General features: G+C 31.9%; 2 protein-coding genes across 2 annotated transcripts; one reads left to right on the forward strand and one right to left on the reverse strand.

Moving 5' to 3' along the window:
* The first annotated feature begins 26,602 nt into the window (after positions 1 to 26,602).
* On the forward strand, positions 26,603 to 33,864 carry LOC139898615 (DDT domain-containing protein DDR4-like). The gene is made up of 12 exons (XM_071881370.1): positions 26,603 to 27,243; positions 27,338 to 27,448; positions 29,537 to 29,623; positions 29,714 to 29,751; positions 29,829 to 29,910; positions 30,018 to 30,124; positions 30,549 to 30,699; positions 31,184 to 31,276; positions 31,556 to 31,676; positions 32,016 to 32,058; positions 32,148 to 32,342; positions 33,050 to 33,864. Exons 1-12 carry the CDS (start codon positions 26,869 to 26,871, stop codon positions 33,837 to 33,839), a joined length of 2,193 nt encoding a protein of 730 aa, XP_071737471.1. The 5' UTR covers positions 26,603 to 26,868; the 3' UTR covers positions 33,840 to 33,864.
* Positions 33,865 to 34,266: 402 nt separating this feature from the next.
* On the reverse strand, positions 34,267 to 37,584 carry LOC139898617 (hydroxyproline O-galactosyltransferase GALT6-like). Its single transcript, XM_071881371.1, has 7 exons — positions 36,704 to 37,584; positions 36,312 to 36,541; positions 35,577 to 35,867; positions 35,055 to 35,183; positions 34,778 to 34,951; positions 34,593 to 34,700; positions 34,267 to 34,508 (listed from the first exon to the last, which is right to left on the reverse strand). The coding sequence occupies exons 1-7, from the start codon at positions 37,506 to 37,508 to the stop codon at positions 34,299 to 34,301; spliced, it is 1,947 nt and encodes a 648-aa protein (XP_071737472.1). The 5' UTR covers positions 37,509 to 37,584; the 3' UTR covers positions 34,267 to 34,298.
* Positions 37,585 to 72,089: the final 34,505 nt, after the last annotated feature.

Genomic DNA, 72,089 nt, shown 5'->3' on the forward strand with positions numbered 1-72,089 from the left:
TAATGCTATGAAATATATGTTCGTTTTTAGCATTATCAACGATAATCCGAAGATATGGCAACGTAAATTAGATGACGCGTTGTGGGCTTTCCGAACCGCATTTAAAACACCTATAGGAACCACTCCGTTTCGACTTGTTTACGGAAAAGCGTGCCATCTCCCGGTTGAGTTAGAACATAGAGCATATTGGGCACTGAAGAATTGTAATATGGATTTAGAAAAAGCAAGCGAAAGTAGGATGTTGCAATTAAATGAGTTGGATGAATTAAGGTTAGACGGATACGAAAGCTCTGTTTTATATAAAGAAAAGACAAAATGGTGGCTTGATGCCCGTTTACAAGATAAGAAGGAGTTTGCTCCGGAGGATAAGGTTCTTGTTTTTAATTCGCGACTTAAATTTTTTCCTGGGAAGTTGATGTCACGTTGGACGGGACCTTATGAGGTCAAGAGAGCATTCCCGACAGGTTATGTTAAGTTAATATGGAATGGCAATACGTTTAAGGTGAATGGTCATCGTCTAAAACTCTATTTTGATGGAGTTGTTATTGGCAAGTATGATGATATCACCCTGTACCCGAAAAGTTAACTAACGCAGGTACGAGTCGCGTGATAGACTCTATAATAAATTGTCACACTTGTACCTGTTGTACATTGTAAAGTTTGTAAGTTTGTTTTTATTTTATTGCATTACATTTTTAAATCAGAAAATCCATAAAATAAAATAAAAAAAAAACCTTTAGAAAAAAACCATTAAAAAAAAAAGCTAGGCGTCAAATCGCGGTCGGGATAGAACCCATCGGGACCTCGGTTAGTTAACAGAAATCGAGTTGTCAATTACACGGTCTATCGCGATCGGAACACACCCAATCGCGACCGCGATTGGGGTTGTCTGAAAAACTTGTACCAGGTATGTGTGTATCGCGACCGAGATAGCACCCATCGCGATCGCGATACGGGCCCCAACCCAAATTCGTTTTCCTTTTATTTGCTATTTTTTTTCAAAAATACACACACATACACACCCGCCGAAAGTTTTGAGCTCCCACACTAAACCCTAATCGATTTTCACTTCAAATCAACATCAAATCCAACCTTAATCATGCCTCCTAAGACTAAGGTAATGATTTTAACATCCTTTCTAAGTGTAATTACTTCTAATTTTGAATTTTAATTGGGTGTTCATATGGGTTTTGTTGAAATCAAGTGTGGGGGTGTTGATTGCTTTAATTTAGGCTGAATTTGCTTTGTATGATGATTCTATAACATGCTAGAATCTAGTTTCATATGCTATTTGATCTTCAATTGCTAGTTTTGATTCTAGGGTTCTTGAGTATGTGGGAATTTGGCCTTGATTTTGATTTTGATAGTTCTTTGTTATGAGTGGTGTTAGTTATGCTAGTTATTAAGTTTGTTAGTTGTTAATTGTCACGAATTATTCGATTGCCCGATTTTGAAATTTTAGGGTTCATGTCAATTTGGGTAATTTTGGGATAGTTGACTGGGTTTGACTCAGTTTGACTTTTGAATTGAGATTGAATGCTGAGATTGTAATATGCTAGTTCATGTATTTTCAGTTAATTTGATTATGTCTATATGAAAGATTGTATTGGCATTATAGAAATATGGTTCTGTGCGTTTATGGGATAATGTAGGTTTTTGTTGATTGAGTTTTTGAATGTGGAGGATATTTGTCAAACATGAAAGCAAATGTGGAAGGTGGAATATTATTTGGTTTTCAACTAACGCTAACATTTTCCTTTTCCCATTTTGTTTCTTTTATATGTGGTTGTTTTGTAGGGAACAAAAAGACCTAGTGCTTCACAAAGTGTGTCAATGGCACCCGTTCATCTGAGGGCTCATAAGCTCCCTAAGGATTTGCATCCTTACTTGGTTTGGGAGCTTACTAATGAAAATTATACGGAATGGATGGATGTGTTAACTGAAATATAGGAACGTAAGTTTTTATCTACGCGTTATCCTGATTGGGAACCTCTCGAGGAGGTTGGTTTAGCTGAGGAGGTTCACGAAATGTTGGTTCAACAGTATATTATAGGTCCTGGGGAACATATTGGGTTTAATGATTGGTATGAGTTCTTCCATCTTGATCGTCCGATTTACAAAGTGTGGTGCTTAGAGTTCTTTTCGACTGCTAAGTTTGTCCCAACTGCTATTCGATATGATGATGTGTTGTTAAGTTTTCAGTTGGGTGGTCAAATGCGCACCATGACTATCATGGACATGGCTAATGCACTTACGATTTATGAAGATGCCGAGGTGGATGAGGATACTTTGGGTTATTATATTACTAGGTGTAAGCGATTCACTAATTCATTTCAACATGAGGTAGCTTGGTACAATATGACTTATAAGCACAATTACAAACCGAGTAGCAGCTCCTATACTTTGATCAAAGACAATCGTCTTCGCATTATTCAGTGGTTTATTTCGAATACCATTAATCAGAGATGGCAGAATATCGAGAAAGTCAGCGTCGCTGATTTGTTTTATCTTAGTTGTTTGCGGGATGAAGAGATTGTTAATATTCCTTATGGTGTTGCTAAGTCTCTTTGTGGGCATAATTTGATACAAAAATATCTCAACATATCTCAAAAATCCCATAACGTAATGCATGCATAATTTGATACAAAAATCGAATATCGTTATTCTTATAAAACTTACCTCACTTACTCGTTCTATGTGGAATACATGATGTATTCCCGCATGTCTCCTTTGGGCGTCTAAATCGACGTGTGCAATCGGTACAACTTCGACATATTGTGTATCATCATATGTTTCTATGAACTCACGTTCTAATATATAAAGCTGATCATCCTGTCTAGGCCAATGCCGTGGCGTGGAAAGTGTGGGCGCGGCGCGGCCCAACTGTGAAACTGATGATCAGTTTAGCTCAAATCTTCTCTCTCCAAAATGTGCGTAGAGGCGAGGCACGGCCATGGTGACCCGTGGCCCTGAGCTGTTGATGTTGCTAAAATTTAACTTGCTTGAAATCACACTACAAACTTTTACTAACATCACACATCATCTCTTACAAACATAATTCATTAACAAGCTTACATTAACACTTTCAAACATCATTAAGAAACTCAATTATCATTTGATCGCGCACGACCCGTTACACAAATTTAACATAAGGTTTTGGCCCAAAATATAGGATAAACATGGTTTACAGGTACAAAACCTTGGCTTCACTAAGCGGTAAACCTAGAGCTATATTCAAAATAGAGACTTGGATTACCACTTATATGAAAAGCTAGTCGAAAAACACCAACAAGTGAGTTCGTACAAACTCATCTAGTTAACCTCATCATATTTAAACTAACTCATCATCATAAAAGCAAATTCATGATATGCATTTATCTACATGACATTCAATTGATTTAACGACTTTTAAATGCATAATTTACATTAATCTTCAACATAATATTATCATATTCGTTACCAAATCTAAAATGATATCTTAAGAAACAATTATCAAACTATTCCATAAGGAATCATCCAACCACTTTAATCATGTACGATATTGTACATTAGTATCATACTCTCATCATATTTCTTATTATTAATATAGGCTACATGGTCAATATAACAACTAATTCCACGTTTAAAGCAATTTACTGAACAAGTAAATTATCAAAATAACTTCCCATGAAACTCACCATGGCCTTTCCATGAATTCACACTTTTAAGCTTTCTTGGACTTGATTAGCACCTATAAAACAAAGTAGCTAATCCTTAACACTTATACAACCATTAACGTATTTTACATTAAAACACTTTGCTTACTTTCTATCTTGGGTTTAATTGACTTATGAAAGTCAATCCCTACTCTTCCTTACATTAACTTTACATACAAAGTCTTCCAAGACTTCTCATTTTATATCTTATACATCTTATATTTAGCTTACCATTACTAGCTCAATGAGCTTACTATCTTTCTTTGACCCTTTAACATATCAACATTTATATCCATATTTATGTTTACTAATCTATGATCATTTACTCATCCTTCATAAATGTACATATTAACATACCATGATTGTATCACTCTCATAACACTAAAACAAACATTTACATACAATCTTTTAATCAAAGAAATTACTTAAACATGTAACTACTTCCTTTACTTTTAAAAATTTAATTTCTTTATACACATCAACTCTTTAACCTTCACTTTCTAGTTAAATTACAATTTCACTTTCATTGAAGTATTTTATCAAACATCTAGTGTGCACAAAACCATATTTACCCATTTCATAACCCATATGATCATATTCTTCCCCATACACAATCTTTTAACTGGTATTATGCATATTCATATACCATAACACCATAAAACTAGTATTTTTACATAACCATAACATAAACCCATCATAATTTACTCTTATACTTTCATTTCATTAACAAAAACCCATTTAGACATACACCATAGCACTTAAACCCGAATTTTAACTCATACTTACATAATCTTACTAGAATTCATAAAATACATACCAATTAAACATAAACATAACTATAATTCAAGTATTAAATTCGTACCTTCAAAATCTCAACATTGAACTAGCAAAATAAATGAAGATAAAGCTAGTTTCTTGCTCTCTTTAGGCTCTAGATATCTTTAATCACTTGAATTCGGGCTCAAACGAGATCAATCCATTGATTTCATAAACCCTAATTTTCTTGCTCACAAGTTCGGTCATACCTCTGTATTTTATTTTATTTTTGTGTGTGCTCAAATGAGCTACAAGGTTCTCCCATCTCTTTTATTAAAGCGATTTTCACATTTTGGCAACTTAGACCCCTCTCCATATTTCTATCGTTTAAATGGTCCCAATTCCCTTTTTAGCTAACTTAACCTTTCTTTCTTTTACATCCTTAGTCCTTTTCGATTAAATATTTAATTTATGCTTATTTAATTCATTTAACTCATTAATAAAACATAAAAAGGTAATTAAAGTTATCTCAACTTTTGGGGTGTTACAATATATACATAACTACGCTAGCCTAGACTTCTATCATGGCAACATACAGATTATTTTAAGCTAGGATGATGATATCGGAACGCATATTCAATCATAAATAATAACAATACATGTTTAAATAAAAAGTGCGTTTCGGATAAAAACCTGAAAAAGCGTAGGGTACAATAGTGTGTCCGAGATTGCAATGACTTTGGAATATCCTCCGAAATAAAAGCTAGACTAACTACCAAAAGCTAAAAACTTGAATTGACATGTAATTGTTGTTGTTGAAGTATGTGTAAAATGAGGAGACAAATGGCCCTTAAATAGGAAGCAAACTGGCCCTGGCAGGCCGTATGGCCATGCCGTGTGCCATGGTAGGCCATATTCAACCGTGTGCCCAGACCGTGTCCACGGCAGGCCGTGTGCACAGGACGCATTCTTCTTGATCTTGGCAGGACATATGGCATGTTGGCAGGCCGTGTTTATGGATTGATTTTCCTGGTTTTCATGACTTAGTTTCCGAGGTCGTAACTTGGTTTTCACCGTATTCGCTATAATTTCTTCGTTTTAAGCTCGTTTTCTTCGATTCTTGTTGCATCATTTTTGTAATTACTTAATCTACAAAATAAAACAAATAAATGCTTATTTCCTTGAAAAGTTTGTAACTTTATTGTTTTAGGACGTATTATCAGGGGTAACAACGTGACTTTTTCGCCGATATCAAATATCCCACACTTAGACTTTGCTTGTCCTCAAGTAAAAAGCGAAAATACTGGGCTTCTCCTTTAGATTTCGTCTCTCCAAACCTTAGGCTCTTTTGTTATACCTTAATCAGAAATCAAAACATCGCTTGAAATTAATAGAGAAAGTTTCAAACTTTATGCTTCTATTACCGGATTTTATTCGTTTCATGGCTAAAAGGCGTACTTTCCAAATCTCAGCTGTAGAGTATACATGAATAGGATTTTTACTAACGGATCAATCTTGTCAATCAAGTGTTTAGGGTATCCTAATCTAGTGGTATTGACACTCAGAAGCCAGTCGTGTAACAGTTATCGTCATAAGCTTGGTTAAGAACCGATATCTCCACGGGTTAGATAAGGACGAAACTGATCTTCTTCCTAGTCATTCTTTCAAGAGGAAGACGAGTGGTAGGGTTGGATGAAGAAAAGGTGAAGGCGGAAGTGAAGTGAGTGGTTTCCTCGAATCCTTGAATTTATAAGAGAATTGATAGATTTGGGTTTCTCGGAGTCTCCGTTTTTCTATGGGTGAGTCTTTTTGTGAAGAGTTCCTTGGAAGGTGCGAATGTTTGCAAAGTATGTTATCTAATATTTTCTTATCTCATTCGGTAATTCTTTTGGGTCACAATCTTCTTTTCTTTAAAGGTTTTTATGCCTTTATTTAGAGACATTGCTCTCTTTCTCTCTCTCTCTCTCTCTCTCTCTATCTCTCTCTCTCTTTTTCGGCATACCCCATCTTCATAACGTTTTTCTTTTCTTCTTGTGCCCAAAGAGGAAGTGATAATTTACTGAAAATAGGTCTTTGACCATTTAAAAACAATCGGGGATTTGTAATTTTTGACAAGTGTTTTCGAAGTAAATTTGGTTGATCTATCTCTTTTTGATCTTTGGATTACGGGAAATGAGGAAGGGATGAAGGTGAATGGGTAGCGTATTTTGATGGTGGATTTTAGGTGAACATTTTCTGACTCATCAACTTTTCTGATATAAGTTGGACGTGTTAATATTTTTGAAGTGGAAACGAAAACATATGGTTTTTGTCTTCTCTATTCAGAATGATTTCGAGAGGGGTATCGCACCTACACCACTTACTAACCATTGGTCTTGAAACGTATGTCAAGAATAAGTTTTAATTCAAACCGTACACCGACATGCTCGTTAAATGAAATTGCATCGTACTGTAGAGTGTAATTTTCATACAAGTACTTTTGGCCCAAGTTACCTCACTATTAGTTGGTAGGGGTCATGCTTGGTCATGCGTGGCCGTTTTACATAGTCGTTCGAAGAAAATCTTTTAATAAGATCATAAGTTTTAGCTTAATCGTTCTAGTTAATTAAATGTTTGAAAAGTGACTTTGGTAATTTTATAGAAGCTTTTGGTGGAACGAGATAAATTTTTCGAATTTGCCTGTATTTCTTGCCATTTATTTTTGAGGAATAAAAGAATTTTGAGAATTTTGAGCGTTATTTGGTTACTTATTGAAAGGACCCGTTCATATACATTATAAACGATTCACAATAGTTGATTACATTGCGAGGTATTTGACCTCTATATGATACAAACATTGCATTCGTTTTTAAAAGACAAACTTTCTTTACATCGAAAATTTACAGGCATGCATACCATTTCATAATATCCACTATCCAACTATAAATTGATTTAATAATAATCTTTGATGAACTCAATGACTCGAATGCAACGTTCTTCGAAATATGCTATGAAAGACTCCAAGTAATATCTTTAAAATGAGCAAATGCACAGCGGAAGATTTCTTTAACACCTGAGAATAAACATGCTTTAAAGTGTCAACCAAAAGGTTGGTGAGTTCATTAGTTTATCATAATCATTTATTTCCATCATTTTAATAGACCACAAGACTTTCATTTCCAGTTCTCATAAATATACGTCCCATGCATAGAGATAAAAATAATCATTCATATGGTGAACACCTGGTAACCGACATTAACCAGATACATATAAGAATATCCCCTATCATTTCGGGATCCTCCTTCGGACATGATATAAATTTCGAAGTACTAAAGCATCCGGTACTTTGGATGGGGTTTGTTAGGTCCAATAGATCTATCTTTAGGATTCGCGTCAATTAGGGTGTCTGTTCCCTAATTCTTAGATTACCAGACTTTAATAAAAAGGGACATATTCGATTTCAATAATTCAACCATAGAATGTAGTTTCAATTACTTGTGTCTATTTCGTCAAACATTTATAAAAGCGCATGTATTCTCAGTCCCAAAAATATAAAGGGTAAAAAGGCAAATGAAACTCACCATACTGTATTTCGTAGTAAAAATACATATAACGTCATTGAACAAGTGCAAGGTTGGCCTCGGATTCACGAACCTAAATTAATTATATATATTTATATGTTGGTCAATATTTGTCTAATAAATTAGGTCAAGTCATAGTGTACCACAATCCTAATGCTCGAGACTAATATGTAAAAGTCAACAAAAGTAAATTTGACTCAAAATAATTTCCAAAAATCTATACATGATTAATATATAGTTTAAATATCGTCGTTTTATATTTTTAAATATTTTTAAAAAGATTTATTAGTGTAAATAATATAATTTATTTATTAATAAATAAAATTTTATATTAAATTTATATAATAAAATATACTTTTTTATATATATTAAGTAATAAAATTTATAGGGTTCATTTAATATCATAAAGATAATATGATAGGTATTATTAAAGTAAGTTATTACACGTAGTAAAATATGTTTGTATCACATATTTATTTGATAAAATAATATCTATAATGATAGTAAGTAAAAGTTGTATTATTTTGTAATAATAATTATTATTATAAAAATATCAATATTTATAATTACTAAGATGACATTATGATAAAACGATAATTCTAATTATGATAACTTTAATATTTACGATAATTTTTAATATTATCTTTAAAATAATAATTCTATTTAAAATAATAATAATAATGATATTTTATAGTAACAATGACATTTATATTAAAATGATAATTTTTATTAAAATGATAGTTTTAATACTAACGATACTTTTAATAATAATAGTAATGATAAAAATAATAAGAACGATAATTTTATCTAAATCAATATCTTATAATATTTTAATTTCATCATGATACTCTTACTCATTATTTCCTAATCGTTTCGTTTAGTAGCTTTTAATCGTCTTTTATATCGTGTTCATAATAATGATAATAATAGTAATCAAAATAATTAGGTGTTACAAATATTTGTTTTAATTACACTAATATTAATAATGATAGTTACTATAACATTATTAACGATAATACTAATTATTATCTTAATGATAATATAGTAATAATAATAATAACAATAAAAATAACCATTTTTAAATAATAATATATATATTAATAATGATAATAATAATAATAATAATACTAATAATACTAATAATAATAATAATAATAATAATAATAATAATAATAATAATAATAATAATAATAATAATAATAATAATAATAATAATAATAATAATAATAATAATAATAATAATAATAATAATTGGATAATAATAATAATAATACTAATTATAACTTTAACGATAATAACGATAGTAATAATAAAAAAAAATAACAATTTTTAATGATAAATCCCTTTTATTGATAAAGATAATAATAATCATAATAATAAGATAAAACTAGAACGACGATAAAAATGACGATAATAATAATCATTTTTAATAAAAATATCGAGAATTCAATTGATTATAACTTCTAATCCGTTCATCGAAACCATTCGATATCTAAAGGAAAAGTTCTTAATTTTTCGCTAGCTTTCCAAGGACATGCATATCTTATACCTTATCTCAACCGCAAGTGTAACTAATTCAAGATTCAACCTAACCTGTCTGAGGGCAATATCAAAAGTACAAGCATGCATAATCCTAAATACACGAGCACTAGTCAGGGATACACTATTAGTATGTAAAAGTTAAATTATGAGTACTCACGTATCAATATTGAGATTCAATATTGCAGGAAAGGTACGTAGACGCAACGGAAATGATAAACACTATATTGACCTCACGAGCATACCCATGAACCATACTCAATCACCTCCATAGCTATAACCCATAATTTCCTTAATCCTATCCTACTCGAAAAACAATTTCAAAACCACTCGGACAGCACTCCGTCGTAATATTTTATGTATACTAATAATATCTTGAAATAATACGGAGTAAATATATATATGTAAATCGATTGAGAGAGTTTAGAGAAAAATATTTTCAAGTTTCTATGAAATAATGAAACCTATTGAATTCTATTTATAATAGATTTTTGAATTATTAAAGTGAATTATTAAAGTATGAATTATTAAAGTGAATTATTAAAGTATGAATTATTAAAGTGAATTATTAAAGTATGAATTATTAAAGTGAATTATTAAAGTATGAATTATTAAAGTGAATTATTAAAGTATGAATTATTAAAGTTAAAGTAAAGTAAAAATAAAGTAAAGGTAAAGTTTAAGTATAGTAAAAGTATAAAACTATGTACGTATAATACGCGTATAAATATATATAATATTAATTTAAATCGTTATATATATTTAATAAAATAAAATATAAATATCGTTATCTTTATCATACTAGTTAAGTAATGAGTTGTCAAAAGTGGTTCTAGATATTTATAAAAGTTATATACGTTTTAATAATAAAGTTCTTTTTAAGCTGAAAACGTTTTTGTACGTTTGAAACTAAATAGCTCAATTGAGTCTTTATGAGATTCAATCTTCCACTATCCTTTGTCTAGTTCTCAATGATTAACAATTTGTTCTTATTTATAAATCACTTTACCATTTTCCGAATATTGTTAAAATGGAAAGATTTCTCAAATCAACGTGGGCCTTTCAACAGAGACTTGTAATCATAATTCAATATATCTGATAATTCAATCATTTGATCTTATCTTCTAATTCCATTGATAAACATTTTGAAACAGATACAATCATATAAAGTATTTAATCTAATATTTTGTTTACGTTTCAAGTTATAATATATATACACATATACATATATAATCATATTCGTTTAATGGTTCGTGAATCGTTGGAACTTAGTCGAGGTTGAATGAATGTATGAACATAGTTTAAAATTCTTGAAATTTAACTTAACAAATATTGCTTATCGTGTCGGAAACATATAAAGATTAAAGTTTAAATTTGGTTGGAAATTTCCGGGTTGTCACAGTACCTACCCGTTAAAGAAATTTCGTCCCGAAATTTGAGTGGAAAGGTCGTGAATGATAATAAGTATGTTTTCATGATGCATACGGGCTGCAAATTAGAGTTTTATCATCAGTGAATAATTTGGATAAACAATCCATTTATATGAAGAGTACGAATGAAGCTAACATAGAAGAGTGAAATGAGTAAGTGTAGATTCATCTTATCATTTGACGTAGATATGATTGATTCCCAGATTTCAAGGGATTTGAAGAAAATCTTCTTAATAAGATTTGACTCTCCGGTAATCAAAGGAATTAGGATCCGCTTTAAATGCGATCATCCATTTTAATTGTTCTGTCGGAGATTTTCTTATAAATTCACCTCCTTCATTTCCTTACAACTCACACCTTCTGTTGATGCATTTTATGCAAGTCCTTAGACATCTACCCACGTCCATTGCAGGTACAACAATTTACAGGCCACCATGATTGCTCGTTATTATCCCATCCGTGTTTGTATGTGGTTACAGGAACTACAGGAACGAGATTTAGATGTTTGACTATGTTAGACTTAGTCAGACGTACGAGTGAAGCCTAACTAGTACGGCTGACAGGCTCATACGCATGGTTGATGCTGAGCTAAGTCACAATTACAACCTAAATGAGAAGACACGAGTGAGTGATCACCCGTACGGCTGATGAAGCCAACTCGTACTTGTGATGAATGAATCGTATGGGTGAGTCAACAGCAGGGGTATATAAAGTCTTATGTTCTTCATTTTAGGTTAAGCCTCTCATTTGTTACACACACTCAGATCTAGTGAGCTCCTCCGATTCTCTCTCAGTCCAAATCACCCAGGTGGTGAATAATAGCTCTAGGTGTTGATCTAATCACACTTGATTTAGTTGTGGTTTGACTAAATTAATCAAAAAAAAAAAAAAACTTAACATATTCACTAGAGGGTTTGATTCACTTATTCTGCCATTGTGTGAGTTAAATCTGTTGATTTCTAAGTTCCTAGCCATGTTTCATCACCTTCTATTCTTTTCCCCTCAACTCATATTTTAAAGTATTCATCAATATGCTCCATCCAGTTCTGATTCTCGATATACTTCTAACTTTCATATCGGTCATTCTTCTTTTTCATCTACCGTCGAAAGAATCTATTTACTTCTACTATACTCTTGGATTTATAGTGTTTCTAGTTCTCCCGTGTCTTTATATTGCTATATGCATCGATATATATGGTTTATAATTTCTGGTTTGTCGTTGGGCTTTATATGTTCCCTTATATTTCAAAGTCTCTGCTTCTGTCTTCTATAATCATTATCATTCACAGTTAATGCTCTCTTTTATTTGCTGCAATTTATACCCCAATTTCTATTTCGGAGTTTTGTCCTTTCATTTCTTCTTCTTGCGATTAAGCACCGCTTGTAATGGTCCAGAATTCACAGATATGAATTTCGGAATAAACATTGTTAATGTTCTAGGAAGGAAATTATGATGGCACGATCTTGACTTGTCAAATTACTAGAATACCTTGGAAAAGGTCGAAAAAAAAAGAAATATTTTCTTGATATTTTAGAGGTTAAATAGAATACAAGAGTCGTATAACATGGCACATGATGATGTTATGATCTGTGAATCATCAAGTTCCATTTAGAAACTCAGCATGACTTACTGTAATATAATCACATTGATCAAGTGTCATTATATTATACTAATTCATGCTTCAGTTCCCAACACTACTTCAAAATATTCCTATTTTAAACTTGAATGTTTCAGAATTTAGAAACTAAAATAGTTTCTTTTATGATGTAATACAGATAGCGCGAAGAGGTAAATGATTTCAAATAAGAAAAATTAAGAAAATATCTTCAGAAATATGGAGGATATTTATAATGAAAGATATGATGATATTTTAGAATTTCTAATATCAGAGGATGATGAAGAATATTGTTCCCAGAGGTTTAGAGTCAGGAGCAAGGTATTCGTTAATGACTTCAGCAGGTACTGAATCATTTGGATCCTTTGAAGTCAGGTTCAGTCTTTGTAATTTGTCCACAGCCTCCTTCCTACTTTGCTCAATCCGTTTTCCAGTTCCAAAACTTCTCTTTTTCTGCGCTTTGCCAGCACACTTCATCATTATCATCCAGCTTTTACCGTTTAAAGTCGTTTATAGTTTTTGCTGCTTCATCAGCATTTTTTTTTTTGAAGAACCAATTCGTAGTTCGGAGTGTTTTTCAGAAACTTCACATTCAAATTAAGTCCAGAAGATAGACGTTATATATACACATATAACTGTTGGCGTAGACATGCTGCGAGATTTCAAAATACTGATTGCTAATTCCCAATGATTCGTATGGCAATTCTCATTACAAGATGCGAATGAGTAAATGATGGGGTTTCAATGAATAATTATAATGACTTTTTGGAGAGGCTAAAGTCAAAGGGTAATGAAGTTGTTGGTACATCTGCTAATAATGTGGTGAAAAGTAAAAGGTTCCCTGGTAACGATGGTGTATATCTCAAGGTTATAATAAGGTTAGTCTGACTGAAAAGTCGAAGTTAACTTGCTGGAGCTGTGACAAAACTGGCTACTTTGAATAGGAGTCGCAAAGTTATTTTTACTAATAAATGCCAAAGAATCTGACGCGGATAGGTTGTTTAAACTTTTACTTTGGTTTCAAGAGTTTTTCGGGTACATAACTGTGGGTAACATGTGGTTGGATCATCATCTCGATTGCTCATCATTCGAAGTGTCTTTAGAAATTTTCGAAGGGTTTGAACACAGATTGTAATCGTTAACATACATTTGATGTTCTAACACAGTTTTGAAGTCAAAATATAGCTTGTGAAAGATGTAAGGATCTAAGAGTGATGATTTTGGTCATATCTCGAGTTGAATTTTGAGATTTCAAAATCAGGATATGTAATTAAATTTTGAATGAGTATGGTTGTTTTGATTTCTATAAAAGAATATATATTGTTGTGAAAGTAGGGAGTATAATGGATGATTTGCTGAATCAGATTTGAAGAATGTAACATATTATTTGTGAATTCATATATCTCTCGGGTATTACCTACCCGTTAAAAAAAAATTTCACAATTAATATTTTGTACAAAGGAATTTTATTACAGTCTTTATGAAAATATATATATGTATATTTTCTTCAGATGTAACATAGATTTAATGAGTTAATGTTAAATTAAACTCATTTGATTTACGGTTGAAACTAGAATTTAATAATCCCTAAAGTCTTTAAAAAGTACATAACTTTTACGCAGTATTTCTTTAATGACATTGAAATTATGAATCAATACTTCGTTATTTGTTGATGTATGATGTTCGGTTCGTGGAATTCTTGTGAATTTCGCAAAGTACGAATGATGTTATCTGAAAAGTTTCGGGTACATCGATGATGAAAGTGTAAAATCAAATATATACTTGATTTATTATGAATTGGAATTTGTTGAATTGCGATAGAGATTGTAGTTAACGCTGGTTAAGTTGCGGCCGAAGGACGTACATTATTGCATATTTGTAATATGAATTAACCGAGTAGTTAAGATTCACACACAATAGTTTAGCACGGAAAGATTTATTTCAAAATATATATATATATATATATATATATATATATATATATATATATATATATATATATATATATATATATATATATATATATATATATATATATATAATATACATATAATTTCTTGAGAGGGAATGAGTTAATTCTTCATAACTCGTTGATACAATATACACGTTATTGATTCGTAATGATGTCCATAGTGATTCTTGAACTGACGGAGTTTGTGATGTTATCTGTGTTGTTCATTCGGATGTTGACTGTACTGACGATGCTGGTAACGCTGACGGTACTGTTGATGCTGTTGGTAAAGCAAGTTTAGCTTGTTAATCACGCACCATTTTTGTCAGGGTTTCTACTCTTCCTTCTATCATTTTGGTTCGCTTAACTGATTTATGGTTAGGGCTAGATTAGATAATCTCTAAGACTTTAGAGATTACATAATCGCCGCAGAATGTTTCTCCAATGAAGTTATGAATTAATACTTCATCAGTTATTGTTGTTGGTACTCCTTGGTATCTATGGTGCGTATGACGTTGATGCTCGTGGGACAGATTGTGAAGTTGAGGTTTACGACGCGGTTGTGGTTGGAGGTGGTAATGGTACTGTTGGCGCTGATGATGGTGGTACTGGTTATGCTGCTGATGCTGCTGCTGGTGTTTGTAATCTCTGCACCATATTCTCCAAAGCCACTACCCGAGCGCGAAGCTCGTTGACTTCTTCTATTACACCGGGGTGATTGTCGGTTCGGACGAGCGGATAAATAAAATCTAAAATTTGATGTAATATATAATCGTGACGAGATACTCTGGAAATGAGCGAGAAATTGGTGTTTCGGACAGGTTCGCCGGTAAGTGCTTCAGGTTCTTCGTCAAGAGGGCAATGTGTTGGATGGAAGGGATCACCTTCTTCTTGTCTCCAATGATTGAGGAGGCTACGAACCCATCCCCAATTCATCCAGAATAGGTGATGACTGATTGGTTGATCTATTCCGGTCACACTGCTTTCGGAGCTTGAATGGGATTCCATTTCGAAATCTGAGTGACTTGAACTGATGACGAATTCCATTTCGTACGATTGGATAAAGGATTTTTTTTTTCGATAAGAAATGATTTTGGCTAACGGATGGTATTCTAATTACATAGAATATATATATATATATATATATATATATATATATATATATATATATATATATATATATATATATACATATACATATACATATATATATATATATATATATATATATATATATATATATATATATATATACATATATATATATATATATATATAAATATAGATCAAAAGATTTCGTAGATTACGGAGGACTTTGCGGGATATGTCAGGCAAAGTTTAAAGTAACAGATACGATAAGATATGATTTAGCAGATATGCTAAGATATGAATTTTTGTCTATACACTATTCATGCAATCAATGCAGCAAGACGTGTCTTAGACTAAAAATGATAAGCAGGTAATTTCCTGAGGATGATAAGTAGTTAATTTTCGACACAAAATGATAAGCAAAACTTTTAACATGCAGACACGGTCGAAGTCCAGACTCACTAATGCATCCTATCGACTTATCAGTTAGACACACTAATGCAGACCTGGTTCGCTAAGACCACCGCTCTGATACTAACTGAAAGGACCCGTTCATATACATTATAAACGATTCACAATAGTTGATTACATTGCGAGGTATTTGACCTCTATATGATACATTTTACAAACATTGCATTCGTTTTTAAAAGACAAACTTTCTTTACATCGAAAATTGACAGGCATGCATACCATTTCATAATATCCACTATCCAACTATAAATTAATTTAATAATAATCTTTGATGAACTCAATGACTCGAATGCAACGTTCTTCGAAATATGCTATGAAAGACTCCAAGTAATATCTTTAAAATGAGCAAATGCACAGCGGAAGATTTCTTTAACACCTGAGAATAAACATGCTTTAAAGTGTCAACCAAAAGGTTGGTGAGTTCATTAGTTTATCATAATCATTTATTTCCATCATTTTAATAGACCACAAGACTTTCATTTCCAGTTCTCATAAATATACTTCCCATGCATAGAGACAAAAATAATTATTCATATGGTGAACACCTGGTAACCGACATTAACTAGATACATATAAGAATATCCCCTATCATTCCGGGATCCTCCTTCGGACATGATATAAATTTCGAAGTACTAAAGCATCCGGTACTTTGGATGGGGTTTGTTAGGCCCAATAGATCTATCTTTAGGATTCGCGTCAATTAGGGTGTCTGTTCCCTAATTCTTAGATTACCAGACTTTAATAAAAAGGGGCATATTCGATTTCAATAATTCAACCATAGTATGTAGTTTCAATTACTTGTGTCTATTTCGTCAAACATTTATAAAAGCGCATGTATTCTCAGTCCCAAAAATATAAAGGGTAAAAAGGCAAATGAAACTCACCATACTGTATTTCGTAGTAAAAATACATATAACGTCATTGAACAAGTGCAAGGTTGGCCTCGGATTCACGAACCTAAATTAATTATATATATTTATATGTTGGTCAATATTTGTCTAATAAATTAGGTCAAGTCATAGTGTACCACAATCCTAATGCTCGAGACTAATATGTAAAAGTCAACAAAAGTAAATTTGACTCAAAATAATTTCCAAAAATCTATACATGATTAATATATAGTTTAAATATTGTCGTTTTATATTTTTAAATATTTTTAAAAAGATTTATTAGTGTAAATAATATAATTTATTTATTAATAAATAAAATTTTATATTAAATTTATATAATAAAATATACTTTTTTATATATATTAAGTAATAAAATTTATAGGGTTCATTTAATATCATAAAGATAATATGATAGGTATTATTAAAGTAAGTTATTACACGTAGTAAAATATGTTTGTATCACATATTTATTTGATAAAATAATATCTATAATGATAGTAAGTAAAAGTTGTATTATTTTGTAATAATAATTATTATTATAAAAATATCAATATTTATAATTACTAAGATGACATTATGATAAAACGATAATTCTAATTATGATAACTTTAATATTTACGATAATTTTTAATATTATCTTTAAAATAATAATTCTATTTAAAATAATAATAATAATGATATTTTATAGTAACAATGACATTTATATTAAAATGATAATTTTTGTTAAAATGATAGTTTTAATACTAACGATACTTTTAATAATAATAGTAATGATAAAAATAATAAGAACGATAATTTTATCTAAATCAATATCTTATAATATTTTAATTTCATCATGATACTCTTACTCATTATTTCCTAATCGTTTCGTTTAGTAGCTTTTAATCGTCTTTTATATCGTGTTCATAATAATGATAATAATAGTAATCAAAATAATTAGGTGTTACAAATATTTGTTTTAATTACACTAATATTAATAATGATAGTTACTATAACATTATTAACGATAATACTAATAATTATCTTAATGATAATATAGTAATAATAATAATAACAATAAAAATAACCATTTTTAAATAATAATATATATATTAATAATGATAATAATAATAATAATACTAATAATACTAATAATACTAATAATAATAATAATAATAATAATAATAATAATAATAATAATAATAATTGGATAATAATAATAATACTAATTATAACTTTAACGATAATAACGATAGTAATAATAAAAAAAATAACAATTTTTAATGATAAATCCCTTTTATTGATAAAGATAATAATAATCATAATAATAAGATAAAACTAGAACGACGATAAAAACGACGATAATAATAATCATTTTTAATAAAAATATCGAGAATTCAATTGATTATAACTTCTAATCCGTTCATCGAAACCATTCGATATCTAAAGGAAAAGTTCTTAATTTTTCGCTAGCTTTCCAAGGACATGCATATCTTATACCTTATCTCAATCGCAAGTGTAACTAATTCAAGATTCAACCTAACCTGTCTAAGGGCAATATCAAAAGTACAAGCATGCATAATCCTAAATACTCGAGCACTAGTCAGGGATACACTATTAGTATGTAAAAGTTAAATTATGAGTACTCACGTATCAATATTGAGATTCAATATTGCAGGAAAGGTACGTAGACGCAACGAAAATGATAAACACTATATTGACCTCACGAGCATACCCATGAACCATACTCAATCACCTCCATAGCTATAACCCATAATTTCCTTAATCCTATCCTACTCGAAAAACAATTTCGAAACCACTCGGACAGCACTCCGTCGTAATATTTTATGTATACTAATAATATCTTGAAATAATACGGAATAAATATATATATGTAAATCGATTGAGAGAGTTTAAAGAAAAATATTTTCAAGTTTCTATGAAATAATGAAACCTATTGAATTCTATTTATAATAGATTTTTGAATTATTAAAGTGAATTATTAAAGTATGAATTATTAAAGTGAATTATTAAAGTATAAATTATTAAAGTATGAATTAAAGTATGAATTATTAAAGTGAATTATTAAAGTATGAATTATTAAAGTGAATTATTAAAGTTAAAGTAAAGTAAAAATAAAGTAAAGGTAAAGTTTAAGTATAGTAAAAGTATAAAACTATGTACGTATAATACGCGTATAAATATATATAATATTAATTTAAATCGTTATATATATTTAATAAAATAAAATATAAATATCGTTATCTTTATCATACTAGTTAAGTAATGAGTTGTCAAAAGTGGTTCTAGACATTTATAAAAGTTATATACGTTTTAATAATAAAGTTCTTTTTAAACTGAAAACGTTTTTGTACGTTTGAAACTAAATAGCTCAATCGAGTCTTTATGAGATTCAATCTTCCACTATCCTTTGTCTAGTTCTCAATGATTGACAATTTGTTCTTATTTATAAATCACTTTACCATTTTCCGAATATTGTTAAAATGGAAAGATTTCTCAAATCAACGTGGGCCTTTCAACAGAGACTTGTAATCATAATTCAATATATCTGATAATTCAATCATTTAATTTTATCTTCTAATTCCATTGATAAACATTTTGAAACAGATACAATCATATAAAGTATTTAATCTAATATTTTGTTTACGTTTCAAGTTATAATATATATACACATATACATATATAATCATATTCGTTTAATGGTTCGTGAATCGTTGGAACTTGGTCGAGGTTGAATGAATGTATGAACATAGTTTAAAATTCTTGAAATTTAACTTAACAAATATTGCTTATCGTGTCGGAAACATATAAAGATTAAAGTTTAAATTTGGTTGGAAATTTCCGGATTGTCACACTTATGTTCTTAAATAAATTCTGCCAACTGTCATCTTACACTTAGAAGAACATTTTTCCTAATGTTTTCAAAGAAGAAGATTTTAATGATTTGATAAATTAAGGGCAATATTTCTCTAGAATCTCTAAGCGAGCACGATCCCACACTTCGAGATTTTAGTGAGTTGTATTATTGTAAAACCTTGAAGCTATTACAGAGCTTATCCCACACTTAGAGATTTTACTATATATACTTGAAAAGGGGTTACTAAGGACATATTACTTCCCTACAGTCAAGTGATGCTGGGAATTACCAGGCTTTTCTGATATGACTATGCAAAATAAGAAACAAAATTTTCACTAGACAAGCTTTTTAGTACAACGGTTTTCTCATAAGTAAACTGATAAAGTAAAAGAAAAGAAAAGGGTCTAAGATATACTATCATGGCCAACTGTAAGTGCAACATTAGCAAAGTCGAACCCTATGAGATCCGTGTCGTCAAGTCTAGGTAAATCCTCTAATCCCTGCTCGGGTCAAAAGAGTACGTCGAGACGCAAGTCTGAAGGTATCTTCAATCGTGAGAGATCTGCGAATGGGTAATCCTGAGCTGGAATGATCGAGGTCATCTCGAAAACCTGAGTGCGTGGTTGCTTAATAGTAATAGGAACAACAAAGAGCTAAAGGTTAGTAGGTATTTGATATGGAGGATCAGGTATGACCATCTGGTGAGTAGAACCATGAGTCTTGATAGCAAGCGGAGGTGTGATGATATGAGCAACATGAGATGGTCTGATGACAGAGGCAGCATACATGACTGGTGTAGGAGCATGGTGCTCTAGCATGAATGAAGAAGGCCTCAACGTACTGCTAGGCATCCCATAATGGTCAAGGAATGCTCCAAAGGCACTGTACTAGTGTATTGGATAATATGGTCATGAAGAAGGCACCAAGTAACAGTTGGCTCTGACATAGAAACTCCATATCTGAATACGGTGGCTGGTGGCTCGGGCTCTGAAGGCTCTCCCTTATGAGCTGACTGAGAGGCTAAGCGAGCTGAACGTCTCAGTGGTGGAGCTATGGGGGTGCTATCACTCTCATCTATTTTGACTAAAATCATATGACGAGGTCTAAGATGTCCTGTAGAGGGTCTGTGCTGATACGTGATGGATTCGGATGTGTAGTTACGTGCATTCCTCTTCCTTTTTACAGGAATGCTGTGTAAGGATCCGGTACATTTCAACAAACACATAAGTTCTAAGAGATTTCACAGCGATGGCGCAAGTGAAACACTTAGGGTTAGTTCACATGATATAGTATATCATAGATAAAAGAAATAAAGTTAAAAGGATAAGCTTGGGGTGCCTCCCAATAGCGCTTGCTTAAAAAGTCGTTATAGCTCGACTTTCTAAATATATCGGGTTGACTTAAAGTCAAGGTGGATAAAGGGAGAAAGATTGTTCCTCCCTGGGGTGGTCTTCTAAATATGCTTTCAGTCGGTGGCCGTTGAACTTGAAATTCTAATAGCTCCATGCGAAAAGAATTGTATTACTTTGTACGGTCCACTCCATCTTGATTTAAACTTACATGTTAATCTCTTGAACCGTGAATTGAAGAGCGTAACTTTATCTCCAAGGGCGAACTTTGTAGGTATGAGTTTTGCATCGTGTAAGAGCTTTGTCCATTCCTTGTAGATATATGAAGTCTCGTATGTTTGGTCTCTTAATTCGGCGAGTTCATTCTTCTGCATCTTACGATGCTTACCAGTGACTGAAGGATCAAGGTTACAAGTCTTCAGTGCCCAAAGAGCTTTGTATTCCAATTCCAGCGAAAGGTGACGAGATTTTCCGTAGATCATCCGGTATGATGTAGTTCCAAGAGGATTCTTGTAGGTGGTGAGAAATGCCCACACAGCATCATTTAGCTTCTCGGCCCATTTGTTCCCATGGTGGTTGACAGTACGCTCCAAAATTCTTTTCAGTGCCCTGTTCGTGTCTTCTACATGTCTATTAGTCTGTGGGTGATAGGCGGTAGACGTCTTGTGGGTGACTCCATATTTTTGCATCACCTTCATGAATTGAGTATTACAAAAGTGTGTGCCTCTATCGCCAACCATCTCACGGGGAGCTCCAAATTGGCAAAAGAGTCTTCTTAGAAAGTTGGTAACGACCTTGTCATCATTAGTAGGAAATGCTTGAGCTTCTACCTATCGGAAGACGTAATCAACTGCTACAAGGACGTATTCTTTTCCATTGGATTTAGGAAAGGGTCCATGAAATCTAGCCTCCTATGTCGAAAATTTCGCAAGCTTGAATGTTAGTGTGTGGCATGTCATTCTTTGCGGAAATGATTCCTTGTCTTTGACAAGCATCACAATGTTTTACAAGCTCTTGCGCATCCTTAAATATGGTCGTCCAGTAAAATCCTGAATCGTAGACTTTTCTTGCGATTAGATTTGCTCCGCGGTCACTGATGTGTAAAATCGCGTCTATAATTTATAGTTGGAAAATACCAGTTAAATTGATTTAAACACACTCACGCGTAGTGTACCCGATCGAGTAGCAGTATAGATAATGGTGAAATCCAAGTTTCGATCCAAGGACAGTCTAACGCAATTGAAGATTAACAACTAATGTAAGTTAACTAAATAAAATGAATTAAAGAAAATTACGAATACTTGGGGTGGCTATTTAACGATTAGCAAAATCAAAGAAAGTTTAAACTTAGAGACAATGTTTTGGTGTTTTATTTAAATAAAATGAATTAAAGATAGAATTAATCAAATGATGGGAAATATGTCTACCTATGCTCTCTTCAAAATGTTGGATGTTCAAATTAAAGTTTTGATCAATAATCACGCAAATGCAAATCAACTAACTGGTTCACCAAGAGTTCTTTTTAGTGAACACAACAATCCAGATTACACGTATGCAGGGTTTCCTATCAGTGTAGACCTCTAGAATGTGGCTAGCTAAATTAACTAATGTAAAAACTTGAGTCGTGATTCAAAGTTCTCTGAAATCAACAATCATGCCAACGTTCGTTGAACACAATCAACCCCTACATCAACTAGTTCGTAATTGATTCAATTTCCTTGGTCTAGATAAAGTTCAATTAACCCAACTCAAATAACCACATGTATCACTTGTGCTAGACTCCTATTAGCATCACCAAATTAGACAACCACTATCAAGCAACTAGAATGGATTAAACAACGAAGAACATAAACAATAGACTCCAATCAGTGTTCACTTCAATGGATGATTGCATACATCAACCAATTTGTTCATAAGTATCAACAAGAATTATATATTGCTCAAACAATAGATCAACATATGTTTAATAATAAATCAATCATATAACATCCAACAATTGTATTTAGCCTAGATGAACATAAAAGAATTAGCCAATAACCATATTCAAAGACATAATCAATATATTAAAAAGTATAACCATTGTTGATGAACGAAATATTAAACCTAGTTGGAGAATGATCTTCAATGAAGTAGGAATCAAACCTTCAATCCCTTGATGTTAAAATGGATTGGATGATGATGGAGTTATCCAAAAATCACCCAAAATCGCCTACCTTTGCTCTGAAAATGGCCACCAAAAGATTTCCAAACAAATGACCTAAAAAGTGGTTGAAAGAGACTTGCATACCACTTACTAATTGCCAAACGCTCAACTAGTCTTGAGCTGGTGCCTTACCCTCGCGATGCTTATGAGAACTTATAAAACATGTCAACATAACATAGGTAAGCGGAACACTTAGTGAGTTTATAGCAAGTAATTAAGCCATTATTCATAATATAACTTATGTAGCACATAGGGTATCATACATTTATTCGGATCCGAATCATCAAACTTATATGGTTTTGACCGAAGTCTCACCATTCGCATCACCATAATTACAAGGGTTTGACCGAAGTCTTGCCACTTGCATCATCATACTTACAAGGGTTTGACCGAAGTATCGCCACTTGCATAATTAAACATACAAGGGTTTGGCCGAAGCCTCGCGACTTGCGTCATTAAACTTACAAGGGTTTGACCGAAGTCTTGCCACTTGCATCATTAAACTTACCCTATGCACATTCATAACATCGTAACATAATTCATATCATTCTCGTATGACCATAAGTGACCTCTTGCACGAATGCAAACTGAAACATTTATAATCACATCATTTTCATCGAAATTACCCCCATACAACTCACTTTCTTCTTGAACTAGACCTTGAGTGCTTCCAATTCCTTTCCTTTGATTAGCACCTAAAATTATGCTAATCTCACTAACACCTTTGCATTACTTAATTTAAACAAGACACTACTTTTAAATAATCAACTCACTTAACATAATTCTTTCTTTAATATCACTTGACTAGTCCATCAACCTTTCATATACAAAATTGTTTCAAAATCATATTCATGCTTTCATTATGACATTTTCATAAACACCATATATGCATTAGGATAGTTTGAACATAAACATCACTAATTCATTATCTTCTTCATTTCACAACTTCATCAAACAAATTTCATAAACAACAAAACCCTAAAAATATTTAAACTCGTTTTTGAACTAGTCAAGCGCATAACATAACTAATTAAACATCAAGAACACTTAATACAACTAAAAACTTAGTAAAGCATAACAAATCAAACACAATGAACTTAGGGTTTCTTATAATGAATGAACAATGAAGATGAAGAATATAATGGATGAAAGAACTTGTCTTCTTTAAGCTTGATAACCCTTTTATTTCAACTTACTCAAATGTAAATCTTTAATTCTCTAAAACCCTAACTCAAGCTCAAAGCCCGTACATTTTTTTTTACTCTAGAAGAAGATAGAAATGAGGGAATGAATCCGAAACCTTCAAGTTACAGCTTTTTGTTTCCATAATTGCACTTTGGTCCTTCATCTTTTAAAAATAACAAAACAGTCCTTGCACTTCTGAACTGGTGTGTGGCGCGCCAAAATGGTGCGTGGTGCGCACCTATGGGGAGAAATATGGGATGTTACAACTCTCCCCCGTTGGCCAGTTCACGTCCTCGCGAACCATTCTTGATGCAACGCTGGGAAGAATTTCAACACCCATTCTTCAGGTTCCCAAGTACACTCGGAACCTTTTTTGAACTCCCATTGCACTTTCAGTATGGTTACCATCTTGTTTCTTAACTGCTTAATCTTTTGATCCAAGATCCTTACCGATCTTTAGGCATACCTTAATTTCTCATCAATCTCAATTTCAATAAGTGGTGCATACATTGCCTCATCCACCAAGCACTTGATACATGAAACATGTCGTGAATGGCACTCAATTCTTCAGGTAAGGCTAGACGATAGGCCACCTTCCCGATTCTTGCGATAATTTCGAACGGTCTAACAAACCTTGGATCCAATTTTCCTCTTTTTCTAAAACGAATAATGCCCTTCCATGCAGAAACCTTAAGCATTACTTTATCACCTACTTGAAATTCGAGAGGTCTTCTTCTTTTATCCGCGTAGGACTTTTGTTGATCTTGCTCCATTTTTAAACTTTCACGAATTCGATCTCGATCAATCATTTTCGTCGTTTGAAGCACTATTTCGGTTCTTCCCATTTCTCTTTGGCCCACCTCACCCTAACATACCGGGGTTCTACACTTCCTTCCGTACAACATTTCATATGACAGTATGTTATATTATTTTATTAATATTATACTATTATTTTTTTATTTATATTACTAAAATTATTATTATTATTATTATTGCAATTATTATCAAAAATAATAATAATAATATAATATAATCATTTTTTTAACAATACTTTTAATAATACACAAAAATATGGTTACATTTTTATATAAAAAATACATTATTAAACGTTACATAAACTAAAGATATACATAATTAAACGTTACATAAGAATTCAGTATTTTCCATCAATCGTGTCATCCCAAACCCACCCTTCATCATAACTACTCGAAATTTCTAGATGAAAATATTCATCAATGGAAATAAGATGCAATTGTATAAGTTCGTGTCAGGTTATTGCTCTTCTTTTTAGCCCATCAATTCGAATTTTTGCTTAGTTTCTTCCAAATACATCGCGTCCGAGTAACCGAACGGTACATTTACTTTGAGAAACGCATACTGCTTCGAAATATCAATCTGACTAACATCAACGTTTTCGAACGATTTTTTTTGCACCCATTACGTACCACTGAAATTTGGGCGATAATTGACCTTTTTAATATACATCAATCGTAACAATAGTTGTTGCCATGAGTTCATTTGTGTTGCAGAGTAAAAAGTGAGTTTGAATGAATTAATGTGTGAGTGTTGGGATAAATAAAATGAAGTAATGTGTGATATAAGGAAAAACATTTAAACTTAAAAATATGTTTAAAGTATCCGTTACAAAGTGCAACAGCTAAAAATTTTGTATTATTTTCATGCTCAAAAATGCTTTGTGAGGAAAAAGTGAAGGACGAAGCAGGTCAAACATGTTCACGGCAAGGCATAACATGATAAATGTCATTGGCGCCCTTAAAGACATGACGGCAAACTGAGGACGCTCACCGTCGAGAATGGTCATATAGCTTCATTTTCTTGGGGAAAAATAATGCATGAGAAAAACTGGGTGCTGCCGTGGTTATTTTTTATGTTTATGTTGCAGTTAAAAATTAAATTAAATTAAATTATACTAATAATTAAAAATATAATAATAAATAATAATATCTCTTCTTAAATCACAAATTAATTTCCCCCCTTTTTGCCCTAATTTTCTTCTTCGTTAAACTTCACTCCATCAAACCCTATTTTTTTCTTTAATTCTTAACCAATTTTCTTTCTTTCTAACATATCCGTTCTTTATTTTTGTTTAATTACATCAATTTTACCCTAATTCATCTCCCCCGGAAGAATAACATATACATACACATAACCATGTTTGTGTAATTTATATTGAATTCAATTCAATGATCGCTAATTTATCATACATCAACTAAACAGTTATAATCACAAGTTTCCGTCTGGTACGATCCGCTCATTATGTCATCTCCGATTCGTTGCGACGGCGAAAATAAAGGCGACGACGGTAAAGCCGTTGCAAACGATGATAATGGAAGCAACGTTATAGTTAGGAGAGAGAGGCCGTCGCGCGCGTGTACAGTACGCTCCGCTGCTAGGTTACACGCAACTGCGGCTGCGGAAGCGGTGGTTTCCGATGTACGGAAGCAAAAGCACAGACGACGGCCTGCTCGGAGAGAAATTGAAGAGGAGGAAGAAGAGGAACAACCGCCTTCACCACCGAATCCGTACAGTTCGATTGTTACACCATTGGTTGCAGAACCGCCGTTGTCGCAGCTGACACGGTGGAATATTAGGTCTATGTCGGAGTTAGCATCAATTCTTAATTTTTTTAATGTGAGTAAATTTGAAAAAAATGTATTTTTATTTCTATATTTTTGTGAAAGGTTCAATCTTTATAAGTTATATTTTGTATGTTTGTTTTTTTTAGGTTTTTAGGCCTCTTTTGAATATCAAAGTGGAGTTCTCTGTGGAGGAGTTTGAAACAGCTTTGATTACACCGAATGCTACTTTGGCTGACATACATATTCCCTTGTTAAAGGTTGGTATTATTGATATTGTGCGCATTATAAGAAAAAGTTCTTACCTTTTGGTTAAATTTCGATAGCATTCGAATTTTCAACATTATGCAATGCAACTATGTTGAGATTTGTAGTGATACTATGCTTGAAAGTTCGTAGCTTTAGGGTAAAGGTTTTAGAACAAAGGTTTGTGTGAGGACATACTCTAGCAATAATTATAATTACATGTTTTTCAACTGATTCAATTATGTTGTTCAACTGTTTCTGCAAATTAAAATTACTTGTTTTTTCTATGCATTAACTTAAGCTAACACATAATCTAGTAATAATTACTCCATTTACGTAGAACTTGAATGTTGTGGGCTCCCTAATTCAGTGCAACATTCTTATTATGTAGCCTATCTTTTCAAGACTACTAGTCACATACATATATAAAATATGACGTTTCCAAAATAAAACTATTTGTAGATACTTATTATTGCTATTTGCACTCAAATATCTAACGCATATCTAGATAACGTTTCCAATATGAATACGGAAATGATGAGAGTACATTTAAGGTGTGAAGAATTAGTAGAACTTTTGCTCTAGTAATTTTTGATGGTACGATATTAAGTTGTGGCTTTTATGGTTGATTTGGGAGAGGGGAGCCTGGGAAATGCCCACCTTTTTTGCTTCAGTTTACATGCTTGATAGGTTGGTAACTAATAAGTTAAACTTTACTTGCTTAAATATTCATATTCATTATATAAAAGGTTGTAAAAGTCTCGAGACGGGATTGGGACTTTGAAAGGACTAGTCCGCCAAGTTGGGACTAGTCGGGCGTTACCAACGTACCCTTAAAAAATAAATATTTCAAATAGAAACAATGAATGTTTGATTGTTTTCTTATAATAATATGCAGTATCTTAACAAATGTCTTTAGTATTCTTTTTTAAATAATATAAGTATAAGTATAGTATACACCGCCAACCTATATATTAATGTAGTATCTAAAATCTAAAATATATGTTAGTTTCATTGTGAATAACATACACCACCAAGTCCGTCCATTCTACATCTTTCCGAGACCGCCCAATTCTCTCTTTTGATAGAACATGAGTAATTAGAGATATATACAGATTAAATATTCATTTCTTGATACCAACCGTGTCTCTCTCGCCCGACACTGCCCAATTCTCTATAGATCTCATCAATTCAAACTTCAGATTTATTCCTTCTTCATAAATGTATTCAACTCAACAGATCTTAGATCTACCATTTTTGTTGCAGATCGTTGATGGTAACAAGAAAGTAAACGTTTTAATTTATTTGGAGTATTTTTTATTTTATTTTATTTTATTTTAATTTTTTTTTTTAAGCTTACATCCATATTTTTCATAAAAATATTTGGATAGCACTAATTTAGACAAAAGGGTAAAATAGTCATCTGTGTCATTAAGATAGTTCATATTGAGACAAAGACAAATAAGATTTACTTATACGACACATGCTCTATATAGATAGGTATATCTAATCCAAAACTCCAAAAAATAGAAATTAAAGTAAATACAAAAATAATCAAGCAGCCTCTTGGTCTGCATCTTCACAAAATTAGGAAGAAGTGGGCTAACAAGGGCTAAAAATTGTATTGATACTTGATAATATTATTAGTGGGTTCTATTTTGAACTTTAAACTGAAATGTTTTCGATACAATGTTGCTACTTAATTGCTCTTGTATGTCCCATGATACATATCATAACTTTAATTTGAAACCTAGTACATCCAAATTCTTGTATATTTGAGCCTTTTTATGTTTTAGGTTCTACAAAAAAAATTTGAGTTTGTGGTTCCTTTTGTGCGGTTTCACCAAAATTATTAGTTCTATTATTTATGAAATAAATACATGTCGATTTTTTGAAGTTAAGACGAATCAGAATTCTATTAATCATGATCATGATTGCTATGTGATACTTAAAACATAAACTGACACAAGCTTTACTGACTTCTCAGTTGTTATTTCATGGCCATTTATCAACTTTTGCAACAACTAGTTATACATACACTGTAATAATTACCGATGATATTGAATTATAATATATACTTGGTTTTGATGTTTTCTGTTTAGGCTATACCCCCTGTTACTCGAGTGGCATTAGGAAGAAACACATGGGTTACTGTTTTATGCAGAAAGCTAAGAGATTGGTGGCATTGGGTACTTATATTAAGTATTTCGTCATTTTTTTTATAAGACATGTAACATTATTTTGTTTATTACTTAGTTTACTTTGAAACCTGATGGTAGGTTGCAGAGGGGGAATTACCTATTGTTGCGTCGCATGGGTAAGTCATCATATATTTATGATCGTTGAATATGCATTCATTTCATCTATAATTACTCATATATCACGTTTATTCAGGGGGGAATTTGAAACATATAACACACTCGATCCTGCTGTTCGTGTGATCATATTGAAAGCCTTATGTGATATTCGTGTTGAGGTACTATTTTCCTTAATTAGACCAATTTTCATACTTTTATTAAAAACTATATAGATATAGATGAGTAAACTATATTAAGTCAACTGAATATGAGTAAACTGTTGCAGCAAGAAGATATCAGAAACTATATAGACGAGTCTATTAAAAATGGTGTTCCTCTTTCAGCGTTTCGTAAAGAACGAAATGGAGGAGATTCTCATGGAGTTTCATATTGGTATCACATTTACCTTTGTTGTTGACTTTTTTCTTCTCAATATTGTATTATCCAAAGACTATTTCGATTTGATTTAGTGTTAGATGGCATTTACAACCCATTCACTTGATAATGTGTTATTCAATAGGTTGAAGTGTTGAAAGTTACCCAAAGTGTCATTCAAATGTTCAATCTTATATATTGATTTTTTCTAGAAGTCAATGGATTACTTTTATTAATATGGTTTTGTAATCATGTTTAATACTCTACTAAGTACTAGTACTAAATACTTTTATGAGTAACCTGTTTTCACTTGAATCCATTTTTATATATTACATCTTACACTCATATTGCTAACTCTAAATACTTTGACTAAAATGGGATGAATTTTTTTTAATGAATTTTACTTTTTTAAACTAATTTGTGCTGTATTTTTGGTGATTAGGTATGAAGATGATCCTATCATTGGACAAAGATTATACCGTGGAATTAGAAAGGTGGAAGTAAAGAAAGGGAAGGGTAAAAACGTACTTTCTGTTCCATCTTATCAGTGGGAAACGGTTGCTACCAATTTGGATGACTTTCAAGAAATTTCAGTAAGTTCTCTTAATAAAATACCTGATATAACTCTTCATGTCAAAAGCTTCTAAATATTTCTATGCGCATGTAGTATGTCAAATATGGTTACATAAGTAAGCTAATGCAATGCATAATATTGTTATTAGGGTTTTTGCATTACGAGTAAACATTCCAACCCATCAACCTTTGTGACTCGTTTCATTTGTTGCAATTATGTTTGATTTGTACCTGTTATTCATTTTGAATTTAAAATAGGGTTAACACAATCGAGAGGCAAAGTTAAAGTATAAAAAATTCAACTTGTCCTTTCTTAGAAAGAAGATAACTGTAAATTGTATGACATTAGCTGATGTGTCAAATGCATCTTGTTGTCTTGTTTTTGGCAGTAAAACATGTTTATGAAAAGCCTTATTACTCATTTTCTGATAATAATGCTTCGAAGAATTACACATTATATCTTTAGTTCCCGTTTTTTAAGGTTTTTTAACCTTGTTTTGATAGGAAAAGCTATCTTCTAGCAAAAACCGAACCGAGGTTTCACTTGCGAAGAAAATTCAAAATGACATGTTACCTGAGATTGAGAAGGTCCATAAGGTAGTAAAGATTCTTTTCTCTATCCTCGTATTTTAAACTACTCGTCGTTGCTTAGGGAGTACTCGGCAACTCAGGGAATACTCGGATGTTGACTAAGTTTGACTTTGACTGATTTTGGCTGAGTTTTGACCAATTTCGACCGATTTTTCTTTGACCAAGTTTCTGGCTAATTTTGAATTTTGGCCAAGTTGGACCGAGTTTGACCGAGAGTACTCGCCGAGTAATTATGAGTTTTGCAACACTGATCATATGTTTTGTTCTAATTATTCGTTGGTGCAGAGAAAAGAGAAACTGATCAAGAAACAGCAACGTCAGGCTCTTCTTCTCGATAGCATGATAATTGATGGACTTGGTCCGGGTCGCTCCAAACGTGGTCGAAAACCCGTGTCGTACACTTTTGGTAAGATTGTGACACGATTTTCTTACATCTTAATTTATACAAGTGTATTTTCTTAATATTCACATTAGACAAAAGCAAGGTTGCAAAATTTGCTACCAGGGGAGTACTCGGCTGGAACTTTTAGGGAATATTAGGCCGGATGTTGACGAAGTTTGACTTTGACCGATTTTCACCAAGTTTTGACTGATTTACCGAGTAATCCTGAGTTTTGGCCGAGTTTTGACCAATTTTCTGACTGATCCTGAGTTTTGGTTGAGTTTAACCGAGTTGACCAAGTTTGACCGAGTTTGACCGATATAACAATTTCCTAATTTTGATTGTGATTGGATAATTTTGCAGATGATTATGACCAATCAATCAATGAGGCTATCAAGCTAACCAAGTACTAACCGTTCAACCCTTCCCATTTCCCGTTTCCATATTTTTTAAGCATCAATGAATCCTAGATTTTGAAGTAAATATTTTTTGCAGGGCGCAACCACCCTCAAAACCTATCGTTAGAAGAGAAGGATTACGACATCATCATCATGATGCGTCTACAAATGGTACATTCGGTGGTCCATCACAAAATTCTCCTCAGGCCTCACTAAGTCCTTCGTCACATGATTCACTCAATTTAGATGAACCTGACGAGGATCATGCATCTGATGAACCACTTGATCGAAGGTACCCACTGTTTCTTTAACAAGATTGATTACTGCCTATAGAGATGGTAGTTTTGACCCATTTCCAAATGGGTTGATAATGTCATAATGTCACACTGGTTGAATGGGTCAATTTTAGATTTTTAGTTAAATGGGAAACAAGTCAAACTTGTTGCAACCCTTTTAAAAGCATACCGAACCGATTTTCAGAAATCCTGTAATTAATCGGTCAACGTCGGTTAATTGGTCAACTTGGTCAAAGTCAGTCTAAGTCAAAATTGGTCGATATTTTAACATGCATTCAAACTCAAATTTAGGATTTTTTTTTTTAACAAATGAACGATTATGTTTATGTTGTTAGACAATAATGTTAAAATTTAAGTATATCTTTATGGTTTTATTCTATATTTACACATAATTTTGAAATTTATGTTTTAAATGTATAAAAAGTACAATCCGATTAATCCCCGAATTTCAAATTACTCCCGCCGAAGTACCCAAGTAGCGAGTTTTGCATCTTTGCTTAGGTGTATTGTAATACATATAATGTCCTGGAATTTTCTAACGACAACCATATTTACAAGTTTATACATTCTGATTATAATCAATTAGATTATTATGCATTTTGATTAATTTTGCTTGATTTTCTAAACTGTTTCATTCGTTCAACTTGTTTCCTTTTACTGTAAAAATTTTAGATCAAACTCAGTATATTTTGTTTGCATATAGCAACAGGAAAAGATCGAGGCCTCAACGTTACTCAACACGTGAATTTGTAGAAGCAGTTTCAGATAACGATGCAGACTATAGTGACGATGATATAGTCGGCGAAGCTGTATACGATGAGGAATATCTAAAACAACGAAAACGAACAAGAACAATGTCGAGTAGCTCTGAAGAGGAAGAAGACGAGTATCATTTGGAAGAAGATAATGTTGAAGATGAAGATGAAGAAGACGAAGGTGATGATTCATTGAGTGCAAGTGAAGAAGATAGTGATGCACCGCCACGTAGATATAAGAAACTAAAAGTATCGGGCCCCACGAGAAGGTCGAAAAAGCTAAGGTCAATTAGTGATGTTCAGGATGGTCTAAGACGTAGTAAACGGGCTACCCGTAACCGTATTGATTACAAAAAGTATGAATTTTCTGAATCTGAACCTGAGTTGGATAAGCCCGGGAAATCAAACGGGTCGGAAAGTAATACTCCCGGATTTTCAATGGGAAGTGAGGATAACAATGGCAATGATGATAGTGATGATGAAAAGGATAATGATAATGACGATGATAACGAGGTGGCAAAGGTTGACCGGTCAACCGTTATGGAAGAACACCCAAAGGCAGAAAAGGAAGAACAGAATGAACCTGAACCTGAACCATCCATTAAACTGGACGACCCGGTTCAAGATGAATTTGGAGGTACAGAAAAAAGAGGGTTTCTTGATCTAAATGAGCTTGCACCAGGTTCGGGCTTTGAAGATGGTCCGTCGGTAAAGGATGAAGATTCTGATAATGTTTGAAGCTTCTATAAAACATGGTTTGGGTGTAGTTGTATGATACATATAGATACATATGTTATAACTTAGGAGGATGCTTCGTTGGTGAAATTTTATGCAGCCCGTCCCCAACGTATGCCGAGAAAATGTGTCGATTATTGATCGTTTTTAGCATGTTCACATTTAAAGAAACCTGCAACAAATGGGGATATGTTGTTGATTAGCCCTCATGGTGCATAATAACATTATTAACCATAGTTCTAATTTATGTATCTTGCTGCTAATTGGTGATCAACATATTTGATATAAAGATGAATGGTTGCATTAAAACCTTCCTTGCACATATAAATGTACATAAAGCCTATGACTACAACTATAACATGAGGCTACACATGTCAAAAACCCAATAAAAAGATCTTGATTAACTATTTTATAGACACAGGATTTTGTTAGTAGCTAGCTGCATATGGAAATTGGTGGATGTTATCTCATGTTGCAGCATTCAATATGACCATAAATCTGTAATTTGTTCCACATGCACAACATTTGTCTAGGAGATTGATAGTGAGCTATATAGTAATCATCGATACACCCAAACTGGCAAAACTTCAAACTGTGCACATACTCCACACGTTTCGTTTTGTTAAACTGTTGGACCCACATCCCCATACTTACATCTTCCATCTTGAACAACTGTTAAAAAAAAGTTAGTTAACATTATGTGTACATGTACTGGTTGAAGGTGTCAAAATGGGTGAATAGTAATACGGGTCATACCTTCAAGGTATGCTTTTCAAACTCAGATGCGATGAACTCAGCAATATCGGACGATATAACGTACCCCGGACCATTTGCATAAGGTGGATAATCTTCTTCTGGCCATTCCTACAGATATTGAAAAGATCGATTATTATTTCATTAGTTTTTTAAAATAATCATGCAAAAGAATTAGTCATAATCACCTCATATGTTACAGCCCATTTTCCATATCGCAAGGGTTTGTGATAATAATTGATATTCCCCAAATACAAACTTTTTCCATCGACGATTTTGTTTGCTTCATTAAGAACTGCATCAACTCTAACGAATGTGTCATCATCACATTTCATGATATACTTGGCCGAAGCTGAACGAACCTAAAACATGACAAAAATAATAACTCAATTTTGAATTAACAAATTCTTTATCATAATCGAAAAGAAATAAAAAAAGAACACCTTTTTTCGAAGTTAAACTCACCCCATATTCACATATTGCAACAGTTTTCAAAACAACAAGGTCGTAATTATCCATGTACGGCACAATCACAATATCGCCAAAGAAATCAGCTTCTTTTTTTAGCTCAATATTCACCTCCTTTCTTGCATTCTGTTATAATATTATCACAAAAAATTAAATTGACCCGTTTGACCCATTTCAAAAACAGTACACTTGATGGCTTGGTTAATATGTCAAAAAAGATCGACCCATTTGACCTTGTTTCTGTAATATATATTATATTATTTAGAAGACTATTGCAACAAAAACACATGTTAGGTCTCTTTTGACCCGTTTAACCCATTTCAGTTTTAGCTAAAGTTATAATCTTTTACATGTTTGACTCATTAGAGACCAAACATAGCCTAAAGAACCCCATACAAAAGGTTTTTTTTTTTTTTTTTTTTTTTTTTTTTTTTTTTTTTTTTTTTTTTTTTTAAAGACAACCCATTCATAAAAAATTTGTCAAAATTGCTACATCTATGAATTACAATAATTACTTACGAGGGCTACGAAAAAACGAGCAACAGCATGCGAAGACTTGATTAGATCATACATCATCCACGACTTTCGAACAGCCATTCGCTCAGAAAAATGGTTTCCTGCTGAAAGGACACCGATAAATAAACGGATAGGTTCATCTGAAATAGGTGGGGCCCTCCACTTATCCAACATTTCTAGCGTTTTTTGAGGATCGTAACTAGGATGTGCTGACGGTAGTGAACCCGCAATTATCGAGTTCACATCAACATCACCTTTTAATGACAGCCCCGTTGCATCCTCTAATGCAAATCCCTAAAACAATTCAGCATAAGAACATTAAAATGAGTATCTTGGAGTGTTTACATCTTAATAGAGATGGCAATGCACGGTTAGATAGCGGGTCAAAATGGGTCCGGGTCAAATCAAGATTTTCAGAACGGGTCAGGGTGACCCATAAAAACTTTTTTCTGCTTTTGATCTCCTTCTAAAGATTATAACACATTTGACCCGTTTAAGACTTAAAATAACCCAAGTAAACGTAATCACTTGACCCGTAATCTAAACTTTCATCATGTATGACTAATCGCCTTTATTTCTAAACTTTTACAAGACTCATTTGACCCGTTTAAGACTTAAAATAACCCAAGTCAGCATAAGTACAAGTAAGCAGATCCAGATTGGCACGTTTACCCTACATCTTTATTTAAGTTAAAATGGTTCTAAATCTAAAAAAGTCAATAGGATGTAAAAACTCACAGTTCGATAAGGAAACGAAGTTACGTGTCGACCGTCAACATTAACATGATAGCCTTCCAAGCCTGCACTAAGCGTAAGCACAAATAGTTTCCCTTCTGCAAACGGAAACGGCCAATCGTATCTCACTTTCTTAGTTCGCCCAATCATCCTGTTCAACCACCAACTCGTTTTCGATTCCTCCAAATTATCATCATCTCGTATCCACTTCTCGCATTTTACTTGACCATCAACTACAAAAATCCACAAAATTAGCTCAAGTTCAAAACTTTATTACACAAACAAGAAATTGTACGCAGTTTCACAATCATCATGCAACTACATTATTGATAAATCACCTAAAAGATCAACTTTAAACTCAGTTGAAGTCACATTTGACTTTGACTTTGACTTACCGGTTTCTTCATCGAGTGTTGATTTCCATCCTTCACATCTTTGAGCAGTTCCCCATTGCATCCTATAACAAGTGTTCATTTCAATTACTGGTTTCCCACTCCAATCCCCTTTCAACCTAGGGTTAAAATGCAAAATCCTTGGTGGGTCCTCCCCATCAACAGTTTTTAAACCCTGCAACTCCATCATAAACTGTGAAACCATCAGATTTTGACCCGGTTTCAACAACGAAATTTTCGGGTTTTCCTCAAAATGACCCTGTCTAGGCCTACCCACAACAGTAACATGTGATCCTAATGTCATCCCACAAGGAAGCACAATAACATTCCCTTTTTTATGAAATAAAGACCCTGATAATGTAACAGAATTAGGGCAAATCTCTTTAGTATCATTTTTTCTATTTTTCGACGGTAATTCGCCTTTTCCCAATTGAATTTCTTCCCAAAACTTTTTCCCTACTGAAAATGCTTCAACTGCAGACTTATCTATACCCCCAAATCCATCTTTTGAAGTAAAATTCATGACATAATTCAGACTAGACAAGGCCTTAAACTCCCGAATTTTTCGAGGTTTTGGGTCACTTAAAGATTGTGACTTTTCTAATTCTTGATGAATACCAAGAGGAAATATCAAGAAATTACTTCTTGAAAAAAGGTACTTTTCATCTTCATCATCATTTTGTTGAGTTAATGATTTGTATAACAAGGGTAATACAAAACTTACAATAAGCATATACAAGAACCCAACACCAATCAGGAATTGAAGTTGTCTTATAGACATGAAATAGTCTAATTTACTTCTTTTCATGATCAATAATAATCTTGAAAAGCAAAACAAGAATTTGATAAAAACAAGAAAATGAAATGGTGTGAAATAATAGTGATCAAAAGGGGTTTAGAAATTGAGTTGATTTCATAAAGACTTATCTTTTTCTAATGATGGATGTGGCATGCAGAAAGAAACAGATAATGAGGCTGTGGAGTCCGGCCACCGGTCCGCCGTACGCCGGAAATTAAACAGAATATGATATTTTGAAAGACTTGAATGTGTCATGCAAATATGTATACAAAATAAGTGACACAATCACTCTTTGTATTCTATAATCTAGTCATTCACATCGGTTATATCATCTTTGATTTCATATCTAACTTTACTACTTTTAGAATTTAGAATTTAATTCCATGTTGACTATATATTAATGTTTTTATTGATGACTGATTTAAATGACGGTTATTAAAAATAGTCTAAAAAAGTAAGAATAACTAAAAATAGTCTATGTTGACTATATATTAATCTATAGTTTTTATTGATGACTGATTTAAATGACGGTTATTAAAAATAGTCTAAAAAAGTAAGAATAACTAAAAATAGTCTATAGTCTATAAATATAAAAAATAGTCTATAGTCTATAAATATAAAAAATAGTCAATGTTTCACCTTCTTGGGTCATATAATGACTTGATCATTATGATTCCTTTTTTCTTAAACGTATGGAGGATGGATAATAAACGTAAGTACGTAACGACTTTAAATAGAATCGAAGATGGTCCAATATAACTTTCAAGTTGCTAATAACGGCTCAAATGTATCATTAGACGTTTTAAAAGAATCAAAAGTTATGTACATTATATTTTAACTTTTTTATTGAGGCAATTTTATGAAAAGCACCAAAAGGTTGGAATAAAAATGCTAAATTTGTTTTTATATTATTGAAGTATAAAATTAAAATTAAATATACTTATATCCCATCAATATTTTATAACAAGTGAAGAGGCCAGTGCGTTACAACAGTGAGGTTATTGCATTACTGATTTGAGGATTAATGGTGCGACATATGGTTTGCATACATAAAAAAGTCTGTACATGATGAAATAAACGCTAGTTAAAAGGCATGAAAAACGACTTTGAAGACATTTTATGAATATATATGTTCAGCGTTCTCGACATTTTGTAAATAACAAATTCATTCTGCCCAGCGTTTTGCGTAGCTGCTTTTACGCTTAAGCCCTAAAAAGAACACGTGAGCAGCACACATGTCACTTCAGCATAAAGCACAAAATCGGTTACGCACTTTTCACATAAAGCAATCAATATTAACATGATACGTGTCTCCGAACATTATGGAGAACTTAAGCCTATAAATAGGCCACCTGGCCATTACTTTTCAGACACTTGGACTTTGACTGAGAACACACTTTCTCTCACACACAATACTTTCTCACTCTAGAACTTGAAGACTTAGCCGTGTAGCGCTAAACGCACCAACTTATAGTTTGGCTTCACAAGATTTAGTTAAGCCACCCCACGATTTTAGACCATGATCCGGGTCAGCAGGGACTTTGTCTCAAGAGTAATAGTCAATCGGCAATCTACCTCACCAAGCTAATGAGTTCTAGACTTGCACTGATACTTATAAGCTGCTGACCGAAAATATGTATCATTATATGGCACCATTCGTGACAAAGAATCTCACAAAGAGCATGGTAGCAAAAGCAGGCGACATACCATCGACGAGTACACCAATGGAAGCATCTAGTGGGTTTTTAATCGAATACGCACTGCTTAATCAAGTTACTGTATGAGACAACCTGGAAATTTCTGACCAAATTTAAACTTTATCTTTAAATGATTTAATGTTTCCGACATGATAAGCAAAGTCTGTAATATTGATTCTCAAAATTTTTGAACTAATGTTATATATTCAGTTAACCTTTGACTATTGACCGACGATTCACGAACATCTATTTGTAATATATATATATATATATATATATATATATATATATATATATATATATATACACACACACACACACATACAATAAGTTGAAATATTAATTATTAAAATTAATTATAAATAACTTGCAATGTGTATTTAAAAACTGATTTATGTATATTAAATAAAGATATATACATATATATAATTTCAAGTTATTTAGTAAACGATAGTAACATTCGTTTGTTGATTCGATTGATATTTAGATAAGTGAACTAAAACGTTTAAGATGAACAAGTAAAACACTAATTTACTACAGTATTTTCGAATTGCTACAATACCCAAAAAGCTACAGTGTTTTCGAAAATCACTATTTGCTACAGTAAAAAAACTTTACTACAGTAACTTTGCTACAGTAAAACACTATTTCAAAATGAAAATGTATATATATATATTTTACAAGGTGATAAAATAAAATATTAACTTAATCTTAAAACGATTTGATTTAAAATAATATTATTAAATATATATTAATAAATATATATTAATAAATAACGAGACATTGATTTATAGAAGCAAATGACCACAACGCTCAAATGTAAAGATTATACTTTGGGTAATACAGTCTATCGATGATTAAGTCTAATTATTGATAAAGGTACACGTCGCGTAACGAAAAGTACTAGTTTTCTAAGCGTACGAAAATGCGTTCGAGAAACCGGAAGCGGGACATAAGTCAAACGTAAACGTACAAGACATCGGAACCAAAATTACAAGATAACTGGGCACGAGAATATAATATAATATATAATTAATTAATTTAAATTATATATATTATATTTAATTATGTCGACGAGCTAGATTACAAAACGTTCGAGTGCTGGACAATTGGCCCATGCGATCGCATGGGAAAATGCCTATACAGCCGTGCGATCGCATGGCTATGGGAGACAGGCCAAGTGCTATAAAGTTCGAACGTTTTCTCATTTCTGATTCACTCTATCTCTCGCACCTACTTACATATATATTTATATTATTATTATTATTATTATTATTATTATTATGATTATTATTATGATTATTATTATTATTATTATTATTATTATTATTATTATTATTATTATTATTATTATTATTATTATTATTATTATTATTATTATTATTATTATTATTATTAAGATTATTATTAAGTTGTATTATTATTATACATAAATATTATTATTATTATTATTAAGATTATTATTAAGTTGTATTATTATTATACATAAAATACTACGAAGAGGTCATGAGCGTGTCACTTTCAAAACAAGTTTTCGAGCGGGTCAAAGCTAAGGAAACTATGGGTTATAGCTATGGAGGTTATGGGTAATATTCATGGGTACTATTCGCAAGTCAAACTAGTGTTTATCATCTTTGTTGCTTCTACGTACTTTTCTGCAATATTGAATCACAATATTGATACGTAAGCATTTATATTTTATCTTTTATATATTAATAGTGTATCCATGTCTAGTGCTCGAGTATATATATTTATGCATGCTTGTATGCTAAATTTCGTCGTTAAATAGTTATGATGAATCACGAATTTAATTCATATACAACTAATATAAGGTATATGATATGCATGTTATTGGAAAGCTGGCGAAAAATCAATAACTTTTCATTTAGAAATCGTGTAATTCCGATGAACGAATTAAAAGATATAGTCAACTGAATTATGATTAATGTTATTTGAAATTACTTTTGAATCTGCAATTAAGATTTAAACAACTTTTTATAAGATTGATTAATTGGATTGTCAAATATTACTAATCGAGTAAATGATTTCTATATAAGGCACGTCTCGTCTTATTGAACAATTGTCAAAGTTGACTGTCTTATCATGTTTTAAAGCTTTATAAGCACTATAATCTGATTTTCAAGTATTAGAAAGCTATATGAAAAACATGTTCGATTGCCATGATAATTCAAGTATAATATAGCTCCTGAAATAAATAATATTTTGAGTTTGATAAACTATAAATTCATTCAATTATCAAGACTTATACTATGTTAATAAACATGTATAGATTTAAAGATCATATTGGGTCAGGTTGACTTTTGAGATGACTTTTGTTAACTTTTGCATGTCGGTCTTGAGCATTAGGATTGTGATACACTATGACCCGACCTAGCTTATTAGACATGTATTGACCAACATATGTTCTCTAGGTTGAGATCTACGGTTATTTTGCATTTCGAGTTTCGGTCACATTTCGATGAATAACCTTATGTGAGATGACCCGTCCTAATCCATCTGGAAGAATACATTACATTTGGTTACATCGCGAGGTACTTGACCTCTATATGATACATTTTACAAACATTGCATTCGTTTTTAAAAAGACAAACTTTCATTTCATCAAAAGTTGACGGCATGCATACCATTTCATAAAATATCCAACTATAATCGACTTAATAATAATCTTGATGAACTCAACGACTCGAATGCAACGTCTTTTGAGATATGTCATGGATGACTCCAAGTAATGTCTCTAAAATGAGCAAATGCACAGCGGAAGATTTCTTTCATACCTGAGAATAAACATGCTTTCAAGTGTCAACCAAAAGGTTGGTGAGTTCATTAGTTTATCATAAACAATCATTTCCATTAATTTAATAGACCACAAGATTTTCATTTCATTTCTCATAAATATCATGCATCTGCATAAAAATCATTCATATGGATTGAACACCTGGTAACCGACATTAACAAAATGCATCTAGAATATCCCTATAAATAATATCGAAGTACTAAAGCAGTTCAAATTCTCTGAATGGGGCGTGTCAAAGCCCATAGATCTATCTTTAGGATTCGCGTCAATTGGTGGCAATTATAATAAACACTAATTCTTAGGCTACCAAGTTCAACAAGGGCGATATCCGGTATAACAATTCAACCATAGAATGTAGTTTCTATTACTTGTGTCTATTTCGTAAAATATTTATAAAAGCGCATGTATTCTCAGTCCCAAAAATATATATTGCAAAAGCATTTAAAAAGGGAGCAAATGAAACACACAATACGATATTTTGTAGTAAAAATATGCATACGACGAAACTGAACAATGCATGGTTGGCCTCGGATTCACGAACCTATATCATTTGTATATTTATTAATATATATAATCGTAATCGAACAAATTTTATATATTATTAGTGAATTAATTGTTATTTTAGTTACGCGTTTCATTAATAATCTAATTAATTACATTTATTAATATTTATAATAAAAGTATTAATATAGTTATGTTATATGTAGTAAATATAGTTTTATATAACTAATAGTTATTTAATAAAATAATATTGATAATAATAATAAATAAAAGGTTGTTTTATTTTACAATAATAATAATAAATATTATGATAATAATATTGATTCTAGTATTTTTAATAATAATAATAATAATAATAATAATAATAATAATAATAATAATAATAATAATAATAATAATAATAATAATGAGTAATAAGTAAACTACCTCAAAGAAGTAGTTCTAAAAAAATGCCCAAGTCCGGGTTTGAACCCGCGACGTCCCGCTAACCGGATAACATCCTTAACCAATGAACCAACGATTTGTTTTGGTATTTACCCGCATGATTTAACTAGCACATCTTCATCAAGCACTTATCATTTCATCATCATTATCATGATCTAATATCATCATTATTCTAATATCATAATCCTCTCTATTATCATGATATCATAGGCATCATCATCATATCATAATCAAATTATAATCATAATCATAATCACGATTCGCGTAACACCATTCCCCTTCATAATTATAATCATTCCCCCTAACCATTTTCGAATTCATTTTATTATCATTACCACTATACTCATCGTCTGACCTACCCATCATCATGTATTATCAACATGATTGTATCATCATCGTTCGTACATATCATCATGTACATAAAATCATAACTATATTCAACATGAAATCGCAACTTCCATTATTTTTATCATAACTATCTTAGTCATCCTCATAATTTTAACCTTTATCATCATCCCTATGTCTAATCATTATCAATATCGAATACCCTTCATTACTATCATGATCATAAATTAGTAAATTAATTATCTCTTAATTATAGCTAAAATGGCCCATCATAGTTAATCCAACACTAGAAGTCCATGGCACAAAATCCATTTATAACCCACGGCCCAACAGCAAAAATCAGTACACGACCCAACAAGCATATATCTATCGGCCCAACTGCATAAAGTAAATTGGCCCAACAGCAATAAGAGAAAAGGGAAGCCTATTCAATGGGTGTTGTTGATCAGATTAAAACAGAAAGAGAACCAGCGACTGCAGCAAGTAGAAACGACCCAAAGCAGTACTTTGTTGACTTAGGATTTGGTTTTTTTTTTTTAAATATCAAGGAAGATGCCATTTGCAACATTCAATCAACCACTCCCATCATACTAAAGAAATAATTAAATACCACCTTTGTGACTCATAGTGTCGGCCAAAGAGGAAATAAATGCATTAAAGTCTATTATTTTATTATCATCGAATTCATTCCGAAATCAGAAAAATATAAACTCGAGCAGACAATGAATCATTATTGTTTTCTTGTTACTGTTATAGGAAGTAGAAAAAGAAAACGAAGAAGAAAATATAGTGTGGGTTCAATGATGTTTCAAGGTTTGTAAGGTGGTGGTTTCAATGATAGAAAAACAGAAAACATTAGTAGTTCATGTGGTGGTTTATTGGTGGTTTTTGATCGGAACAGAAATAGATTGATCAATCAATTCACAAGGGATAATAGTAATATAAAATGAATCTTAGCAGCAGCCTTTTGGGTAGCATCAATAATGAAAACTCAAGTGGTGATGATGATTTGGGTTTCGTTTAAATAATATGTTAGAACAAATGGGTTTTGATGGTACCTTTTATCGAACAAGCATAATAATAACAAGAAGCTACGCTAGTGTTTGGTTGAAGTTACAGGTTGTAGTGACAACAAGATAGAAGTAGTTTCGATCAGTAGGTGTTCTAATAGTGGTCTTAGTGGTTTGTTTCATCAGTAAAACGGATAAGTTATAGCAGCAGTAAAGGATCGTTTTTTTTATAGTGGTGTTGTGGTGGTTCTAGTCCGAAGGAGATCTTGCGTGGTGATCAAAGATGATGGTGGTGAGGTGGAGTGGTGCAAGGTGGTCGGCGGTGTTGTATTGCCGGAGGATGGTGATGGTCTAGTAGTGCTCGAGAAAAAGAAAGAAAAAAAAAATAAGAAGTGGATAGATGATTATGTTGAGAGGGTATTCAATATTCATATTCATATTCATATATGTAATACTATATATATATATATATATATATATATATATATATATATATATATATATATATATGTGGATATAATTATGTGGTGACGTTCAATAATGATTATAGTACTTGTGAGTGGAATGAAAATAAGTAGGCACAGTAAACTCAATTCATTCACAGACGAAAAGGAGAATAATTGGGGAGGTGATTGTATGCTAGTGCTTGGAATACTTAATTATAGATAAATATATAATAGAATATATAGGTCGATCATATATCATTGAATGTATATCTATTATATATAGTTACATGTTTATGTGACTACAGAAAATTGATTATTCTCAATCAAAAACAGTATCTATATTCAATCATCAATATGTATTATTTCAATCAACAACAGTATTTAATATAAAGTAATGATTATAATAATTAATTGAAATTAAACGTGTGATACAGTTAGCCATCGCCTTACACGGACTGGATTTCGTACTCCGTCGTTAACCAGTGGCGGATGAAAATCTTCGAAAAAATCCCATATTTTTAAATTAACTATATTTATTTATTTTGGTCATTATGGTATAAAATTCGATCATAAATTATTAAATAAAAATTACATTAATTATTTACTCCCAACCTCTAAGTAAAATAATAAAATTTTTAAACAAATAATTCCTAATTATATTTTTAATAAGTCTATAGTTTATGAAATTCATTTTCGGATCACCGTTTATTTAAAAATCATATAAGTTTGAATTCATCTTGTTTAATATCAATCGGAACAACAAAGGAGTATTACAATCATTAAATACTTATTTTTAATATACTTTATATATATATATATATATATATATATATATATATATATATATGTATGTATTTATTTTAGTAATAATATTATATTTTATTTTTATTTTACATAATTAACTAAAGCATATAGTATTTTAAATTTAGACTTCAAATATATACATATCTATATACATTGAAATATATATTTATCTATTTACAATTTAGTTGTTCGTGAATCGTCGAGAACAGTCGAAGGTCAATTGAATATATAAAAACAGTTAAAAAATTTTGAGACTCAACATTACAGGCTTTGCTTATCGTGTCGAGATCATATGAAATTAAGTTTAAATTTGGTCGGAAATTTCCGAATAGTCACATTATGTGCTGCTAAGGTGAGTTTCATTTGCTCCCTTTTTAATTGCTTTTGCAATCTATATTTTTTGGGCTGAGAATACATGCACTTTATTTTAAACGCAATGGATACAAGTACATACTAAATTCTACACCGAGTTTGAACCGAAAATCCCTTAGCTTTGGTAACTAGTAACTGCCGGTTATAAGAACTGGTGGGCACGAATAGTGGTATATGGATCCATAGGGCTTGATATCCCCGTCCGAGCTAGAGCGCTAGCCTTTTAACGGACGTATGCTATTTGAGAAGCGTACACGTTGGTTTGCGTGTATTATTAAGATGATTATACAAAGGGTACAAATTATATATACGTTAAGTTTAGTTACCAGGGTGCTTAATTTCATAGAATATTTTGATAAACGTTTCTGGATGAAACAACTAAAATCTTGTGATCCACCTTTATATATAGAATATGTGCAACATTAAAACTATGAACTCACCAACCTTTGTGTTGACACTTTTAAGCATGTTTATTCTCAGGTTTCTAGAAGTCTTCCGCTGTTTGCTTATACGTTATAATAGTCATACATGCTTTATTTGAGAAAACTTTGCATTCACAAAATCATCACCATGCATCTTATTTTGACTGCATTGTCAACGGATGTATTATGGTAAACTATTATATACGGTGATTGTTTATACGTAGAAATCATCAGACGTCAAAAACCTTGGATTTATATATTCATTTATGGTGTACCTTTTCAAAAGAATGCAATGTTTACAAAACGTATCATATAGAGGTCAAAATCGCACTATGAAATCAATGAATGATGTATTCGTCCAAGTGGATTTGGACGGGTCATCACACTGTATAAGAAATTCCAGAAGAAGAAGAAGCATAAAATGTCAGTGAAGAAATACCAGAGGAAGTAATATATGAAACAAAAAAAAGATTCAAGAATCTAACAACCAATACACCAAAAGAAAACAATTGGCACGCAAAACGTGGATCACAAACTGTAACACTTAAGAAAACTCGGAAGGCTAAAGCAAAACAAGCAGCTAAGAAGCAAACAAAGACTAAACAACAAGCATCTAGGTTTCTAGAACGATTGGGTATTTCAATCAATGACACAGAACATGATGAAGAAGCAGAGTTTTTTGTAAGTGAAGAAGATGAATCTGAGGAAGAAGACGAAGAAGAGTGTGTGCCTGAGAAAATGGTAACAAGGATGTTGAATGGAATCTTAACCAAAACAGCACCAATCAAATATAAGCAAAAGCTAGCACAACCTTCTATCCGTGATGCGACTGTGGATAACTATTTTGCACTAATAACTAGCGAAGATGCAACAAAGCCCCCAACAAAGATAGTATCAATAATGTATAGCAAAATATGTACTCTCTAGAAATTTAGGAATATCATCAGCCATAGGCAGGTATGATGGAACTACTGACCCAGAAGACTTTTGGCCATGTTTGAGGGAGTTACGCATCTACAATATTGGAAAGACGGATTTGCTTCATATGCTTCCCACGACTCTGCAGAAGATGGCCAGAGAGTGATTCGCAAGTTTACCAGCGCGCAGTATAACAAGTTTTTTAGATTTACGAGCAACGTTTGTAATGCAATATCAAAGCTTAAAATGTTGCACATTAAAGCATTTAGATACGCATAAAATCAAAATGCATCATGACGAGTCTCTAAGCAATCTTATGAAACGCTACATGCTAGAATGTCAGAAGATACCAGATATTCATGAATGGCAATTAGTACCCGACTTCATTTTCAGTCTAGAACAACGACGATTCAAAATTTTGGTACACGAACTCCTATCGTGCAATTATTCCTCTAAAATATGGAATAGAATTCGAAAGTAGCGGAATCTAAACAACCTAAACATCTCGAGTCTAATGGATCTCGCAAATTTCACAAGCTCAAATTTCAGCACAACCTTTGGTTCATCATTTTGGCAAGCAATAGTTTGGGTAACGAGTTATTACATATGGAACAATTGCAACGATCATGTGTTTGGGAATAATAAAGCAAGTTGCCCAAAGCTTGTTTCTGAGATACAATTGATGTGTAAAATCGCGTCTATTATATATTGAACAAGATTTACCTATTAGAATTGCACACATTCACAGAAAGTGTACCCGATAGTGTAATAGTATAGATGAGGGTAAAATCAGGTATATATTTCCAAGGACAATTTAACACAAATCAAGATTATTTAGCTAAATGCAATCAACTAAACCAAAGGAAATAAAGGAGAAGTACGAATAATTGTTGTGGCTATTTAACGATTAGACAAATCAGTAACAGTTCAAACTTAAAAACAATATTTTTGGTTGTTTTATGTTAATAAAACGGATTAAGGATAGAATTGAATTCAAAAGATAACGGATATGTCCACCCAGATTTATTCACCCATTTTGGATGTTTAACAATTAAGACCTGATTAATCACCAAACAATTGCAATCAAACTTACGGGTTCACCAGGAATTCCCCTGAGTGAACATAACAATCCAGATTACATGAGTGCAGGGTTCCGTGTCAATGTAGACCTCCAGACTGTGGTTAATTCAACTAACTGACTATTAGACCTAAGCTGTGGCTCAGAATTTCTTAAAATTAACAACTAAGCCAACACTCGTAGTACTCAGTCAACCCCTGTATCTACTAATTAATTCAAGCATTCATTACCGTCTTCGGATAATGCACTGGTGTTTAAAATAGTGTAATCAATCTTAAATATGTCAAACTTCAATAAACGTCACTAAATTGGACAACAATACAATCAATCAATTAAAAGTTTCAATCTTTATGAATAATTACAATAGACTTTAAAGAATTTTCATTCATAAAACAATCATAATCATCAATTGCTTAAATCAATAAGTCTCAACAAGAATTCAATTGTAAAAGCTAATAATCATCAATTATTCAATAATCAATCTCAAAATACATCCAACACTAGATGAACATATAAAACTTAGCCCACAATCATATTCATAACAAGATTTATCAAACAAATGATAAAGAATTCATAGAATTAAAATAGAGAATAAACGAGATGATGATCAATCTTCAATCTTTGTTAGAACCAAGCCTCGTTAATAGAATGATTGGGGTGGATTGGTGATCTTGGAATTCCTCAAAAAACACCTAAATTCGCCCCTAGAAACACTTATGATGTGTGCGAGGTGGCGTACGAAATACTATTATTTTTACTACGAAATACTAAGATATATGATACAAGTTTTAATTAATTTACGGATGGGATATACCTAAACCTTGCTACAACACTATAGGCAGTGTACTTAATCGTAGAGTAGTGTAGTTTTTAGTAATTCTGGTTCGTTCCACAGGGAGCTAGTGATTACGTACTATATTTTTAACAACTATATTTATATAAAATATATATAATTATATATAGTAATAATAATATAAAAGGGGGTTTTACCGTTTAATGACCGGTTTGTCGATTTTATATTTTAAGCGTAAAGATAAATGACGATAATTAAAGTGCGTAAAATAAATAACAATATTAAAATGACAATAAAATGACAGTAAATAAAAGTACGATGAGAAATACAATAAAAGAATTATGCTTATTTTAACTTCCGTAATCATGATGTTTGACGTTTTGATTTTAATTTATTTCTCTGGGTTAATTGTCCTTTGTCCTGGTTTATTTGATACCTATCTGGTTTTTGTCCATAATAGTCCATCGGTCATAATTATAAAATTCTCGTCAAATTAACCTTATTCCCGAAGTCAAATATTCCAACTAATTAGGGATTCGAACTGTAACAAGGTTTTAATACTTTGTTAATAATTACACCAGGTTATCGACTGTGTGTAATCCAAGGTTTTAATACTTTGTTAACAATTACACCAATTATCCTTGTATGTAATCCACCTGTAGAGACCCGTCCTAATCCATCTGGAAGAATACATTACATTTGGTTACATCGCGAGGTACTTGACCTCTATATGATACATTTTACAAACATTGCATTCGTTTTTAAAAGACAAACTTTCATTACATTGAAAGTTGACGGCATGCATACCATTTCATAAAATATCCAACTATAATTGTCTTAATAATAATCTTGATGAACTCAACGACTCGAATGCAACGTCTTTTGAAATATGTCATGAATGACTCCAAGTAATATCTCTAACATGAGCAAATGCACAATGGAAGATTTCTTTCAAACCTGAGAATAAACATGCTTTCAAGTGTCAACCAAAAGGTTGGTGAGTTCATTAGTTTATCATAATCAATCATTTTCATAATTTTAATAGACCACAAGATTTTCATTATTCAATAATCATACACTCGCAAGTGTTTAAAAATCATTCATATGGATTGAACACCTGGTAACCGACATTAACATAATGCATATAGAATATCCCCAAAACAGAACTCCATCTGTATAATATAAACTCGAAGTACTAAAGCATACCATTTTCCAGTATGGGGGGAGTTAGTGCCCGTAGATCTACCTTTAGGATTCACGTCAATTAGGGTGTCTGTTCCCTAATTCTTAGGTTACCAAGCTAAAAGGGTGATATTCGATTCGATAATCCAACCATAGAATGTAATTTTCGAGTACTTGTGTCTATTTCGTAAAACATTTATAAAGCAGCGCATGTATTCTCAGTCCCAAAAATATATATTGCAAAAGCATTTAAAAAGGGAGTAATGAAACTCACAATACAATATTTTGTAGTAAAAATATTCATACGACGATACTGAACAATGCAGGGTTGGCCTCGAATTCACGAACCTATATCAGGTATATATTAACACATATAATTGTAATCGAACAATTTTGTATATAATTAGTGATATAAATGTTATTTTATAATTTATGTGTTTTATTAATAATTTAATTAAATATTTATGTTATATATATAATATATATATATATATATATATATATATATATATATATATATATATATATATATATATATATATATATATATATAATACTAATCTAGTTTTATTAAGTAAAATTTTATATGACTACTTTTATTGTAATAATAATAATAATGATATTAGTAGTAAAAATGATAACAATAATAATAATATAGTCGTAATAATAATAATAATAATAATAAGTAAAAATTTGTAATATCTTTATAATGATAATAATAACTACAATTGTAATAATCATAAAAAAATAGTAATACGAATAATAATTTTTATAAAATAATATTAACATTAATAATGATAATAATAATAATATTAAAAAAATAGATTTTACCATCATCTTAATATAATCTTATACTACTTTCATATTATACAAAATTATTATTTTATCGTTAAGATTTACATTAAAACAATAACAATATTAATGATAATATATTAATAATAACCATAATCTTAATCATATAATAATAATAATTATTCTAATACTAGTTATGATATTAATAATAATTAGAATAATAATAATTAGAATAACAATAATAATAACAATAAATAATAATACTAATAATAATAATAATAATAATAATAATAATAATAATAATAATAATAATAATAATAATAATAATAATAATAATAATAATAATAATAAAAATGAGTAACTACCTTCAAAGAAGCAAGCCTAAAAAAAATAACGCATTTGCCAGGGCTCGAACCTGCGACCTCTCTCTTAACCACAAATACCCATAAACCATTCCTCCATCTGGTTCTATATGATTTAATTTGCACCAATAATTCTTTTAACCTATACTACCGTCTTCCAAATCCTTATCATTATCATCATAATATATTATGATTACGATTATGATCATCGAACTCATCATTCTTTTATCTTCAATAGCATAAACACGTTTCCTAAATATCATCTCTTAATTACCATCATCAACATTATGATCTATCATCATTATCATCGTTATCCCTCATACTATCTCGTCACCATCATAATTACCTCGAGTAAAGTTTGGCCCGATTAGAACTTATTTTACGTTATGTGTGTAATGTCTTCGGCCCAAGTTGGTAAATAACTAGTTCCAATTTGTTCTAGTGGATGTTATGTCTTTGTGGGGCTCGATCAAAAAGAAAACATAATTAAAAGATAAGTATCATTCATCTCATCGTACTGTCCACTAAACATACTATCATTTTTTTATATATATTTACATCTCACCATTATATACGCATCCATTATCATCATCAAGCTTCTCATTTCATCACTATTCATTTCAGTCGAGCAGTAAACAGAACAGAATAGATCGAGCAGTGACTAAACAATATCATCATCATTTCATGTCACTGCATCATCATCATCATCATCTTCATTTCGTGTGTTAAGACTCCACAGATTGGTAGAAGTAGAACAGTAATGGGAACAGGTATATAGCAGCAGCAGTGATCGTGTTTCAATAGAATACAGAAGGAAATAGCAGCTGTATCAGTAGGATTTGTGCAGGTTGGTTAATGAAGTAGTAAATAGAAATATACAACGGTGTACTAGTAGCTTGTGTTGGAGTTGAGGTGGTGTTTGACACAGAAAAACAGAAGTATTCGGCAGCGTAGTTATTGGGTTTCATGGTTGATTCGATTGCTTGTAACCGGAAATATAAACGCGATTATGGTGGTGCCGATCGTGAAAGTGGTGGTGGTTTTGTGGTGTTGATCGAAATGGAATCAGGGAAACAACAGCGTACGTGAAGGAAAATTTAACATGGGTTTGGTTTTTGCAACAGTGGACGGGTTAGTCCATGATGATTGTGAGCCGGACTAATGGACTGAACTGCTACGATGTCGAGTTCTTGTGTTGGACCTAACTATGAACGTTTTCAATTGACGATGGTTATATGGTGTGGGTGGCAATTGATTTGAGGAGGAAAGAGGATGATGGTTTACATGTTGAAGGGTGTTTTGCTTTGGTTGATATCTCTCATATCTGTATGTATATCGATATACATATACATATATATATATATATATATATATATATATATATATATATATATATATATATATATATATGTTCTAATAAAGTTAGTAGATAGTGGAGAATATTATCTAAAATTATTTCCTCTGCAAATGCATATCTATATTTCTATATATTATATATAAATGGTGGGGTGAAAGGTAGAACAAACAACCACAAATCATTAAGAACAAAAACAATGACCATTCATGAATCAATTTAGTACAGTGCTTAATAGTAGAAATGGTTGTTAAATTGATTGATTGTCGAGCAAATTGTGAAAAAGAGAAAGGGATTTGTTACCTATCCCTCTCAGTGTGTTTAATTATGTATATATATAATTATTAAAGATTAATAATAATAATTTAATAATAATATAAGAACATGTGAAAAACTCATAGCAGCCACTCTTATGTCCTATTGTATCGACAGTTTTCACGGGATGTTAGATCGTGGTCCGTTGTTAAATCAGTGGCGGATAAAAATGTTTCGGAAAAATCCCAAATTTTTACAGTAATTATCTTTATTTATTTTAGTAATTATGGTATAAAATTTGGTCATTAATTATTAAATAAAAATTACATCAACTGTCCCTCTCGATTCTGAGTAAAATATAAAAAGTGTTAAAACTTAACAAATAGTTTCTAAGTACATTTTTAATAAGCCTAAAATTTATATAACTCATTTTCGTATCACTGTTTACTTTAAAATCATATAAGTTCATTTTTAACTTGATTAATAACCATCAAGATGATAAACGAGTGCTACCAGCGTTTATTAAATAAATTCTAAATTATATATAATCAATGTACTTTTCATATATAGATATATTTATAGTAATGTCATGTATTATTTTATTTACACAAATAAACCAACTTATATAAGTTTCTATTTCAAATTATATATATATATATATATATATATATATATATATATATATATATATATATATATATATATATATATATATATATATATATATATATATATATATATATATATATTTATTTACATATAGTGGTTCGTGAATCGTCGGAAATAGTAGGAGGTAATTGAATACATGAACATAGTTCCATAATTTTTGAGACTCAACATTATAGACTTTGCTTATCGGGTCGGAATCATATAAGATTTAAGTTTAAATTTGGTCGAAAATTTCCGGGTCGTCACACCACCCCTGTTTTAATTAGTCCATGATACATTAATTTATTCACTTGGCCATAATGAATAATCAATTACCCAATCCAATTGATTAATTAAATGATTGTAAATGATGTCGTATAAACGTAACTAAATAGGACATTCGTAATCATTTTAATAATTATTAGATTAACTAATTTGAAGATAGGTTCGACAGGTTCCAATGAGTTGTCATTCAATTAGACAATACCCCCCACCTATTAATAGTCAATAGTCCAATGTTCACAAGTGTCGGTCTTTTGTCCAAACCCTAATTATGGTACAAAATCCAATAACCCCGTCTTTAATATTTAGTCCAACATTACGATTACTTCGGCTCAAATAAGCATAATAATAATTTAGTTACGAGACATTAATTTAAAAAGGAAGAACATAGCTTACAGTGATTATTACTAGCGTAGCGTTACAAGGACAGAGTTCCGACTTTAAAACCCGTAAAACATTTCTTACAATAACCCAAATTATTATTAATATTAAATTAAACTTTAATATTATAAATATATATATCGTATATAGATAGAGAGATTGAGTGAAAAAGGATGCAGAATTCGAACAGAATGCGTGAGCTTTTATAGGCCCACTTTGAACTGTACAGCTCCGCGAGTGCGGTACTTTTGTGCCTTACAGCTCCGCGAGTGCGGAGCTTCGGATTCCAGCTCACCAAATTGAGTTAAACGTGGGCTGCTGAATATTATAATATATAATATAATAATATATAATTATATATAATTATATATATATTATATTATATTCTTGTGCATAGTTGTGATGACTCGAAAAATTTGGACTAATTTAAACCAATTCTCTATATGATTTAATATTATGTAAATATATATATATATATATATATATATATATATATATATATATATATATATATATATATATATATATATATATATATATATATTATAAGATGTACAAGTAAAACACTAATTGTACAGTAAAATACTATTTGCTACAGTAAAATACTATTTGCTACAGTAAAACACTATTTGCTACAGTAACCACTATTTGCTACAGTACCACTATTTGCTACAGTAAACACTATTTGATGTCGACGAACTAGCAAACAAAAACAGAAAAGGCGGCCATGCGATCGCATGGCAAAAACACTGAAAACTCATGCGATCGCATGAGCTACAGTAAATCGAAAAGTAATATAAATACGCCAGTTTTCTGCACGATTCAGCACACAATCACTTCTTTTATTCTTCTGTAAAAGTAAATGATAATTATAATTTATAATTTATAATTTATAATTTAAAATTTAAATAATAATAAGGTATATACGAGGGTATTTTTAATTCGGGTTTCAAATCGCTTTAAGCTAAGGAAATATTGGGTATTGTTCGGGGTATTGTTCTTGAATCCAAGGCCAACCATACAGTCATCTACCATCATTACGTCTACGCAATTTGCCTACAATATTGAGTCTCAATATTGAACAGTGAGTTTATAGTCTCCCTTTTTAAATACTTTAAATATTTTTGGGCTGAGAATACATGCAATTTATTTTAAACACGATAAGACACAAGTACATACTAAATTCTACACTGAGTTAAACCGAAAATCCCTTAGCTTTGGTAACTAGTAGCTGCCAGTACATAGGATATGGACTGGTGGGCGCGAATAATTGTATATGGATCCATAGGGCTTGACATCCCCGTCCGAGCTAGAGCGCTAGCCTTTTAACGGACGTATGTTATTTGAGTTTAAGACACGTTGGTTTGCGTGTATTAAAATGAATGGGGTAATTATCACTATAGCGTTAAGTTTAGTTACCAGGGTGCTCTGTTACGTAGAATCTATTGATAAACTTTTGATGAAATCTTGTGGTCTATCTTTATATATGTTTATGACTCGAGCAATTAAACCTATAACTCACCAACATTCGTGTTGACTTTTTAGCATGTTTTATTCTCAGGTCCTTAGAATGCTTCCGCTGTGATGTGCTTGTTGCCTGCATGGAGTCTCTCATGCTTTGTACAAAGTTTATTGCATTCAAAATAAAACTGCGTTGTGTAATAAATAATTGGACTGTGATGTCAACCTGTAAATTAAAGACTTATATATTTCGGGGTTTTGCTTATACCTAAGCACTCGCCCACATGTTTATAACTTTCTATGTTTAGAAAGTCACTTATTTTAATGAATGCAAAATTTTATCAAAACGTATCATATAGAGGTCAAAACCTCACTGTGGAATCAATGATTAACGTGCCGCGTCAATAGCGATTTTGACGGGTCGTTACAATAGTTGACTTGTAATTTTAGCTCCGTTGAGTTGTACGTTGATGCTCGGTTTATGTCTCAGTTTCGAATTTTAGAACGCCTTTTTGTACGCTTAGATATCTTGTACTTTGCGTTCCGTGGCTTGTACACTTGTCATTTTTAGACGTTTCTCATCAATAAATTGAACCACTTGGATTGTATCTTGTACATTTGAGCTTTTTGGTCATTTGCGTCTTCAAATCTTCGTTCTCTTCTTTTGTCTTCGCACTTATTTATTTAAACGATTATTACATAAAAATAGAACAATTGAAACTAAAAGCTTTACATATTGGGATGATATTGCGACTAAATATATGTTCATTTGGAGCACTATCAACTTACTTGCGGCAACAAAATATATCCCCACAATATGACCTAAAAACTGATTAAATACAATAATCCGCGTCTGTCAGCCCCAATCTCGCGATCGCGAGTTTGAGGGGAGCAAATATCTCGCGATGGTGAGCCTCATAAAACTGGGGGTTCCGCGGTAGATTTTCTCCTGTTTCGCGACTAGACTTCTTGTTCAAACTCTGGTTCACGATTGGGACCCCAAAACTCGCGAAAGGGAACCTCAAAAATCTCCTTTTGGCCTGGAAAAAGTCTTGAACTTATCTTTTTATTTCCAACTCGAACCGGGACCTATGTAATCGACATTTAAGCACCAAAATACACATAAACCACCAAAACACTCCTAACTAACACCTTATCATAAGAAGGCGTTAAATCTCCATAATTCACATAAAGCCTAAGGGAAAAACGTTTGAATCGCGATAAATATATGCCCAATTTCAGTGATATCAACAATCAAAAAGTTATGAATGGATAAATTGTCGCTGGAAAAAAGGAAATTTGAATTGGCTCATATGGCTAACAAACCCCAAAGCTTTCGATGTTACCCCTAAATACAAAGAAGGAATCGGTTGAATAGAAGGTTTTTTGCTTTATACTTAAAAACTCCTTTGGTTTTGGGGTTAAGTGGGGAAGGATAAAATACTTTGCCGCTGCACCGACATCACTGTATTTTGAACTCTTTTTCAGCTAGTATTCTCAAGTTCGTCCCCCATGGCTGTTTTTGAGTGATGAAGCTTTTTCCTGATATCAGTATATTCTCGGGTTTTTTAGTACTTATTTCTTTCTTTTTCTTCCATTCTGTTAATATGTATTTGAGTTTCGGCTTCGTGTTTTAGGCTATTTTTGAGCCATTGTTCGTTGTAAATTGTTTCATAGTTAATAAAAAAATTTGGCTTTTCTAAAGAATACAAAATTTGGTTTGTAACTATAAACTGCACCCAGTGTTGTAAATCTCCCGAGATCTCCTCCGAGATCTCGTTTTTAGAAGGCAACCGAGACGAGATGTTCATCTCCCGAGATTTCTCGGTCAACGGGGTCAAACTTAGTCAAAGCCACGTGTGATGACCCGAAAATTTCTGACCAAATTTAAACTTTATCTTTAAATGATTTAATGTTTTCGACACGATAAGCAAAGTCTGTAATGTTGAGTCTCAAAGTTTTGGAACTATATTCATGTAATCAATTATTCTTTGACTGTTCTCGAAGATTCACGAACAATATATGATTTCAAGTTATTTAGTAAACGATATTAACATTCGATTATTGATTCGATTAATATTTAGATAAGTTAACTAAAACGTTTAAGATGAACCAGTAAAACACTAATTTGCTACAGTATTTTTGAATTGCTACAGTATCCGAAAAGCTACAGTGTTTTCGAAAATCACTATTTGCTACAGTGAAACTGACTTTACTACAGTAAACACTATTTTCTACAGTGAAACCGACAGTGCTACAGTGCTACAGTGAAAGGGTTCATTTTTTACTCAGGTTCAATTAAAACTGAGAAAGGGTTCATTTTTTACTCAGGTTCAATTAATTTTTTTTTTATGTTTTTCTGTTTTATCAAATATATATATAAATATAAATAAATATTTATATAAAACAATAAAATACTTATATTTAAACTCAAAAATAAAAATACTTTTTAACTTTCTATATTTTTTTAACAAACTCTTTTTGTATTTTTATATTTTTTATATTTTTTTTAAAAACTTATATTTTTACTTGAAAGACTTAATAAAAACTTTTACAAAATTATATTTTTTTTTATATATCATTAGCGTTGCGCTTTCGGCGTTTAACTCTCCCCAGCAGCGGCGCCAAAAATACTTGATGTGCGCAGATGTGTATATGAAATAGCTTTATTTTTACAACGAAATACTATTAAATATGATACAATTTTACACAAGATATTTATTTATTTATAGAATGGATATACCTAAACCTTGCTACAACACTTATAGGCAGTGTACCTAATCGTACAGTAGTGTAGTTTTTAGTAAGTCCGGTTCGTTCCACAGGGAAAATCTTTTAAACAAAGCTTAACGCTATATTAGTTTTAATTTATAAAAATACAAATATATATATAAGTAATATTATTATTATAAAGGGGGGTTTTTACCGTTTAATGACCGGTTTGTTGATTTTAAAACTTTAGTCGCAGTTAAAACCTAATGTAAAATATTAAAAATAAATACAACTTAATTTAAAGCGTAAAGTAAATAACGATAATGAAATTGTGATAAATAAAATTGCGATAAAATAAACTTGCAATAATTAAAAAGTACGAAAATTAAAAGTGTAATTAAATACAATGACAATAAATAAAAGTGCGATAATTAGAAGTGCAATTAAATATGAAAATAAAGGAATTATGCTTATTTAAACTTCCGTAATCATGATGTTTGAAGTGTTGATTTTTAGTTTTATGCCCATGGGTTAATTGTCCTTTGTCCTGGATTATTTAATATGTCCGTCTGGTTTTTGTCCATAACAGTCCATCAGTCATAAATATAAAGTGCGAGTGTCCTCGTCAAATTATCCTTATACCCGAAGTCAAATATTCCAACTAATTGGGGACTTAAACTGTAACAAGGTCTTAATACTTTGTTTAATAATTACACCAGGTTATCGACTGCGTGTAACCCAAGGTTTTAATACTTTGTTATCAATTATGCCAAGTGTCCTTGTACATAATTTCACCCTTGTTTTAATAATTCCATAGACTATTAATCCATTCCCGTGTCCGGTTAAATGAACGATTATTCGTACATATAAATACCCCGCCCATCGTGTCCGATCGAGTATATATGGTTATTTATAGGGACGTCCAATTGTAAATCTTTATATTAAAATTAACAAACTATCATTTAGTTAAACAAATATAAAGCCCATTAATAGCCCATAGTCTAATTTCCACAAATGTCGTTCTTTTGTCCAAACCCCAATTATGGTACAAAGTCCAATTACCCAATTTTAGTAATTAGCCCAACATCATGATTACTTCGTTTTAAATAAGCATAATAATAACTTAGCTACGAGACATTAAATTAAAAAGGTTGAACATAACTTACAATGATTAAAAATAGCGTAGCGTTACACGGACAGAATTTTGACTTACGCCCTTACAATATGCGCTAACATACCCTTATTATTAGGATTAAAATTAAAATTAAAATATAAATATATATATATATATATATATATATATATATATATATATATATATATATATATATATATATATATATATATATATATATATATATATATATATATATATAAGTTTACGTATGAGTGAAGAGAAAAAGATGTAAAAAATTCGGCCGAATGCTCGGCCTTTTATAGGTGGATTTCTGACTTTCAGGGCTCCGCGAATGCGGTGGATTTTGCTCTTTAGAGCTCCGCGAGTGCGGAGCTGTGGAATCCAGCTCACACAAGCTTGGCTCCTAGCTTGCCGACGGTTTATATAATATAATATAATATATATATTAATTTTAAGAATAAATTATATATTATATTATATTCATGTGCATAGTTGACTTGTAATTTTTAGTCCGTTGCGTCGAGCGTTGAGAGTTGACTCTGGTCCCGGTTCCGGATTTTCGAACGTCCTTGCGTATAATTTAATATCTTGTACTTTGCGTTTCGCGTTTTGTACTCTTGTAATTTTGAGACATTTCTTATCAATAATTGGAACCTCTTTGATTGTACTTTGCACTTTTTAGCTTTTTGGTCGTTTGCGTCTTCAATTCGTCGAATCTGTCTTTTGTCTTGTGATGACCCGAAAATTTTTGACTTATTTAAACCAATTCTCTATACGATTTATTATTTTAACACGTTAAACAAAGTCTGTTAGATTGAGTCTCAAAATTTTAGAACTGTTACATATATACAATTACCTTTGACTACTCTCGACGATTCAAGAACAATTATATGTATGTATATATATATATGTACAAGTAAAAATGACTTTCCTACAGTAAAATCCTATTTGCTACAGTAAAAATTACTTTGCTACAGTAAAACACAATTGCTACAGTAAAACACTATTTGCTACAGTGAAACCGTATTTTGCTACAGTGCTACAGTGAAAACACTATTTGCTACAGTAAAACACTATTTGCTACAGTAAACCGCTATTTGCTACAGTAAAACACTATTTGCTACATTACACTATTTGATGTCGACGAACTAGCAAACAAAAACAGAAAAGGTGGCCATGCGATCGCAGGGCAAAAACACTGAAAACTCATGCGATCGCATGAGCTACAGTAAATCGAAAAGTACTATAAAAGGTCAGTTTTGCTCGACGAAATTTTTCATAATTATTTATGTACGTAAATTTTATATTTATAATTATAATTATAATTTTAATTTTAAGTTTAATAATAATAAAGTATATTCGAGGGTATTTTTAATTCGGGTTTCAAACCGTTTTAAAATAAGGAAATATTGGGTATTGTTCGGGGTATTGTTCTTGAATCCAAGACCAACCATACAGTCGTCTACCATCATTACGTCTACGCAATTTGCCTACAATATTGAATCGCAATATTGAACTGTGAGTTATAGTCTCCCTTTTTAAATGCTTTAAATATTTTTAGGCTGAGAATACATGCAATTTATTTTAAACGCAATAAGACACAAGTACATACAAAATTCTACACTGAGTTAAACCGAAAATCCCTTAGCTTTGGTAACTAGTAGCTGCCAGTACATAGGATATGGACTGGTGGGCGCGAATAATTGTATATGGATCCATAGGGCTTGACATCCCCGTCCGAGCTAGAGCGCTAGCCTTTTAACGGACGTATGTTATTTGAGTTTAAGACACGTTGGTTTGCGCGTATTAAAACGAATGGGGTAATTATCACTATAGCGTTAAGTTTGGTTACCAGGGTGCTCTGTTACGTAGAATCTATTGATAAACTTTTGATGAAATCTTGTGGTCTATCTTTATATATGTTTATGACTCGAACAATTAAACCTATAACTCACCAACATCCGTGTTGACTTTTTAGCATGTTTTATTCTCAGGTCCTTAGAATGCTTCCGCTGTGATGTGCTTGTTGCCTGCATGGAGTCTCTCATGCTTTGTACAAAGTTTATTGCATTCAAAATAAAACTGCGTTGTGTAATAAATAATTGGACTGTGATGTCAACCTGTAAATTAAAGACTTATGTATTTTGGGGTTTTGCTTATACCTAAGCACTCGCCCACATGTTTATAACTTTCTATGTTTAGAAAGTCACTTATTTTAATGAATGCAATATTTTATCAAAACGTATCATATAGAGGTCAAAACCTCACTGTGAAATCAATGATTAACGTACCGCGTCAATAGCGATTTTGACGGGTCGTTACATGTCTTCACCTTTTATTATTTAAACGAATATCACTTGTAAATAGAACAATTGCAACTAAAAGCTTGTCTTTCTTGAGGGATAATGCTATGAAATATATGTTCGTTTTTAGCATTATCAAATATTCCCACACTTGAGCGTTGCTTGTCCTCAAGCAATATAGTCTTGAAATATACTAGAATCACTTCTTTATTATTCACACTTTGTACATCAGTGATTTCTATAAGGCGGTATGAACAATGGTAGTAACGATGTGGTTTACAGTCCCACATGACTATAAAAATTTAGATCCTTTAAGGAAATTGGATCTTTATGAAAACATTTGATCTTTTAAAAATTAAATCTAGCTTTTACCCTAGATAAGTTTTTCGGAATAACCCTTCACCGATGTTTGCAAAATATTTTTGTGGGTTTGGTGGGTTTCAGATTTGAAAATTTTAGCTCAAAACTTGTGGTTTTGTGTCACCCACTTTCTAACCTTGTATTAGGAAAGCAACACGTCCAGTATACTTGCTCCGAATATTACCTTTCGGTAAATATTACCTTTCGGTAAACTACCGTCCGGTTGTAAAGGAAAGCGTTGAACAAGCAACTGTTAAGGCAATGTCCCCTGACATGCTTTTAATTATGGTCTATAACGTATCGGATGCAATTACTATCTTTTGTAGGAGCAATAGTAAAGCTCACCCTTATAATTTTCTGGTCTGGCATAAGGTCCTGTCTTTGACCATGCTATGCAACCACCGTTCTTACGGTTGACACCCGATTTGGTTCAGGTGACCTAATGAATTCCAGGTGAATTCCTAGGATTTTACATTCAATGGTAATGAATGCATTGAAAATGGGTTTTTAGAAAACAAATCGGTTTGTATTTTGATCAAAATATTTTCTCGTTCAAGCTCGAGTTTAGATATCATCGAATTCCATGAGTTTGTAATTCTCAATATTTAAGGTCAATCTCTAGGATTGAGTAATATCAGGCTTAAAAGCTGATTTTTGATCTTTTAAGGAGATTATCCTTTCTGGGGGTCTGATTCATTAGTCTTATCAAGCTAATTTGCACGGCGTCCTCCCCATTTTACAAGACAGATCCTCTCATGGTTAGGATAAGTCTGACCACTTGGCGACCCTATTTTATGCTGAGGTCCGTGGATTTCCTGCTGATTTTAGTGATGACTTTTCTAGATTTTTCGTAAACCTACAGCTGGTCTGGACGACAACTTCATGACCTAAATCAAGAAGCGCGTTTCTTTTTCGGAAGACTTTACTTTCTTTAAGTGATGGAATTGATTCATCGTGTAGATCCATCTTTCTTACAGTAAATCGGGTAAAACTGTTTAGTTTAGTCCAAAGCAAAAGTATCTTCAATTATTTGTTACAGAAATATGTGACATATGTTTAAGATAACTTGGTAAATTTTCCCACACTTGGCTTTTATTTTCTTTTATTTGCCTTTTTATGTCCTCTATTCCATTTTAAATGAATTCTAACATTTTGGTTTGTTTCTCAATTTATGTCCTTTCCGAGGTAACAATAATTTCGGTGTTAACACCTAGTTTTATCGTTCATAAATATGTATAAACATGATTTTGAGTTCATTTAATTGAAAATTTTGAAAATTTTTACTAGAAGTGGGTAGTCAGTATATAAGACTAGGGCTGTTCTTTGTTATCAGAGAGCACTAGATTCTAGTACTGCTACTACGTTACTAGTATTTTTAATGGTAACCAAGTGTTTAAGTTAAAAATTTTAAAAATCCGAAAGAATTTAACCCCTTCCCACACTTAAGATCTTGCAATGCCCTCATTTGCAAGAAATCAGTAACAATTTAAATTATTGAGGGTGATTAGCGTAGAAAAATGATTAAATTTTACCAAAGTTTCCAAACATATTGGCGTTTGTTTGCTGAATGATAAATGGTGCATATCATTTGTTCATTCCGTCTGTTGGTACATCACATTTATTTTTCGTTTTGTCGTCAAAATTTATAGCTTTTGCTGAACTTAATGCCAGTCTTTGAAAATGTGCTGTTTTACCCTGTTTTGTACATGAGATAAACTACAAACACATATATACATATTTTTGAAGTTGGGTTTTCACACCACATTCAAAAATTATTAAAATCTAATAAAGTTAGAAAATTATAAAAGCTAATATAATAATAAAATAAGAAATAAGAAATAAGAAAATTAAGAATTAGTAACATTACAATAAAATAAACAAAAATAGAAAATTAGAAAATTACGGATGAGGAGGATGGTTCCAGTATGGGTCCCAAGCGTATCCATAGATGCTGTAAAATGCTTGGGTCGGGTCATATGTAGGATATGGTGGTCGGCTCTCTATAGTCCAAGAAGCAAATTCGGGCATAACGGTAGGAATGTAGTCTCTACCTACGTGTGTACAATGACTTATGATTTGGCTTTGATGATACTGCCAATCTTGAAATGCTTTTTGTCTAGCCATTTCATACTCGTGTCGAGCCATAAAAATTTGCATTTCCGTCATTGGATTACCCCCTCCCGGTTGACCTTGTTGTTGATCTCTCTCAACCTGTGGATGCCTGCCATCATAACGTGATGCCGCGTTGTTTCGTTTCTTTAAGACCTTAGCACCATGATAAACACGCAAATCTATTCTATCGCGGGGTTCTGGTTCTTCCATTAATAATCCCCCCCCCCCCCCGACTTCTATCCACACCGAGATATTCAGCAATCAAAGTAATAAATATACCACCTCCTATTATGCTACCACGCCTCATACCCCTAACCATAGTCAATAAATAATAACCCACACAAAAAGGTATACTTACAGCGTTGTGTGGGTCTCGAATACACATGTGGTAAAACAAATCCTGTTCATTTACCTTTTCCTTATTCTTACCTCGTTGTGTAATCGAATTGGCTAAAAACCTATGGATTACTCTTAATTCAGCTCTATCAATATCAAGATAAGAGTATAATCCCCCCTGGAATCGGTGATGGCTAGTCATCCTACTCCATACGTCATTTGTATCAAAATTCTCATCCACCCTCCTACCATAAACTATTAACCTCTGGCAATCATAAGATGCTAGCTCATCGGGCGTATATATACCTAAAGCCCGAGCCATGTCTAGTAAGGACATATGGCGCATCTCCCCTCCTAATAAAAATCTAATAAAACTACGATCGGTTAAAGTATCTACCCGATCATTTATTTCAATAGTACACAATAACTCTATACACCATTCTCTATATACAGGTCTACGCATGTTGAATAAACGTACCCAATCACTAAAAGTAGAATTACCATAACTTTGAGTAAGTAATTCCTTGATTGGCTCGACCAATTCCACTACCTCTAATGGTGCCCAATCTATAATTCTGGGTACCTCAACATTATTAGACACAAGGTTGTGCAGGTTCTTTTGATATTTTGGATAGTCTATCCAATATCTATCAAATCTCAAATTCGGATGTAAATCTGCCTCATGAATGTTTGAATATGAAACAATTGGGTGAGGCATATCTTGTCGGTATTGGTTATTAATTTCCTGTTGATTTGCATCTTTCGGAGGAGCATTACGAGCCTGGGATGAAGATTCACCCCTTTCAGTCTGCAAAATATATCAAACACAATTTTTGTGCATCCAAATATGCATTAGTTTTAGCAAAATCATAAATATAAACAATTACAATGACATGTTTAATCCATATTAAACTCTATACACATTTTCAAAATATTAACAATTCTACACTTTTACAAATATACTTTTACAAAAATGTATACAAAGTTTCTTCGCATTTAACTTCTAAAACATGTCAAAAATAATCATTATAACAATTAAACAAGTTCCTCATGGCATTCATATCAATTAAATCAAGTTCATGCAATTTTGGTTCAAAAAGTCCACTTTAATCTTCATAAATCATGTTTAGGATCAAAGTTTTGATCATTTAGCAACCTAAACATGTTACACTACTCAATTTAGCATAAACTAACAACAAAATTTGGCCATAACCTGTTTATATCAAAAAGTCCTAATTTTGCTCAAGAACACAAACCCTAGATTATTCAAAAATTGAAGTTCAAAGCTTCTAATCATGTTAAATAGCATCAATCTAGGTTATACAAGTATAATATACAAACAATTTAAGCATTATTACACTAGAAATCATCAAAATCGAATTATGTATGAAATTGTTCAAGAACACTAAAATTCGGATTAAATGGTGTTTAGGTGTAAAAATTTACCGATTTCCTTGAGTAATTCCTTGATAATAGTCTTCTCATTGTGATTTTATGAAAGATTTGATGAAAAATGGCGAATTTGGGCGATTTTTGTGTGTGTTTTTTCGCAGAAAATTGGGTGTGGTGATGAACAAACTGGTCTGTTCGACCAGTTTTTTTTTTTTTCTGGGTTTTTTGACCTCCGCGAGTGCGGTGGTGGGGCCGTTTAAACCTCCGCGAGTCGCGGTGGTTTTTTTTTTTTAAATAATAACTTAGCTTTATAAAACATAAAATTAATTTAAAAATTAAAATTTTGTTTCTTTTTAGGATGAGGGCATTTCGGATCGATGTCCTAGTCCGTCCCTCGACAAAATTTTAAAATTTGTCAATTCAAAGCGCGGTTTTAAAAGCAAAGATTTTTTGGGTTTTTTAATGTTTTTGGAATACTTTAATTCAATAATATTAAAAATAATGATAATAAAAGTTCTCGTCCCTCCCTCGGGTAAAGCAATTTCGGTTCAAAGACCTAGTCTTCAACTTACGACGAATTTTAAAAATCATATTTTTAACTTAGCAAAATAAAGTAAATTTTTGTTTTTAAATTCACACAAAACTTAAATTTAAAATGCATAAAATTAAAAATTCATAGTAAAAATTCACACCAAACTTAAATTATATTTTTGTTTTTATACATACAAACTTATATTAAAAATATTAATTTTTCAGATATTTACAATTTTAAAGAAGTTTACAATATTAATTTAATATTTATATATTAATTTTAAAAACATGGTAAAAATAAAATTAAAAATCTTTTTGGCTTTTATCCCACTTTAATCAATCAAATATTATCAAAAATATGCGCCCCTCTTTTCGGTAAAGTAATTTCAGTTCAACGACCTAATTTAACTCATGACAAATTTTTGAAATATTTTGGGTTGATTGATTAAAGATATTTATACCTTAAGAATAAACGTTAAATTTCGCAGTGATGTAATAAATTTTTGTATGATATCAATAATTTCGGTCGCAAGACCTAATTTTATCGAATACCAATTTAATACTTTATAGCGAACAAATTATCGTTTATTATCAAAAGGTTAAAAATAAAAATAAAAATAAAAACTGTACAGACTTACCTGTGAGATAGTATTCTTAGTGATATGCTCTAGCCCACTCATAAGATAGTCGGACTAATTGGTTTTCCATAGCTACATAGGCGTAACCTCGAGCATTTAATGTTTTTTCTTCTAAACATATGAACGGTCCGTCTCTGCATAAATTAACAAATTCGGTGTTTGAATAGGTTTGATTATTTGAACATTTACCTTCGTGTGACCATTTTCCGCATTTGTGACATTTTTCAAGGTGTTGTGCTCTTCTTTTCGCTGCGGATTTTGATTTTCCTTTACCAAATTGTAACTTATTATCTTCGCATCTGGATTCTTTTCTTACTCCGTCCAATTTACCTCTTATTAATGATACTAATTCACTTGGAAGTGTGTCATTATTACGTTTAGTGATCAAAGCGTGTAGCATTAGACCATGGTTTAATTCACAGGAAGTCTCATTTCGAAAAAACCTAAAATAATAAAAATTTAGAATGGGGGGAGAAGACTAGTTCTTTAGGATCTGCTAGGGAAAGACCATTCGGGTTCCATTTTCGAGAACTACACGAAAACAGAAAATCTAACTCTAACAGAAATACATATTATCCTTAAAAGACTTGATTCTCTCCACATTTAGTTAGCTGTGGTATCGAAATTGTGATTAACTTCGTTGTCAACTTCCATTGGACTATCTATGTAATGTTTAACTCTGTGACCATTAACCTTAAATTCAATTCCATTTGAATTTATTAATTCTACTATTCCGTATGGGAAAACTCTTTTGACTATGAATGGTCTAGACCATCTTGATTTCAATTTTCCAGGAAATAGCTTGAATCGTGAATTGAAAAGAAGAACTTTGTCTCCTTCTTTAAATTCTTTTGAACTTCTGATTCTTTTATCATGCAATTTCTTCGTTCTTTCCTTATAGATTAACGAATTTTCATATGCTTCATGTCTTAATTCTTCTAATTCGTTTAATTGACTTGACCGTAGACGTCCAGCTTCATGTAAATCAAGATTACATGTCTTCAAAGCCCAGAATGCTTTGTGTTCAATTTCTACTGGAAGATGACATGCTTTTTCGTAAACGAGTCTAAAAGGTGTGGTTCCAATTGGAGTTTTGTAGGCTGTTCTAAAAGCCCAGAGTGCATCCTCCAATTTCATGGACCATTCCTTCGGATTTGATCCTACGGTTTTCTCTAGAATACGTTTTAAAGCTCGGTTGGTATTTTCAACTTGTCCACTTGTCTGTGGATGATATGCGGTGGAGATTTTATGAGTTACTCCATATCTTTTGAGAACTTTCTCAAGTTGATTATTACAGAAATGAGTACCCCGATCACTTATTAAAGCTTTCGGTGTTCCAAACCTTGCAAAAAGACGTTTTAAAAAGTTGACTACAACTCGTGCATCGTTAGTTGGGAGAGCTTGTGCTTCCGCCCATTTAGATACATAATCAATGGCTACGAGAATATATAGATTATTATGAGATTTTGGAAATGGACCCATAAAGTCAATACTCCAAATGCCAAATACTTCACATACTTGAATGACATTTTGTGGCATTTCATCACGTTGACTTATTTTTCCGGCCCTTTGACAAGCATCACAGGATTTGCAAAGAAGGTGTGCGTCTTTGTAAATTGTAGGCCAATAGAATCCAGCATCGTAAACTTTTCTTGCTGTTAGTTGAGGCCCATAACGCCCTCATGTTGGTCCTGTGTGACAATGGTTTAAGATTTTACTAGCTTCATCTCCGAATACACATCGGCGTATTATTCCATCGGGACAACTCTTAAACAAATGTGGATCTTCCCAGAAATAGGGTTTTATATCACTAAAGAATTTCTTTCGTTTTTGGTACGACAATTCTTTTTCAAGGAATCCACATACTAAGTAGTTTGCATAGTCTGCAAACCATGAAATTTCATTATAATCTATCTTCAATAGATATTCATCAGGAAAGTTGTCTTGTATGGCCGATTCATTTAGAACTTCTAATTCGGGATTTTCAAGACGAGAAAGATGATCAGCGGCGAGATTTTCTGCTCCCTTTTTATCTCAGATTTCAATATCAAACTCTTGTAAGAGTAAGATCTAACGGATTAAACTTGGTTTAGCATCTTGTTTCGAAAATAGGTATCTAAGAGCAGAATGGTCGGTATAGACCACCGTTTTAGCTAGAACGAGATATGAACGAAATTTGTCAAAAGAAAAGACAATAGCAAGGAGTTCTTTTTCAGTAGTTGTGTAATTTGTTTGTGCTCCTTGTAACGTCTTAATAGCATAATAAATAGGTTGAAATCGTTTTTCAATCATTTGTCCGAAAATGGCTCCCATTGCAAAATCACTTGCATCGCTCATTAGTTCAAATGGTAGATTCCAATTTGGAGTTATCATAATCGGAGCATTAGTGAGTTTTTCTTTAAGAATATTAAAAGATTTGATACATTCATCTGAAAAGATGAATGGAGCATCCTTTTCTAGGAGTTTATTCATAGGAGTGGCAATTTTAGAAAAATCTTTTATGAAAAGTCGGTAAAAATCGGCATGCCCTAAAAAACTCCTAACTCCTCTAACATTGGTGGGATGTGGAAGTTTAGCAATTACATCTACTTTAGCTCTATCCACTTCTATTCCTTCCTTTGAAATTTTATGACCAAGAACGATGCCTTCTTTAACCATGAAATGGCATTTCTCCCAATTAAGAACTAGATTTGATTGTTCACATCTAATAAGCATTCGTTCAAGATTAACTAGACATGATTCAAATATATCACCGAAGACTGAAAAGTCATCCATGAAAACTTCCATGCATTCTTCTATCATGTCATGAAAAATCACCATCATGCACCTTTGAAAGGTTGCAGGGGCGTTGCAAAGTCCAAATGGCATGCGTTTGTAAGCAAAAGTACCATAAGGGCACGTGAATGTGGTTTTCTCTTGGTCTTCGGGTGCTATTGGAATTTGAAAATATTCGGAAAAACCATCAAGAAAACAATAGTAATTATTTCCGGCTAATCTTTCCAACATTTGATCAATGAAAGGTAAGGGAAAGTGATCTTTTCTGGTGGCGTCATTTAATTTTCCATAATCAATACATACACGCCATCCTGTTACAGTCCTAGCAGGAATAAGCTCATTTTTCTCATTTGTAATGACAGTCATGCCACCCTTCTTAGGCACGCATTGAACTGGGCTTACCCATGGACTATCAGAGATTGGATAAATTAAACCTGCATCAAGCAGTTTAATAATTTCTTTCTTAACAACATCTTGCATATTAGGATTTAGTCTTCGTTGGCGTTGCACATACGTTTTATGACCTTCTTCCATAAGGATTTTATGTGTGCAATACGAAGGACTTATTCCTTTAATATCATGAATCTTCCATGCAATAGCTGGTTTATGAGCTTTTAGTACAGAAATGAGTTGAGATTTTTCATTTTTAGTAAGAGAAGACGATATTATTACAGGTAATTCAGATTCACCATGTAAATAAGCGTATTCCAAATGGTTTGGAAGTGGCTTTAACTCTAATGTCGGTGGTTCTTCTATCGATGATTTATATCGATATCTGTCTTCTTCTTTTAGCATTTGAATTTCTTCTGTTGTTGGTTCATATCCATTAGCCATAAGTGTAGCTAACATTTCAGTTTCATCAATTGGTTCAGTTCCTTCTCCTAAAGAACATTCTCCTGTTCCTTATAATTCTGGAAATTCTTCTAACAATTCTGCATGTGATTCTATAGTTTGAATATAATAACATGTATCATCTGCAGATTGCGGTTGTTGCATTGCTCTATCAACTGAAAAGGTAACACTCTCGTCCTCTATACTTAGGGTTAGTTTCTTACCAAACACGTCTATCATTGCTTTAGCCGTGTTTAAAAATGGTCTTCCTAATATGAGAGGAACTTGAGAATCTTCTTCCATGTCCAGAACAACAAAATCTACTGGAAATACTAAAGTACCAACTTTAACTAGCATGTTCTCCATTATCCCTCTAGGATATTTTACTGATCTATCGGCTAGTTGTATGCTTATTCGTGTTGGTTTCAATTCTCCAAGGTCTAGTTTAGCGTATAGTGAATACGGCATTAAATTTATACTAGCACCTAAGTCTGCCAATGCTTCTATTGAACTAAGACTACCCAGAAAACATGGAATTGTGAAACTTCCTGGATCTGATAATTTTTCTGGTATCTTATTCAACAGCACTGCTGAACAATTAGCATTCATAGTAACAGCCGAGAGTTCTTCCATTTTCTTTCTATTCGAGATTAGATCTTTCAAAAATTTAGCATATCTAGGCATTCCTGAAATCACATCAATGAAAGGAAGATTTACATTTATTTGTTTAAACATATCCAAGAATTTGGATTGCTCGGCTTCAAGTCTCTCTTTTCTCATTTTACTCGGGTAAGGAAGTGGTGGTTGGTATGGTTTAACATAAGGTTTAGCTTTAACTGTGTTATCTTCATTAACTTTTTCAACTACCGGTTCTTTTTCCTTATCTTGATCAGATTGTGGTTCTTGTGGAGTATGAATAGCTTCCTTAGAAATTACAGGTATTTCAGGTGGTTTAAGTGTAATACCACTTTTGTGGTAATGGCTTTAGCTGTTTCATTCCGGGGGTTAGGACTTGTATCACTAGGTAGACTTCCAGGTTTTCTTTCACCTATTAACCTTGCTAGGTTACTTACTTCTTGTTCCAGATTTTGAATAGAAGC

The sequence above is a fragment of the Rutidosis leptorrhynchoides genome, chromosome 3 (genome assembly GCF_046630445.1).
Source record: "Rutidosis leptorrhynchoides isolate AG116_Rl617_1_P2 chromosome 3, CSIRO_AGI_Rlap_v1, whole genome shotgun sequence".
NCBI lineage: Eukaryota > Viridiplantae > Streptophyta > Magnoliopsida > Asterales > Asteraceae > Rutidosis > Rutidosis leptorrhynchoides.

What these genes read in the sequence shown, in the direction of transcription:
- LOC139898615 (XM_071881370.1), top strand. Translation starts at nt 26,869, where the DNA reads ATGTCATCTCCGATTCGTTGCGACGGCGAAAATAAAGGCGACGACGGT. An exon ending in TCTCATGGAGTTTCATATTG is followed by an intron (nt 30,125 to 30,548) that starts GTATCACATTTA and finishes TTTGGTGATTAG; the next exon opens with GTATGAAGATGATCCTATCA. An exon ending in ACCCGTGTCGTACACTTTTG is followed by an intron (nt 31,677 to 32,015) that starts GTAAGATTGTGA and finishes ATAATTTTGCAG; the next exon opens with ATGATTATGACCAATCAATC.
- LOC139898617 (XM_071881371.1), bottom strand. Translation starts at nt 37,508, where the DNA reads ATGAAAAGAAGTAAATTAGACTATTTCATGTCTATAAGACAACTTCAA. An exon ending in CTTCGTTTCCTTATCGAACT is followed by an intron (nt 35,868 to 36,311) that starts GTGAGTTTTTAC and finishes GAATTGTTTTAG; the next exon opens with GGATTTGCATTAGAGGATGC. An exon ending in CTCGTTTTTTCGTAGCCCTC is followed by an intron (nt 35,184 to 35,576) that starts GTAAGTAATTAT and finishes ATATTATAACAG; the next exon opens with AATGCAAGAAAGGAGGTGAA.